Genomic DNA, 72089 nt, shown 5'->3' with positions numbered 1-72089 from the left:
TTAATCTTAGATATTTCATACTAAATTTACAAGTACTATTAGTAAATAGAATGAAAGAGAGAAATCAGTTTTCCAATCTCTCAAACTTAAAGTAGGATCAGGTCCCAGATGCCAGCCCAGTATGGTTCTCTTTACATAGCCACAATGTCAGAAAGAGGAAGACCAGGGACCCAGGAAAAGAAGGAAGATGAGAGCATGGTGATCTTCCCACACTGGTTTTTCAGATCTCATCTAAGTTCCTCCCCCAGACTGTAAATGTCACATTTCTGAGACTTGCAAGACTTTTGCTAGTCATAAATCTGTCTTGCTCTGCTGGCAGTCCAGATATGTGACTCCCCTCAACTCCCATGGTGAGTCCTTCTGGGATTGGACTGGGTTGGAGGTTCCCCAGAAATGTAATTCACACAATCTTCTCCACCTTCATTCAATAGCACCTGCCTAGGTAGGACAAATGGTAGAAGTGATCCAAGGATGAAGCAATATGTTGTTAGCTCCATGAGGACCAGGACCATGACATTTTTTAATCTTTTGATCCTACTCTCTTTCCTTAAGATATTGGACCATCTTTATCATAAATAATTCTTTTTATGCTACAAAAATAAGGTTCATATGAATTAAATCACTTACAGTATTGGAATGAATTTTTCTAACAGTAAGTCTAAAGTAACTTTAAATTTATTGATAACCCAGTTATAGATCATTAAAGTAAAAAAGCATTTTTGGATTTTTTCTCTGTAACTTAAAAGTAGAATATCATAGAAGACAACATAGTACTGCCCTCTTCTAAGAAACACCTTGATGCCTTTGACAGAGAAGGAAAATTGGGATAGTAGGTACTCTTAGACCATGAATCTAATTTGGAATGTCTGTTCTTTGGTTCTGAATTCTTCAGTAACTGGAATATCATCCCAGTCAACATTTCCTGCCTTTACATTAATAGTTTATTTATTTTCTAATTGCCTACCTACTAATAGTGAGTATGTGATAGTATCAAACTGTTCATGCTTTGTGACATGCAGGAGAAAACAATGACAAAAGCAAAAGAATAAAAAAATATTCTGCTTGGGTTTTATAATTATTTTTTTATGTACAATGAAACAAAAAGATGACAAATATTCTTCTGAAACAAAAATTACTCATGAATTTTAAATAGTGAAGAAAAAAGAAAGAATAACTAGAAAACATTCAGTATAATGACTCAAGATTTTTATTATGCATAAATGTTAGACAAAGTCCCCAGTGATTTCAAAATTATTGGATGCTCCACAATAGAAGTACATTTTTTCAGTGACAAAGAAATTGCTTTGAAAATGTTCTGCAGAAGCCTGCTTTATTTGCTTAAAAAGTACATATAAAATTTACATTAATTTCAAAAATTCCTCAATTCAAATTGTATAGTTTTCCTGTGAGTATGATGTTTTGAGGTCTTAGAAATGTCTAGATATAAATGTTAGCTATGAAGAAAGAAGATCAGTGAGTGAATAGTAAAAAGTAATTCACCAATTTGAGGTACAAAATACATAGAGAAGTTTTGTTGTAATTTCAACCCATAGCAATGAAATATTAGTTGGCTAACTGTAGATCATTCAGGCAAACAGAAATACCAAAAAATGGAGAGAAAATAAAGGAAAGAAAAATAAAGGGTAGTCAGTTCAGGTCATCCACTGACCTCTAAGAGGAGACATATTTTTAATAATCAGTCCTGGGCCTTGAGAGAAGAGAATTAGACAATTTTCTTTTGTTATTTGGATAACATGACAGAAGAATGAGAGAGGACAAATCAACGTACACTAAAATAGACACTGATTAAAAATGGAATTGCTCACATCAGATGAGAGAATATACAGGGCCTCTCTCACTTTGCCTCCACACTAGACAAATTTTTTAAAGTTTGATATTAAAGTTATCAGATCAAAAAATACCCTCCTATCTTTGGCATTTAAAATTCTCCTCTATATTGCTCCATTTTACCTTTGGTTAGGTTTATTGTATATTATTTCCCTTCACACAATCTTTGGCAGAGTCAACTGGCCCTCTATTTGCTCTTCACATGAAACATTCTATTTCTCATGTCTTTGCCTTTGCCCAGGCTGTGTCACCCATAACTAAAAAGAAGCTCTTTCTCAGCTGCACTTTTCCAAAGTTTTAGTATGCTTCAAAGCTCAGCACAAACACTACCTCCTACATAAGGCTTTAGCCGAATCCCTGAGCAGCTCATGGTTGCTCTCTAAAAGTCACTTTGTATTTTTTAAAATAAACATATATATGTACATGCTTTATCCCTTGATAAAATGTAAATTACTTGAAGGCAGGAACTCTTTTTTTCCTTTATGTCCTCAATACTCAGTATTTTGCTTAACATATATTGTTGCCTAGATCTTCAGTTTTATCTGACTTTATGTGACCCCCTAAGCAAAGTCCTTTGGGTTTTCATGGCATGAATACTGAAGTGGTTGCCCTTTCCTTATCCAGTGTGTCCCCATTTTACAGATAAGGAAATGAGGCAAATTGGAATTAAATGATTTACCTAGACAGATTCTTAATTATTAGACTTTGGACTTCAGAGACCTGAGTTAGAAAAATTTTTGTTTTGTTTTGTTTTTGATGCTTGGCTAATATGGCGTAAGAAGGAGAGAAGACAAATCAATGTACATTGAAATGCAGGATGATTAAAAATGGAATTACTCCTAGTAGAGGAGGAATGATACAGGGTCTCTCTCCCTTTGCCTCTCCATTAGATAAATAAAAAAGAGATTGATAATAGGGACAAAAATACCCTCCTCCTATCTTTGGCCTTTGGTCACAGGTCACATAGCTAGTAGCAAGAGGCCAGATTTAAATTCAGAGGAGAGAGAGAGAGAACATGAATCATGTAATCTTGGAAAGATACTTAAAATAAATAAATCTATTAAAATTTAGAAAAAAATCAAAAAGAAGTTTGGAGGGTGGGTAAAAGGATAAACCATAAGGATACTTGGCTGCAGAAGTAGAGCGAGAGGGACAATGTGGCAGCAGATACTAATGGGCAGCTTTAGCTACTTTGCTGGACTACTTTGGCCTGACCCTAAGAACCTATATTTAGTTGGGTAAACAAGAAGAACAAGCCCCTGAGTCCACAATATCATATTTCCATGGAGAATTTGAAATTATCCTATGTTATTATAGTCCTTATTCAGTAGTTGTTGGTTTGTTGTTGTTGTTTTTGTTGTTGTTGTGCTTAAAAGCACAGTGGATAAAGCATTGGACCAGGAGTCAGGAAGATCTGAATTCAAATCTAGCCTCAGACGCTTTCTAGTTGTGTAACTGTGGACAAGTCACTTAGCCCTGCTTGCCTCGGTTTCTCATCTTTAAAATGAGATGAAGAAGGAAACAGCAAACAACTTCACTATCTTTGCCAAGAAAATGTAAAATGAGGTCACAAAGAGTCAGATAGAACTGAAATGACTAAACAAAAATAGTAAATTTATAAGCAATCAATTTGCACATGTTTTTATCATGTGCTAGACACCACACTACCAGGAGAAAATATAAAGTCCAAAATAAAACAAATAAATACAATCTTAAAACTAAACAAAAAGTAATACCTGCCCTCAAAGAGATTAGTTTCAAGCAAGAGACCATATGTACGAATATAAATGCTTTCAAAATATATGTAAAATGAATGCAAGGTCATCTATGGAAAGAAGTCCAATTGGCTCTGAGGAAACCATGAAAGGCTTCATGTAGAAAGTACTTCAATTGAGCTTTCAAAGGAACTGGAGATTCTAAGAGGTAGAGGGGAGGGGAGGAAATTTCTGGGATAGGGGACCAACTGTAACAAGACACTGATATAGGAGATGGATTGAAGTTTGTGAGATACAGCATGAGGGTCAAATTGACTAGACCAAAAAGTGCATAAATGGGTGAAGAGATCAGGTTATGTATATAAAGTCCAGGGGAAAAAAATGAAGTTGGAGTGAAGTCCTGAAAGTTTTTTCAATCCTAAAACAGAGCCTCCATAACTTACTGATCAGGGGAATGAAATGGTCAGATCAGTGGTTTAAGAATATCACCTTGGTAACTGAGTACAGAAAAAGCAGTCCTTTATACACCCAGACATTGGGCTATGAAAATGTGGCTTTCTTGCCATTGTAATGGCCACAAAGACTAAGCTCTTTTGAAATGAAAACTGACTGACCAGTTAATTATAGCCCTCAACCATTTAGTCTGTCTTTATTTTCACTTCTTCCTGGTGGTTAAATCAGTGTCCCTGTTCAGAGCCTCTCCATGAGACTTCTCAGGATGGTAACTTCTTTGTAACCTCGGGGTACAACACTCTTTAGGATTATAAAATTAACTTTAGTTCTAGGCAGTTCCTAGTTGTCAGCCTGCAACAAATTTCATTTCATTTTGGAAGATGTATTCAGGATAAGGCACAAAGGGGTATGGAAGTCTGAGGAATTTTGACTTCTCTTATTCCCTTCAAATCCCTTGAGTCACCCCTTATATGAATGAATAGAGGAAGACAACAATCCAAAAGGTAAATGGAGTTACTGTTGGAGCTACTACCTCATGGTTTAAATCTGAGATTCTAAATTCCTGATACAATCACAACTAGGAACAAGCCATTAAGCCTTTTAGCTAAGGTCTACTGCTATTTAGGATGGGCCTTCCAAAAACAAGTACCGAGACCTAGTTAAACATCCTTATAATAAAATGGTCATATGAAATTATTACTAAATAGGAGACTGCACCAATATAACCAAGTTCACTAACTGGGTATTTCCACTTATCTGGTTATATCTTTTGGAATTTGCTAATGTTCTGTCCTTCAAGGAACACTTTCAACTATACTGAAAGACTTCTTCATCTCGTGGACAAAACACCTTTTATGATTGCCATTGATATGAAAGCCAACAAGATAATTTCTTCTTTTAGGTTGAATTAGGATGTCTCTGAATACATTTTCCATGCTGATTTGAGGATGGCATATTGAAGTGATTAATCAAGAACTCAGCACTAGTACAAAATTTATGAGTAGTCATAATGAGATACACAGGTGAAATGGCAGTGAGGAGAACACAGTTTTCCATAATAATCTTTCAGCTCCTTCCTATGTTGCTTTTCTTAGAGTTCTCCTTTGTTTTATATCTTTTCTATGCCATCTACTACCCCCAAACCCCTGATAAAACCAGGCAAATCCTTGCCTCTTACTAAATCACTTTCTTCCGTATTACCATTTCGTTAAGAATTCTTCATGAATATCATCTATTAATTATGGCTCTGTGGAAGCAATCCAAGAAATCTCTTCTTTGAGTACAAAGATTTCATTTTCTTAAATGTTTTTCAACATGGGCTATAATTGAGGACACAAACTTTTGCAATCAATGTCAAATAATAATTCTGAATCTGCCTCTTCATGTCATGCTTTCTTTGTGGCAGCACAGGGGAAATTAAGGAGCTGGTATCAGGACAGGATGTACTGGACACCAGGTTTTTGAATAGAATGATAATCTTCAAAGGGATAAAAATACAGCTGTGACTAATAAAACCCCTGACAGAAACAAGGCACCCTCTTTCTTCTTGACTTGTTATTAATTTCTAGCAAAATTTATACTCTCCTTATTAATAATGACATACTTTTATTTAATAATCAACATAAGAAAGTAGATAACAGACTATATAAGAACAGAATACTGTATCATTGGAGATAGGGAGTATAACTGAGGTTTCTTTAATATAAAATATCTCAAATGAGAACACTATTTGTACCAAAGGGATTCATATTTTTTCTTCTTCAAATTACAGTTTTCAAAATTTACTTAACACACTGGGAAAAAATTGATTTGTCAAAGGTAAAGCTTAATTCCAGTTCTTTCTGGCTCTAAGACCTGCTTTCTGTTATGCTGCACTATCTCTCACCAACAGAGAAACCAGATATATAAATTTATATAAATTTATATATATATATGTATATATATAAATAATATGTGTCTATATCTTCATATATCTTATAAACTTAGGATTCTGAGATGATATAAAGTTCATTCCCAGCTCAGTACTCAAAACCCATCTAGACTGATAGGCCCTAATAGAGCTCTTACTTTTCAAGTACCATGGGATACTCACATGCCTCAGTGATAGGCCTAAATTGGATTTTGGTCATTTATATATAATTTGTGTGCACACATATATGTATGTCTAAATACATGTATGTGGTAGTAGTCTCTCGGTAACCGAGGATGACGATTGTCTTTGTGCGTTTTCATCTATGGTTGGGATAGATGAGTGTGCACAAAGACACTTGTGCATGAAGGAGATTTAAGTGGAAGAGTCTTTGCACAGAGACAGTCCCACTCTCTCCGCGTTGGAAGCCTGGGCCCAATGTATATATCTACATGTATGTAGATATATAGATATACACATATGAATTAAACTGAAAGTCATATAAGTTTAATCACTTATTTTTCCATATGTTTGCTCAACCTCAGGGATAATGTATATGCATTTTGAGTAAATCACAAGGTGGAAATCTTGCTTACCTTTGCAGTGTCAAATGTTACCTCCTTAAAAAGGGTCTAAGGAAATACATCTAAATATGTAAATAGCTAAACCTGTGTACAGCAAACAACATTGTTCTCAAAGAGTGAAACATTCATTATTAAATGGCTCTAGAGGGTCCTTACTTTATATGATTATTATCATCTCAAAACATTCAAGGGTAAGAATTACAAAAAGGAGTCTGAACCAAGATAATTTTAAGCCTGCTTCTACTTCTAACATTCTAAGAGGCTTCAGTGTTAAGATTTCTTCATTATTTATTCTTTAGATTGAACTCATTTCCCATTAGCTATATATACTTCTTGAATTAAATCCTGCCATGATCATTCCTTTAGATTGAAATCTCATAAACCAGTAAAGTCATCATTCTGCAAGATTACATCAGCTTGGATACTAATCCCCTATTAACACCCTTAATGCTTTCTGTCACTCTGATTGGGGGCTGCAGAGTAGAGCAAAGACCTCATAAAACCTCAATTTGAATATGTCTCCACAAACCAGTCAACTCTTCATTTCCCAGTACCTAAACTCCTTGAACTGGTTTCCACCATGCCTCCTCCATGCAGAACACTTTCTCTCTCCACTCTTTTCAGCTTTTTCTTATGTTATTTTCCCCCACTGGGACGTAAAATCTTTGAGGTAAGAGATTGTCTTTCTTCTTCTTATTCCTCTTATTTGTAACCCCAGCACTTAGCACAGTGCCTGGCACAAAGTAATCATTTAAGAAATCTTTACTGACTGCCTGGAAACCCTCACTGGTTAACTAACTGTGCAGTTGTAACTATCCTTTCCTACCCCAACCAACTTCCTGAGACATTAACTCAAATTCTAGCTCCATTGCTAAATAATACAACTAGATTTTTATAAGCCAGTATTAATTAAACTACTAGAATTAAAATATGCCAAATTAGAAGTCATCTAGGCCTTTGCATACAATAAGCACTTGATATGTTTATTTTACTTGAACTTATATAATAGGCATCAAAGATACACTTTAGAAGTCACATGACAAAGTAAAATTTTAAATATGATTTTGTAGCACCCAGGAAGAATTAAAGGATTGTCATGGAGTAAAGACATAGGAGATGTCAGTTAGCAATCAGTTTGAGATGTTCCTGAATCACATAGGATCTATTGGCACCCTGTTCTTAAAAATATTGTTCTTTATTAGAAGATTCTTCTGAATCAATAGATATTCTAAATTTCAGTCATCTTTAATATTCTTTACATTTATATTTTAGATAAATTCTATTGAATTTCACAAATGAGTTTTAGAATTCTTCTATATTAAACATTGTGCTGGGAGCTCAGGATTCAAAGGCAAAAATAAAAATAGTCTCTGCCCTCAAGAAACCTATCCTCTCCTGGGTGATGACAATATATACACAAATATATAAATAAAATAATTTTTGAAGGAGATAGAGCAGCCAACATTTTGGGAAAATACTAAATGGTCCCATGTAGAAGGTGGCCCTTAGGTTTAACCTGGAGCTAGATATTTGAAGAATTGAATGTGGGGAAAGAGAAAATCCAGGGAATGCAGAGTAAAGCGAAGAGGATGCCTGGAAAAGATGCTGAGAAATAGAATTGACATAACTTGGGGAATTAATTGAATATTTGGAGGGAGAAGGTTGAAAAACAATTAAGGTTTGACAATGACTTTGAGAATGTACTCTTTGGTGAATGGAAAGATCTGGTATCCTTGACAGAAACTGGAACATTAAGAAGGATGTATTATCTAGTGGTTTTCCATGAAGAGATATCTATTAGATAATTGGTGTATGAGATTAGAACTCGGGAAAGAAATAGATATGTGCATTTGGGAATCTTCTATACAAAAGATATTTGAATCTATGAGGGCTAATGAGATCAGTGGAAAGTATAGAAAATGAAGAGGATTCAGGCCAGAGTCTTGGAGTATGCTCTCAATTGGCAACTGTGACATGAATGATTATCCATTAAGCAGAGAGAGACAGAGAGAGAGAGAGAGAGAGAGAGAGAGAAATGAATGAAGCCCAGAACTCCAACCTACTGTTTACTTCTAAACTTCTGTGTAGAAGCCTATCTCCAATAGCTATCATCTCATCTTAGTTATGGAGTTTGATTAGGTGTCTACTATAGCTTTCACATGGGTATACTTTTCCAAGCATGCATTTTTCTCTTACCTCTTTCCTAAGACAACATTGATTTAATAATTCACTGTATTTTTTAATTCTACCAAAGAGCCTTTGTGGTTCTGTATAACAATAATGACAGTTGTTTGGAAGTCCTGACCACACAAAGGATTCTTCTCAAGCTCATTTTTCATTACAAGGGCCCTCCCAAGCTTGTTGATCATTCATTGAGCCCAGCACAGGACCATAGAGCAGCAATAATAGTAGCAAGTAACCATGGAAACAGCACTTCTCATGTGTTAGCACAGAGTGGAAGAGGAGACATTACTGCACAATTTAATTTAAATTATTTTCTCTGGACTGTGTTTAGGATTCAAGTACTTTGCCTAGAAGAAAAGAGGGCATGTCACCAGTCAATATGCTTTCTGTCACACAATGGTACCCAGACATCTGGGAGGCCTGTGATGTTACACAACACAAAGGTTTTAAAGATTTTTTTTCTGGATAAGAAACTGGAGAGTTTGACCTGACAATAAATGCTATTTTGACTGAGGTAAGGGAACAATCTCTTCCTTTTGCTATTGAGCTAGAGAAAGTAATCCTAGACAAACTGTTACCATCCCAAGGTGAAGGGATTCTTGAGCCTTTGTTATTAGATAAAGCTTCTCTTACTTCTTTCCTTTTCCCTTCAGAAGAGAAACAAGTGATTAAACAAACCACAATAAGTGACTCTCAGCACTGAATTTAGAAAGACAAATTTTCTTTTACTGTTTGTGTCTACATTCGACCAAAACTGTTTCTTCAAAGAACTGACAAAGTACAAAGCTAAAAAGAAATGTAGTTTGGCCTGCAATGTGTTTTCTTAAAGTAGTTTTCTCAATCAAGCTATCAAAAGCAGTCTGTTTTCTCATTACTATGGAAGGGGTACAAAGGTGGAGCTAACTGGTCTTTTCTTTTATATCCACATATCGAAGTACACTAAGAAATACTTTATAATTGTAATCTGATATACAGACTTTAGGAATGTTCTGAGTTTTAGATATCAATCAGATGAAATCTAGTCCAATATCCTCATTTTACCAATGAGTAAACTGAGACCCTGAGACATTAAATGATTCACCCAGTATCATATAGGGCAACAGTTAAAGGATCTGAAAACAGATCAATATTCTTATCATTGTACCAGAGGCCTTTTTCAATGTGTCTCATATACATTTGATGCAACAAATGCAGAAGCACTATGATGGGCATTGAGTATACAAAGAAAATTTAAAAATCTTTACCTTCAAATAGCTTATATTTTACTGGAGGAAGCAAATTTTTCCTTGGAAAACCCTATCACCTGTGTTCAAGCTCAAGGTAGGACAAAACAATTCAAAAAGTGATGAATATGGGGGACAGCTAGGCAGCTCAGTGGATTGAGAGTCAGGCCTACAGATGGGAGGTGCTAGGTTCAATTTGGCCTCAGACACTTCATAGCTATGTGACCCTGGGCAAATCTTTTAACCCCCATTGCCCAGCCCTTACCACTCTTCTGCCTTGGAACCAACACACAGTATTATATGTACATATATATATATATGTGTGTGTGGGTGGGTGGGTGTACATATATATATATATGAGTCTAAGATAAAAGGTAAGTGTTTTTTTAAGTGATGAATATGGAATCAAAGTATTTGTTCCAGTTCCAGATACATACAGTAGGACTTTGTTTTATATGAACTCAACACATATAAATTCAGATATAAGTCACTAACAAAGAAAGAAATTAGAAGAGAAAAACACAAAATTTTAAAAAAATTAAGCTCTCAATTTGTATCATTTTCTTAAGTGGTGTAAGGTTCATTACAGTTATGCTTAAGCACACATATTCTTACTCCAAGAAGCATTAGCTCTTACATCAATCTTTGTCCAGATTTCTTGCTTGTAACAAGTTGTTGCCATGGTAGAGCAGTGCTTATCTTTGTTTCATTAATGCTATTTAGTTAATAATAATACCTCAAAGGACAATAATCACTATACCTGTAACTGATAAGCCTAGGAAAAATTATAAGGTGCTTAGGTTTGTTCATAAAAGAAATAATTATTCAATAATTTAGTTTATTATTATGATGATTTTCTACTTATGCAAGGGGTCTTGGAACATATTGGTCATGTAAAATGAGATCCTATTGTGTGTGTATTAATTCTTACTTGTTGACCTCATCAGTTTCCATGAGTATACTTATGATCTCCATGTAAAAACCTGTCATATATATATATATATATACACACACACACATATATATGTGTATGTGTATTATTATATGTGCATACAGGAAGCCTGAAGATATTACTATTGCTGTGGACATGAAGATAAGTAGTCCTCTGTCATAATCCCTTAATTCCCAGATCTTATGATGCTCTGTACTACTAAAAGGAAACTCCTCAGGGAGATCACTCCTTGCTTTGACTGAGACAAAAAAAAATCATTTATTCCTGTATATTCTTAAGTCTATTTTTTTCTATTACTTCCCCAGTTTGGGCTTACTGCTTTCTTTGATACAAAGTTTATAAAACACATTTATGATTATATGTATGTGTGTATGTGTTTGTGTGTAACTAGGGTTTGGTGAGAATAATCTAAGCTTTATAGTAAGCTAGGTAGTACAACCCCCTTAAGAGTGAACAGAGGAGAGTGCCTTTTATTCTAAACTTCACATACTTCGAGACTATAAATATTTCAGGAATTGTAGAGAGATATAATTCTAGCTTAAAAAACCTTGAAAACTGAAGAGTGAGAGAGAGATCACACAACTTTGATGGTCTTATAAGCTACATACCTCTCTCTTTGCTAAGATGATGGCAGTGCCAACATTGACCTCTTCCTACAGCCCATAAAGATGGAAATCACAACTTCTTTGGAGATTGGTGAGCCAAATCCACTCTCAGGTATCTATTCATTCTGTGTGCAAGCCAGCTATATTTATTCTAGGCAGAGGTGTTCATATACTTAAATTACATATATATAAAGCTCCATATGTACTTGTCATCTCCCCCAATAAAATGCAAAGTCTTTCAGGCAAGGACTTTTGTTTTTTATCCCTACTATCTTTTATATTACCTACAACTTAGTATTCAACAAATGATTGTTGTTTGACTAATTAATGGCCTTCTGATTTCTAAGGTCCCTTTCACTCTAAATCTATAATCCTATCTATAATAGATTTCAAAGGAATTTTGGAGGAATGAGTGTGCTAGAACATGATACTCTTGACTCTTCAAGGCTAACTGGTAAATTTTCAAAGTGAGCATTTTTACATTGGAAAGTTGCAAATGCTATGAATTAGCACTTGATTTTTTTTATTTTATTGATTGTATGGACTTTAGAAAATTATTAATATGTTAACAATTTAGGATTAACTTATAAGTATGTTATGAATTCAATTTTCCCCTACAACTGGTTATTAAACATTTACCTGAACGATACTATTTGAAAAACTATTTCACTCCTTTTTTTTTAAATGATTTGCTGACTTTACTAGAGATCATTGTCATGTGACTTACTTTAGTCCTTTCTCTCTTCCACACACCCCATACATACTACCTCCAAGTTCCTTTGATCTGTCTATGATACATCTCTGGATTTACATCTCTCTTACTGTTCTCTCTTTGAAAAGTATCAGTATCACTTACTGAGCCTCGTGCAGTTGCCATCTGCTTCTGAGACTCAAAACTTTCTCCAAACCCCTGTTTAAAAAGTATCCATTACTATATCCATCCCATTCCAATAATACATATTGGAAATGAAATCAATAGTTGCTACAGCAACATTGGAGCCCAAAGACAATGCTTTATAAGGAAAAATGGAAAGGCAATGACTATGAAGTCCTAGGATCCAATCCTGTTTATGAATGATTTTGAGTTATATGACCTTGGATAAGTCACCTCACCTAAATGGTCTCATTTTCCTTAAGTGTAAATTGATGAGATTAGACTTTATGATCTCTAACATCACATCTATGTAGATCTATAAACAAAAAATAATAGTAGGTTCTATAAAAGGTATGCCTTTACACACTAGAAATTTTTTATTGATTCCATTCTGCTGTACCCTCCACCTACTGCCTTCATGTCCTTTCTAAGCTGCATTCATATAAGTCCACTGTGCCTGAAGCACCCAGACTCTGCTAATTTTAGCACTATTCCTTGGAATATGACTCACAATAGACTCCTATAGAAGTCAGGCACATTCAAATGTACAAATCCCTGATAGGGCAAGGCTGAGTGTTATTGTGGGAGTTGGTGTTTAATGGAATATGCAGTCCATAAACAGACATATGTTATGCCACTGGATATTTTCCAAAAACTGATAGTTGCAGGGCATACTTCTAGAATTCTTAAAGCCAATCTAGAATCAAGCACTCAGAAAATAATTATTGAACATCTTGGCATCTAACTCTGTGCTACCTGCCATGGGAAATTCGATTTGATTCAAAAAGCATCTATTAAGGACCATCTACTCAACAAGAAAAGAGAATGTGGTGTTCTGAATAGAGAAACACCCTAAGAGTCAAGAGGACCTGGGTTCAAGTGAAGCCTCTAATATGTACAGTCTGGGAAAGCCATCTGATCTCTCAGTATTTCTGCACAACTTCCCAAGATTCAGCCTTTCAGAGTAAGTACAGTCATTAGTAGAGAGAATTTTCTCACCTACTCAGACTTGCTTATTCCTGTGAAATCACAGGTACAGACCAAAAAGCACCAGATACTGTGTTAATCATGGTAGATTTTGTTGTTTAGTCATTTCAGTCATAACTGTTTTTTTGTAATCCTATTTGGGTTTTTCTTGGCAAAGATACTACAGTCGTTTTCATTTCCTTCTCCCACTCATTCAAAGACCAAAAATAAAGCAGTTCCTGCTTTAAAGTAACTTAACTTCTTCTAGGAAACACAACACTGTCACAAATAAATGAGTCAGCACAGAGCAGATCTTGGATTTGAAGTCAGAAGATGCTAGTTTAAACCTCAATCTTGCCAGTTGCTGTGTGTCCTTGGGAAATTCAAATCAACAAACATTTAAGTGTCAATGATGTACCAGGCACTATGTACAAGTTGTTTAACCTCTCTGGACCACATATTCTTCATATAAAATGAAGGGATTGGACTAGATGTCTCTAAGGTCCCTCCTAGCTCTGAATTGTTTTTGGTGGCACTTAGTTTTGGCATTCTTGAAAAAATCCTGTTTCATTTTGTGTCGAACTATCCTCAAAACCCTTGACTTCTCCATATCAACAGCCACAATAATCAATAATATTTCTAGAAGTCATTGACTTTTGTCTTTAAGAGTTATAAATTTTCTGTTTCCTTGGATTATTAGACATTATTAAAAAGCACCAAATTAAAAACACAACAAAAGAGAGAAATAACATGTATGTGTATAATATGATATTCAACAATCCACTGATAAAAAACTAGAGCAGGAGAAAGCAAGTTAAACCAGTCCCATCGGACAATGGCTACATATTCTTAGTCATCCCAGTATCAGATAAAGTAGGGATGTATGGTCATTTTTACAAAATGAAACCATACTCAAATTATTGTTTTTCTCAGTTAATTTGCAACTAATTTTAGGCTTTAAAGAAAGGGGGGAAAGACATAAGAAGGAAGAGAAAGATAAAAAATTTTGAATAGTAATAAAACTCAGTGGTAAAAGTTTCATACATATCAATAAAAAGTTAATACAGATAAAGTCTGATTTGCAAACCAACAAATGGGAACAATAGGACTAGACCATATAATCCAGCTGACAACTGCTATGGTACAGTTCAAAAGAGACTTCTTTCAGGAAAGAAACAGACCACTGTGGAACAATTTCCTCAGGTATATCCTCTTTGTAGAGGTAAAGTCCCTGCTTTAAAGACTAGGAAGGATTAATTTTTTATTTGATTTTTCTGTTATTGTGCAATTAATATCTATCAAAATATAAACATTTACTTATACAAAGAATAATAAGAAGGCTTATATAAGAAAATATGAACTTCTGTTTAATTAAATAGAAAGTAGTGAAAAAGTATTTAGGTGTGGGAAATGCAGAGGTGGAAACTTGGCATATATACATATAATAATCAGAAAACCAGCCCAACTATAGCAGTATAGTAAGTGAAGGATGCTAGGAAAAAATGGGTCCATGACATCTACGAATGCTTTTATTACCTAGTATTCCTGTCCACCAAGACCCTTCTTTTGACAGCAAAACATGCAAACATATTCCTTGTTTTGCTATTCAAATTCTGAACCTGAGGTATCATCTTAAAGATAATGCAGTAAATAATATAGGAATGTATGGATTGAAAATTCAAAATATTTCTCTGTTCATGATTTAAAGTTAAAATGGCAAAAGGAATTTTATGGACAAAGAAGCAGATATAAAATAATTATTTTGTCACAGAGTGTTTTTTTTTTCAGAATGCCACCTAACAATTAAATACTTTTAATATGTAGTGCCAAGATTCATTTTCAAAAGCAACACAATACAAACTAGAATGTAAATACATTGGAAGAAGTATAATTATACACTGTATTTTTTCCTGAGGCTATTTTAGGGCTCTTAAATTAGATAAATAGTCACATGTCTATGTCACTTTTAGTCTCAAGCATCTTCTCCCCCACCCAACCACCCCCATCCCACTCCCTCTACCTATAATGCAGTGCTGGTAATTTAAAACTTCTTTGTTACTTCACAATACTTTGCAAGGAATCCAAGAAACCTAAATTAGGCTCCATTGTTTTTTTTTTCTGAAAATAATAGGGTAATTGTATACTTCCCAACTATCTTTAACATGCTTTTATTGCATTCACAATATTTTATCCATTTGTAGCTTTTGCATTAAGATAACATTTGAAGAAATACATTGTTTTTCCTTATTTTATTCAAGCTTTCAAATTATTTCTTGTATTTAGGGACCTTGCTAAAAATTTTAAAAAATTCTTCATTGAAAATTTAGTCCTATTCATTTTCTCCCTATCCCTACCATAGTAGGGATATATATATATATATATATATATATATATATATATATATATATATATATATATATATATATATATACCATACCATACTCTTCCAAAATAACATAGCTACCACTCTAACAATACAGCATACTATATGGTATCAAAGAACCCTAGCTTCCATTCTATCAAAACTTACTCTTTATTATGCATATTAGTTCCAACTGTCCAGAGTATGTTGGTTTCAAGGTAGCTGAAACTCAGAAGAGAGGAGGTACTCTTTAAAACTTGAGTAGGTCTTGAAAATATATTCTAAATTGATCAGATCCATCCTGATTGATTTCTTTCCTCCTGTGATAGCCGAAGACTACTCAGTAGACTATATTCTAAAGTAGAACCTTACTGTGATCAAGTTGGAGAATCAGCTGTGAGAACCATAAAAACCCTAAGGGTCATGTAGCTTCTGTCCTATGAAGAATATTGGATCTGAACTCAGTATCTAGCTCTGTTATGATTTATGTGAACTAAAACAAATAATTTCCCCTCTCTGGATCTAATTATTCTCATTTATGAAATGTATGTATAAGGCTAGAAGACCTCTAAAGTCCCTTCCAGCTTTAAAAATGTCAACTTCATTGACAGGTATAAGGATCTCCCAGGCCTAGTCCATCCCTAGTTGAGCATGAGTCTTCCTCATTCAAAAAGCATCATTAAGTATCAGTGTCTTAGGGAGTGCCATATTTTCATTCTTTCCCATCTCCATGGCTGACATGCTAGAATTTCTCTACTCAATAAACTCCAGTGGTTTCCTATTATCTCTGGAAACAAATTTCAAAATATTCTGTTGGTATTCATACCATTCATAACCTAGTCCCCTCCTACTTTTATAAGGATGATATTAGAAAATAAATATTGTTTTATTAGTATAGAGATAAGAAGAAGAGTGACTGGCTTGAGAAAAGAATTGGAGTTTGAAGCAGAGCTGAGAGAGCATGTTGATTTCAGATGTTGACAGTTATAACAGTTTTTCTATGTCAAGTACTCTCTCTGGCAGTTAGAAGTTGCTCTGTGGCAGCTGGCGGAGTCACACACTCTCTCTCAGGGCTGAAGGAGGTAACATCTCTGCCTCTCTCTCTGTCTGAGGGAAAGACCTGGAGGAGCTTAGTCTTTTCTTTTCCCAATTTGGGAAACTTGACTATCTATTGTGGTTTTTTAGATTAATTTAACCATGAGAAGACCAAAGAAAAACCTGATCTTTGGTTTGGACTCTGAGTCTGTTAAGAATGAGTCCTAACTTGATTCTTGTTGAGACTCATCCAGCTAACCTTTGCTATTTTATAATTTGAAGGTGAAGTTAAGAATTATAAGGGTAATAGTGGTAATTTTTATTTAGATAGTACAAATTTGGGTTAGTCAGGTCAGGAAGGATTAGTGTAGCCTGTGAATCACAGGAGAAGTAGTTCCTTGTGGAATCATGGAGTTTATTTGGGTGGATTTAGAATCCCTTAGAATCAGAAATCCTTATATATTTCAAAATATTTTATTTTTATAACTCACTACTTATTATTTTTACACTTTCCAGTCTTCTTGTACTTTACTTCCCAACACATACTCTTCTGTTAGTGACAATTGACTTTTTGGCTATTCCACAAACAAGCCACTTATTTCTAGGCATTTTCTGGCTGTTTCTCAAGCCTGGAGCACTCTCTCCTCCACTCTGACTACTCATCTCTCTAGTTTCCTTTAAACCCCAGTTAAAATCACACTTTCTAAAGGAAGTCTTTCCCAATCCTATTTTATTTCCATGCCTTCCTCCTTTTAATTATTTCCTACATATCCTTTATGTAGCTTGTTTTGTATACATCTGCTTGCATGTTGCCTCTCCCATTAGATTATAAACTCTTGGAGAGCAAGGAATGTCTTATGCCTCATTGTATCCCCAGCACTTAGCACAGTGTCTGAAATATAATAGGCACTTCCTACATGTTTATTTATTAATTTAACAACTACATGTCAGCTCTCTTTTATGTGCTCTTAAGAATATAAGCTCCTGGAAGACAAGGACTGTCTCTGCTTATATTTTTATTCTCAACCTGAAGAACAGTGGCTATTACAACTATCTCAAAAATGATTGTGGTATTGGGTTTTTAAGCTAAATTGGACTTCTGGCAGGCCATTTGTGCTTTCTTTGGTCATGGGGACATATTGGTCACGTGGTAAGCTGCTGGGAGATAGATAACCCTGCTTTCCACAGTCATATTATTCTTTCTTGGAGATATCTGTTGTCCTTCCTTGTTTCATTTCCACCTACTACTAACCTTTCTCAGGAAGGGATAAAAGGCATGGTCATTGGAGTTTAAGAGTCTTTTCTCTCTCAGTATTTGCACAGAATACTTCTGTCTACCTCAAGCTTCAGAAATTTTTTTCTATAATGACAGCTCACATTTCTGTAGTACTTTAAGGTTTGTAAATCATTTTACATCCATTATATCATTTGATCCTTTAACTAATGTGATGAGGTGAGTGTTCTTGTTATACTCATTTTATAGATGAGGAAACTGGGTCTGAGAGAAGTATAATGACATGCAGATATAGTCAGCTACTACTTATCAGATACAGGATGTAAACCTAAGTCTTACCAACTCCAAATTCAACATGTAAACCATCGTGCCTCTCAATAACTATCCTTTCCCAAGATATCCCTAAATCATTTCCCCTGTACATCAGCTACTTGCATTTGTAGTTTCTTTTTTCCTCTTTCATATGGGCAAAACCAAAAGAAAAATACATAGCAATATGATATCTCAGAGAACATTAAAGTTCTTATGACTTGTTCTCTCCAATAAGACCTATATATTCCACTCTATTCTTTTTATAAAATGTCAGAAGACTATTATTATGCTCTACCCCTTCTCAATGCTGCATATTTGATTTCTTTACTTGGTGGGGGCTACTTCCAGTATTTAATCTATTTAAGCAGTATTATAATAAACATATTAGTCCAAGGGTGGTTAATTAAATTCTGAGCCCCAATGTCACTTGTTCATCACAAGTAATAATCTAATAATCTGCACATATAGAAACTATTTGGCGATAAATATGGGATATAGTCCAGTTTCTTTGAAGAACAGAAAATGTAGAAGGAAAAAGAATGAGATCAGACTGCAATTGGTAGTGTCAGACTACAAAGTGGTGATATGACTAGAATCAGACTTAAGGAAGACTCATCGGCAAAAGTATGGAGTGGAGAGAGAGAGAGAGAGAGAGAGAGAGAGAGAGAGAGAGAGAGAGAGAGAGAGAGAGTTTAGATTCTAAAATGGAAGGTAAAGGTTAAAATAAATAAATAAAATAAGTATAGCACAATTAATCATGAGACCTGACTTCTCTTTTTATTTGCTCTTAGAACTGTTCTTGCATATATTAGATGGTCAAGATATGTTTGGTAAATAATTGTAATTTAAAATTTTTTGAATGGCTCATAAAATGCTTTTTAGTTCTTATATATATCTGGTACTATATGTTGGAAGATTTCATAGTGAAGTTGCTTTAGTAACATGAATAAGAATGACCAGTTAATAGTCTTTTCTGAAAAGTGAAAGATTGTTTTTTCTTCCTGAATATTTTTAACTTATGGACCTAATGAGGCTTATTTACCAACTAGGAATCACAATATTCCTTGTTCTCCACTGCTATTTTCAAACTTATATATATACATAATTTCTGAACAACATATAGAGGGTGCATGGGGTGCTCAGGGAGGGGTAGTATCTCTGATATGGAGGGCTTGTCGTGCCCTCCTAGGGCAGCTCTCCAGCCTCTGACCCCCACCTGACACCCAGCTCTCACTTGTGGCTCCCAGTAGCTACTAGCATGTGGCAGCAGCCACACCCCAGGCAACGGCTTCGACAGGCCGGCTAAACCTTGTGAGGGTAGTTATCGGGTTGTCGACCCCTGGTGAACCAGGGCTTTGCTCACCCAGCATGTGAAGAATGTTTTGGCGGAACAGGTGGAAGAAACCAATAAGAAGGTTCAACGGCTGAGATGGCAACGCAGCAAAGCACTGTGGAGTGCTGAGGGCGTGTTGGAGCACAAAAGACAACATGGCCATCCAATGCAGCTGAGGAAGTCTCCAGGTGTAATGACTTTTCGTGCCACTGGACCCAGGCTTCCAACGACGAGAGAGTAGGACTGTCTCTATGCATCGACCTTTCCACTTAAATCTCTTTCACACACAAGTATCTTTGTGCACACTCATCTATCCTAACCCCATCCACCCTCTTCAAGACCTGCAGCAATGGGGGAGTGACGATGCAACAGGTGGAGGTGACCACTGGCAGTTGTAGTCACGATCCTGCACTTAGGTGGCCCACAGACCAGTGGTCGCTCGGCCCTGTGGGCAGCAGGGACATTCAGCAGCATCCTGAGCGACTGAGCAGCCCTCTCTAGGACAGCACTGCTCACCCTAATCAAGGGAGGGGACTAGAAAAGGTGTCCCAAACATTGCCTGCCCTACAAACACCCGGTCAGCACACCGCAGCTGGCGGGTCATCCCCTTTAAGTGGTCGAAATCAAAGAAAAAATACTAAGAAACTCCTACTAGGAGCATGGAACATCAGGACATTACTTGATAGAGAGAATACCCCAAGACCTGAGAGAAGAACAGCTCTAATCAGTAAAGAACTGGCGCGATATAACATCGACATCGCAGCCCTAAGTGAAACACGCTTACCAGAAGAGGGATCACTCAGCGAACCCACCACTGGATACATCTTCTTCTGGAAAGACAGAGCCACAAATGAAGACAGAATCCACGGTGTTGGCCTGGCCATCAAGACCAGTTTGCTCAAACAGCTGCCAGACTTGCCTGTGGGCATCAGCAAGAGGCTCATGAAGATCTGTTTGCCTCTCAGCAAACACCAGTATGCCACAATCATCAGCGCATATGCCCCAACACTGACCAGCACAGAGGAGACCATCGAGCAGTTCTACTCTGACCTGAGTGCCGTCCTGCACTCAGTGCCCACAAATGGCAAGCTGATACTACTGGGAGACTTCAATGTCCGCATTGGCCAGGACCATGAAAGATGGAAAGGAGTGCTCAGCAAACACAGCGTGGGCAAAATGAACAACAATGGCCTACTGCTACTCAGCAAATGCTCAGAGTTCGAACTCACCATCACGAACACTGAGTTCAGAGTGGCGAACAAATATAAAACAACGCGGATGCACCCAAGATCAAAACAGTGGCATCTCATTGACTACATCATTGTATGCCGGCGAGACATCCAGGATGTAAAGATCACCAGAGCCATGAGAGGAGCTGAATGCTGGACAGACCACCAATTGGTTAGAGTGACTCTTCAAATGTACATTGAGCCTCACCATCCAAAACGCGCCCAGACAGTTCGCGCATTTTACAACGTGAGTCGTCTTAGAGATCCATCTTATTTGCAAACATTCCAGTCCTGCCTGGACAACAAGCTGTCTGCCAAGGGACCACTCACTGGAAGCTCAACCGAGAAATGGAACCAGTTCAGAGACACAGTGAAGGAAACATCAAAGGCAGTCCTAGGCCCAAAACAACGTAACCACTAGGACTGGTTCGACGAGAACAACACTGCTATTGAAGACCTATTGAGCAAGAAGAACAAAGCCTTTATGGAGGGGCAAAATAACCCAAACTCTGTTCCTAAAAAGGACAGATTCAAGTCTCTCCAAGCCACGGCGCAGCGTGAGATCAGGAAGATGCAAGACCAATGGTGGGGGAAAAAGACAGAAGAAATCCAGCGTTTTGCTGATATGAAAAACTACAAACAATTTTTCAGTGCCCTCAAGACTGTCTGTGGGCCATTAAAACCCACCACCACTCCCTTGCTGTCCTCTGACTGTGACACTCTCATAAAAAATAAAAAAGGCATTCTCAACCGACCCTCTTCAGTCGACCAAAGCGCCCTTGACCAGATCCACCAAAACCCCTCCATTGAACAACTTGACGTCCCTCCTTCAAAAGGGAAAGTCCAAAAAACCATTAAACAAATGAGTGTAGGCAAGGCACCTGGTAAAGACAGGATCCCAACCAAGGTATACAAGGCCTTAAATGGAAAGGCACTCCAGGCATTCCACATAGTGCTGACCAGCATATGGAAAGAGGAAGACATGCCCCCAGAACTCAGAGATGCCTCCATCATAGCCCTATACAAGAACAAAGGTTCACAAGCAGCCTGTGACAACTACAGAGGCATCTCACTACTCTCCACTGCTGGAAAGATCCTCGCCCATGTTATACTCCACAGACTCCTGTCATCTGTTTCAGAGCAGAACCTGCCTGAATCACAATGTGGCTTCCGACCAGATCGCAGCACCATCGACATGGTCTTCACAGTGAGGCAAATGCAGGAAAAATGCCTTGAGCAGAACCTGAGTCTCTACATTGTCTTCATAGATATGAAAAAGGCATTCGACACAGTGAACAGGGGCGCATTGTGGGTGATCCTCAGCAAGCTTGGTTGCCCAGCAAAATTCGTCAAACTGATCCAGCTCTTCCATGTCGACATGACAGGGGAAGTCCTATCTGGTGGAGAGACTTCCAATCGCTTCAACATCTCCAATGGCGTGAAACAAGACTGTGTCCTCGATCCAGTACTATTCAACCTATTTTTCACCCAAGTATTACGACATGCTGTGATGGATCTAGACCTGGGCGTCTACATCAAATACTGACTGGATGGCTTACTATTTGACCTTCGCCACCTGACTGCAAAAACAAAGACAACAGAGAGACTCATCCTGGAAGCTCTCTTCGCAAATGACTGTTCTCATGGCCCACCAAGAAAATCATCTCCAAACCATTGTGGACAGGTTCTTCACCGCAACAAAACTGTTTGGCCTGACTATCAGCCTCAGCAAAACAGAGGTGCTGTTCCAACCTGCACCAGGGAGGCCAACGAACCAGCTGTGCATTACAACTGACAGCATGCAGCTTTCTAACGTCAACACTTTCAAGTACCTGGGCAGCACCATTGCCAACGATGGGTCCCTAGACCATGAGATTAATGCCAGGATCCAAAAGGCCAGCCAGGCACTCGGACGGCTGAGCTGCAAAGTCCTCCAACACAGAGGTGTAAGCACTGCAACGAAGCTCAAAGTGTACAACGCAGTGGTCCTCAGCTCGCTCCTGTACGGTTGTGAGACATGGACACTGTACCGGAAGCACATGAAACAGCTGGAGCAATTCCACCAACGCTCCCTCTGGTCAATCATGAGGATTCGATGGCAGGACCGAATCACCAACCAGGAAGTCCTCGACAGAGCCAACTCCACCAGCATCGAAGTCCTGGTCCTCAAAACCCAGCTACGATGGTCTGGACACGTCATCCGCATGAACCCACAGCGAATACCAAGACAGGTATTCTATGGTGAACTGTCAGCTGGACTCAGGAAACAAGGCCGACCAAAGAAAAGATTCAAGGATCAGCTAAAGTCAAACTTGAAGTGGGCTGGCATTACACCAAAGCAACTAGAACTCGCTGCCTCTGTCAGAAGCAGCTGGCGAACCCACATTCACCATGCCGCCACCACCTTTGAAGATGAGCGACGTCGACGTCTTGCCGCTGCGTGTGAACGCCGACACCAGGCCACAACCGCACCTCCCGTAACAACTGGCGTCCCATGCCCCATGTGCCACAAACTGTGCACCTCAGCCTTTGGACTCCAAAGCCACATGAGGGTACACTGTAGATGATAATGCACAAAGACAATAGTCATTCTCGGTCACCGAGAGACTACCACTATCTACTATATGTACAGTTTGAAAATAGCAGTGGAGAACAAGGAATATTGTGACTCCTAGTTGGTGAGCCTGGTGACTCAGGATGATGGTACCTTCAACAGTAATTGGGATGTTACAAAGAGAGAAAAATGGTAGGAGGGAGAGTGAATAAGTTCAGTTTTGAATGTATTGAATTTAACATGTCAATAGGATATCCAATTAGAGATGTCTAATAGACATTTTGAGATATGAGACTGGGAGTCAAGTTGGATAGGGGTTGGATATTTGAATCTGAGAATCATCTGCATGAAAATGAAAATTGATTTCATGGGAACTGATGAAATTACCAAGTGAAATATTATGGAGTTTGAGTTAACAACTTACTACCTGAGGCCAAATCCAAACTAATACCTGTTTTTAATGTTTCGTTATGGTTTTGTACACAGTGGCATGAAGAATTTTGAGGTTTTTTCTACATTTTTAAATACTGTAAGACGAATTTAATTTGGTTCAAGGGTCATAGTTTGCTAACCTTTGGAATTACGAGAGAAGAGAAAAAAGGCTGAGGTAAAACTGACAGAAATCCAGTTAGAAAACTTAAGCTAGATGAAGAAATAGGAAAAAGGGTCCAACAGGTAGGAGAATCAGTAAAATCAAATAACATGATATATTTAAATTCTATGTAAATGTCAGATATTATTACTCACTATGGATCAGCCACTCCAGGGCACGTAGTGGAAGTGCTGCATAGATCTGAAGTAGAAACATTGGTAAGGGCAGGATTGAACAGTCTATCATTATTGTTGTTCACACATTATGTAATTACAGCATTTAAGTTGATTCTCTCTGTGATTCTTTTTTTGTAATGTATTGTTTATATTAATAATAATGGGTAGCATTTCCACAGTGTTTTGATGTTTGAAAAGCATTTTACATGTTATCTCATTTAGTATTCTCAAAAACTGTGTGAGGTAGTTTTATTATTATACACAATTTTTAAAATTTGAGGGGGCAACTGGGTAGCTCAGTAGATTGAGAGCCAGGCCTAGAGATGGGAGGTCCTAGGTTCAAATCTGGCCTCAGACACTTTCTAACTGGGTGACCTTGGGCAAGTCACTTAATCCCCATTGCCTACTCCTTACCACTCTTCTGCCTTGGAACCAATACACAGTATTGATTCTACAACAGAAGGTAAGGGTTTACATTTTAAAAAAATAAATTTGGAAAACTCTGTCTAGGAAAGGTTAAATGACTTTCCCATAGTTACCAAGTTAGTGTTTGAAGCAGGATTTGAAATTTGATGCTCCTAATACTAAGAATAGCACTCTATCCACTGTAATAACATGCTGCCTTAACACTGACCATTCACATTTCTATTGATCTTTGAACTACAACATGAATTAATTTGAGACTATAATATTTCATTACTCATAGTCATATAACACAAGGAAAAGAATATTGAGGTTTAAAAATTGGACTTTTCATAAGAAAATTGTGAAATTATGCAAAGAATTAAACATTTTCTTTTATTTTTTTAATCTTGGCAACATTTATTTTATTTAGACAAAAACTTTTCAATTTAATGTACTTAAAATTATCCATTTTGCACGTCACAATGTTCTCCATCTCTTGGTGACTCATAAATTCCTCTCCTATCCATAAATCTAATACATAATATGTTTCCAGTTCTCATTTGCTTATAGTATCTCCTTTTATGTCTAGATCATGTATTTATGTTGATCTTTTCTTAGTGAATAGTGTAAAATACCGGGTTTCTGCCAAACTAGCTTTCAATTGTTCCAGCAATTACCAAATACCTATTTCTTTCCCCAAAAATCTGGATCTATACTGTTGTCAAATACAAGGTTACTATAAATCTATTTCTGTTGTTTTGTTTTATATCTTTTCTTTTCCACTGATCAACCTTTCTATTTCTTAGCCAACACTAGATAGTTTTGATAATCAATGTCTTAAAATATAATTCATAATCTTGTACTTCTTGAACTTCCTTTTCATTTTTCATTGATTCTTTAGATGTTCCTGATCTGCTGTTATTAAAAATTAATTTCATTAATTTTTTCTAATTCAATAAAACAAAATTTTTGGTAATTTACTTGGCATGATATTGAATAAATAGATTAGTTTAGGTAGGATTGTAATTTTAATTATATTGGTCCTGTTCATTCACAGTAAATATTTCTATAATTATTTTGATGACTTTGTGTAGAAAGTGTTTCATAATTATGTTCATGTAATTCCTGGATTAGCAGGGATAATTCCATGTATTTTATTCTATGTATGGTTATTTTAAATGGAATATCTGTTTCTATCTATTCTTAAAGGATTTTGTTAGTAACATATAAAAATGCAAATGATTTATCTGGGTTTATTTTATGTCTTGCTACTTTGCTGAAATTATTAAAAACTAACTTTTTTAGTTAAATCTCTAGTATTTCTACATATACCACAATGTCATCTGCAGATAGAGATAGTTTTATTAACTCTGCTGATTTTTACTCCTTCAATTTATTTTTTTATATTAAAATTTCTAACACTATGTTAAATTATATTGGTGGTGATGGGCATCTTTTTTTTTCCACTCCTGACTTTATTGGGGAGGCTTCCAGCTTTTTCCCCATTACAAAGAATATTTTTTTAAACCTTTACCTTCCATCTTGGATTCAATACATTTTATTGTTTCCAAGGCAGAAGAGTGGTAAGGGCTAGGCAATGGGGGTCAAGTGACTTGCCCTAGGTCACACAGCTAGTCTGACTCCAAATTTGAACCCAGGACTTCCCATCTCTAGATCTGGCTCTCAATCCACTGAGCTACCCAGCTGTCCCCACAAATAATATTTGCTGATGGTTTTATGTAAATTCTTTGTGTCATCATAAGAAAAAAATCCATTAATATCTATTATTTCCAGGGATTTTTTTAACCCTTACTTTCCATCTTGGAATCAATACATTGGTTCCAAGGTAGAAGAGTGGTAAGGTCTAGGCAATGGGGCTTAAATGACTTACCCAGGGTCACACAAGGGGGAGTGTCTGAGGGCAGATTTGAAACCAGGACCTCCTGTATCTGGGTCTGGCTCTCAATACACTGAGCCACCCAGGTGCCCCTGCTTTCTAGGGTTTTTAAGAGGAATAAGTGTTATATTTTGTCAAATATTTTTCTGCATCTATTGATCCAATCATACGACTTTTAATACTTTCACTATTGATATCATCAATTATATTGGTAGTTTTCCTTATAGTAAAACATTTCTACATTCCCAGGATTAATACCTTTCCCCTTAATTTTTAGTACTTATTATATCAGTCTTTCCAAAAGTCCCTTCCTTATCCCCCTAACCATGCTTTTCTATTCTTGATATTAGTTCAATTCTAAAAATCCCTCTCTAATCTTGTTCTAAGTGTCCTTCCTTCATCCTCACAACTTAATCACCTATTTTTATATGTACTACCTTATGTATATCTATCCCTCCCTTTTTATCCCCTTTCCCTTCTTTTTTTAAGCTACCATTCCTTCTTTTAGTCCCTTAAGGGTATTCTTTGTCTCTCACTAATTCTATCCCCTTTACCTCCTCTTTCTCCGTATATTAAAAAGACTTTTATCACAATTGTATATATTATTCTCTCTTTAACACAGTTCTGATGTAAGTAGGGTTCTAGTCCTTCCAGCCCTCTACCTGTTCCTCTCCTTCTTCAGTTCTTCAACGCAATACATTTTTATATGTGAGAATTGTTCCATTTTACCTCTTCCTGATCTACTTTATATTATTTTGGCTCATTCTATTATATTCACCTTGACCTCAAGTGTTTTATGTATATACACCCTTTCAAAGTACCCAGGTAATGATGTCATTCTTAAAAGTTATAGATGACATTTTCCAATATAAAAATTAAGCAATTTTGCCTTTTTTGTCACTGATGACTGGACTTTCCTAATTACCTTGGTACGTTTCTTTTAGAGCAAATCTACTACTGAACTCTGGACTTTCCCTCAAGAATACTTGAAACTCCTTTAATTCATTAAATATCCAGTAATCCCACTCACAGATGTGAGCTCCTTCCTCACTTTTCCTCTTCTGTTTCTACAACCCTGAATAGAGCAGGTATCTAGTTTACATTCCCTGGGCCCCAAATGTCCCTCCCTGGTCAGTAGAGTTTTATTTCTTCTTTATCATCATCCAAATTATTTTCTGATATGATTGAATAGAACATATTTGTTTCTCTTCCTTTCCATAATCCCACCAACACTATTACCAGAATTTTAGAATTTTACAAAGGCAATATCACTTGCTGTCTTCTTCCCATTCAATTTTAAACCTAGATCTTTATCCATTTGTAGTATTTATGTTAGATATGTATTCTTAAGGTCAAGTCTTATGGGTCATTGATTGAACTACACATAATTGCAGACAATGGATATTCTTTATCCACTTAGTTTTCCTTTCATTTAAGATGCCATTCAATTATTTAGAACTTACTGAAATAAACACAAAGACACCCTGTAAAGGAAATGTTTTGTAAACTACATATAATCAACTGTTGCAAAGCTTATTATTCCAAAATGCTCAGAACTATAATATTCCATGGACTTAGAATTGTAAAAAAACATATTTTTATTTGTAATCCTATATATTTTATTTTGTGCATATAAAATCATTATTCTATGAAGAGTTTTATAGACTCAACCAAACTGGCAAAAGAATCCATGACATTCAAATAAAGTTAAGAACCACTGAATTAAGTATGAGTATTGTCTTTCAGTTGATCCTTTGCAGAAACCAACTGACCTTTGTGGCAATGATCAGCATCTTTGGAGTACCTGTTATGTCTTACTTGATCATAATTATTAGTGATGACTAAACAAAGTTATTTATTTTATTTTATCTTTAAAGAACATTTTATGATTTTGCCATATTCATGAGTAATACCATGTTGAAGGAGAGCTTTCAGTACAGCATCTTATTTTATCAAATAACCTATTCTTTAGTAGAGAACAAACAATAACCACAGAAGGGATCTTGTATCTCTTCTTTGTGTCAGTTGTAAAAGTGTGAATAATGGTATGGCTATGTAATCTTGTGAGCAAAAATCTTGCTACCTTCCAAAACTTTATTTTGTGATAACCTTAATTATTGTGTAGATTGTTTTCATTAAAATTGTATAGAAATTAGAAAGAAGACAAATTTGTAGGTAGCTATTATCAGTACTTCTCTTTTTGTTAATAAAAGTCCATTTTTTCAATATAATTTCTATCTTCTCTTCTTTCAGATGCCTTGACCAGTAGGACATGATCAAGTTTCCTAGAAAAAAGTTTTTTTTCTGTTTTGTCACCAATGGACAGCATAATTAAACCAATTTTTTCCAGGAATTATAGTTTTGATCTGACTAATTACAAGAGGAAGAAAAGAGGATTCAGTGGAGCAACATATCAGGAACATAGGAAGAAGGCCAGAGGTCTACCTACATAATGGCATACTATCATAAATCAGAAATTCAAGACCCAAGGGTGAAGCATATTGAATCTGAGGTATCTATGCAAGTACAATTTTAACTTGCAATAGATTAGAAAGATATACACATATATGAATAGTTTTATATAATCTGGTATACTATATTGTATATTATATAATGTAATGTTTACATTATATTATTCATACATTATAGTTATATATTGTGGTTTTTTTTAATACAGAAAGTAATAACTAACAAAGATGTAACTAGCATTGGTCAAATGAGATTTTGCCCCAGGATAACAACATTCAAGAGTGAAATACTTCTATTCCCAAGAAATATGCTCCCAAACTAGATGTATGGAAAAAGATTCTTTCTTGTAAGTATGGCAGGCTGACTCCCCTCAGTTACTAAACTGAGTCTGACTACCTTGCCTCATGTCCCTCTGCTATAGCCACTGCACATATAGTACCACTAGAATTCTATCACTATCCTCCAATCTTAGTGCCCATTTGCTTATCTCTATCCCCAGAAGAGATAAGAGCCCAGCTCTGCCCTGCCTGTGTACTTGGGGACGAATCATTCTTTGCACATTAAATATATTATATTATATATATATATATATATATATATTATATATAGTTCTTCATGGGTTAGGTTACACATTAGTGTTTGCAAAGCAGTGATTATGGTAGTAGTCATATGCCCATTTAATTCTAGTCACCTGGAAGAATTAGCGTACTTCCCAAATGAACAGTTAGTTAGGTGTCACTAAGACATGCAAAAGAAAATGACACCCCAAAGAGTTAATATTTAAATTGTATGAATTCCAATTACTAAGCACACATGAAAATTACCAGAACATAAAAAGCAAAAACCTGACACAATTGCTCAGTCCATTTTAATATTTGATGAAGAAATACTATGTATGGACTTATCTTGTCTCCAGGGACTTTGTGGATGATATTTTTTTAATCAAAAAGGCTCCTATAATCTCATATAATAAGATTTGGATAATACTTTAAGAGTCCATTAACTTATGCTCAACTAATCTTGAATTATAATAGAAATCCTTTGAAAGGACATTTGATAATCACTCAAATAATATATAAATTCGTTTCCAATGTGTTGTAAATGTTTTCCCTTGACACATTACAAGTTCTAATCCCTTTTGTATTCTAGCACAAACTTGGTATTTTAACTGCAGTGAAAAGAATGCTGATTACTACTCATTTGAAATGAAATCTAGTTTTCAGGGGAAAAAAAACTTAAAACATAAAGGGATAAGCACAATTGGAGTTATGATATTAGGGGTGGAGGGAAGAGCTTTATATATGAATGTGGACTACAATAGGCATGACACATGCCTCCTTTGAGTTCTATTTCCAACAAATAATGCTGCCTATCAGAAGAAAATTTGTAATCTTCCCTAGCAGAGAAAAATATGATGTTAACCCCCAAATGATATATAAACATATATATATATATAATATATATATGTATATATATTTAAGATATCCCTTGAGGTATTTGTGTGAGTTGTGCACATTTGTGTGAAAAATGAATCAGCAGTGGAAGTGCAGAATGTATTCACACTCAGGAGAAATTTGGAAAAACAAAATGGTTTTGGATTTGTACCATAAAGACTTCACTAAGAGTACTTGACTTGCTCAATTTGAAGAAAATCTGGAACTTTCATTAGAGATAATATTGGTACTGAAATTCTTCAACTCTTAGAATTCTAGATTATAATCTGGAAAAGATGTCATTGAGCATGGATTCTGAGTGGCATGCCTAGTTCACAGTGCCATCTAATGTTTGTGGCAATATCTGAACACAGATCTTACTGATCGTAGGTCCAGCTACTACACCATGTTGCTTCTCACCATAGCATCATTTTTTTCAATGTTAAGGCTTTATTTTCTGCAATGAAGAGTATACGGTCAATAGAGTTCTCTGGAAAACAGAATAATGCAAGGAAATGATGGAAAACCTTGCAGGCTTATTTTGTAACTAGTTTTGTCTTAGCTCCAAATTCACATGAGAGCTCAGGTTAACCTCCTTGTCCCTCAGTTTATTTTACTGTCTGTGACCTGTGTTTAGAGTTCACTCCCTCCTCATGTCTGTTCCCTGACTTCCATGGCTACTTTCAAGTTTCAGCTAAAGTCTTATCTTATACAAGAAGCCTCTCCAGTCACCCTAAGCTTAGTGCCTTACATCTAAGATTCCCTGAAATGTATCAGTTGCAATTTTTACATCCCCTATAAGTAGAATCAACACTGCAATGTCCAGATCCTAGGGCAGGAATTCTGCTGTCCTTGATTTACTGTTTGTCTGTCTCTCTCTGTCTCTCTCTCTGTCTCTCTTTCCCTCTCACACACACATACACACATGCACACATCCACACACACGGAGAGAGAGAGAGAGTGAGCGAGAGAGAGAGAGAGAGAGAGAGAGAGAGAGAGAGAGAGAGAGAGAGAGAGAGAGAGAAAGAGAGAGAGGGAGAAAGTAGAGATAATAAGAGACAAGACACTAGCTTGTATGAGTGTATGAGATAGGTAAAGATTTCTTGCAAAATGGAGATTATAGCTAAGACTAGTCAGAGAATTCAGAAAGTGGAAGTGAGGTGTGAGGGCCTTCTACGCATGGGGGAAAGTTAGCAAAAATTCAGAGTGAAGTGACTTGGAGATGAAGTGTCTTTGGAGAAAAAATAATGAAGGATGTCAGTATCACTGATCTGTAGAGCTAAGAAGAGTGGTAAGATATATGAAAACTGAAAAAGTAGGATGAAGCCATATTATAAGGGAGTTTAGAGGAAAAACAAAAGATTTTATGTTTGAACATGGAGATTATGAGTTTCAAAATGAAATTATTGAGTTGAGTGGGGTGAAATTGTCATATATACTCTTTAGGATCATTGATTTGATAGCTGACTTGAAGTTAAATTGGAGTGGAGAGGGACGTGTAAAGATACCAACTTGAATGCCACTGAACATCTTGGCAAGAGGAGATGAAGGTCTATATCAGGGTACTTGAAGGAATTACATAAAGAAGTAGGCACATATGAGAGACTTTTAAATTGTAGAAAATTCAGGACTAGGCAACATATTAGAACCAAAAATAACACCTAATTAGCAAGCCAAGGTTAACTCAAAAACAAATTAATGGATAAAATTTTCCTACTCCCCCATGTTTATTTTTTCAGCATTCCCTCTGTGAAAGAAGAGGATTCTCTAGCTACTTGACACTATAAAGGAAATGATCTTAATGATGTCCTTTTTTCCATGTAATTGATGGGTATTTTTTGTTCTCAACACTATGTCCATTTCATAATTGGATAAAATACTATAGATATGAGATACCATAAAGTTCAGCAATGTGTGACTTCATTTCCAACAAAAGTGAATAACATTAAAAAGTAAGACAAGAAAATTCAATTGGTAAATTCATAGCAGAGTAAAATAAGTACTTATAAATTTAATGTAAGAAAAGAATAATCTGACAATTTTCAGAACAGACAAATTTGCATTCATTTATGTTTCTGAATGAATGAAATTACTTATGAAATCTGAAGGGTGCTAAATATGTGTTTTAAAGGTTGAACATATTTCAAATTTATATTTCTAATTTTAGATTAGAGCAAAAAAATCTAAATTCATACAATTAAAACATTCCTGGAAGTGTTATCTATTTTTATTTCTTTTTAAATATTTTTCTCATTCTTCTTAAAGATCAATAAAAATACTCCTGAGAGATTCAGTTTAATTCACAAACATTTGTGAAGTACCTTGCAACATGCTTAAATACAGTTTAAATCTTGCCAAGTGGAAAAATATTTTAGCTAAAGGCAAAACTAATTTAAAATATAAACTTGCTTTTAAAATCTTGTGAAAAAGGATGATGAGCATTTAGGAAGAGAATTAATCTTACAAAGCAAGAGAAAGCAGTGAATGGAAAAAGAAGTTAACAACTTTACAAAAGCCAAATTTAACCAGTTCAATCTATTTCAGGATAAAATCACAAGCAAATTTAAATGGGCAATATCTGTCATGAATTTTATTCCAATTTTTCTCCATCTGTGACAGTTATAGACTTCCCTGTCCTATATGAGTACTAGTAAGAGCCTTCTAAATAAGGTTTGAGTATATATGTAGAGGAGATCCATGTTGGTGATGACATGATTTTGAAGATGGTAATGTGTTCCTCAGATGTTTAAAAGATGAGATGATGAAAATTATAAGAAAAATTGTGAACATAATTACAACTGAACAGAAGCAATTGATAAAAACAAGTTGCAGCTGGTATGCCTACATTCTCATATATATATATATATATATATATATATATATATATATATATATATATATATAAATATCTCCTCTTCATCATATTGTGCATCCTAACAAAGAAACCTAACACAACTTACAGACCAACTGAATATGATATTGTTGAAATTTTCTACTGTGGAAGGCCCTTCTCTACACATATTTAGAAAGGAGGACTCCAGGTTATGTATCCAAGGTTTGAACCTCTCCCTTCATTTACTCCAAAATGAACTCATTTGATTTAGCATCTTTTGTCAGTTTGCTAAGTATAAAGTAAAATATTAGAGTTTTAATTTGTATTTTAATAGCATTTAATTATTCAGAATAGTCTTGCATATTTTATCATAGTATGCAGTATTTTTAAACATTTTAGTTAAAGACTATCATTCATAAACTAATTACATGCTAATTGAGAAACAGAACAATAAAATATTTGATTTGGTAAAAACAAAATATCACCTTCAAATGTTTTTTTTTTTTCTTTTACAATGTGTCTCCCATGCATCTCTTAAAAATGTATAAGATTAACAAGCAAACCAACAAAAATCACATGATTATTTCAATAGATGCAGGAAAAGCCTTTGATAAAATACAACACTCGTTCCTATTAAAAACACTAGAAAGCATAGGAATAGAATGGTCGTTCCTAAAAATAATAAACAGTATATATCTAAAACCATCAGCTAATATCATCTGCAATGGGGATAAACTAGAGGCATTCCCAATAAGATCAGGAGTGAAACAAGAATGCCCATTATCACCTCTATTATTTGACATTGTACTAGAAACACTAGCAGTAGCAATTAGAGAAGATAAAGGAATTGAAGGCATCAAAATAGGGAAGGAGGAGACCAAGTTATCGCTCTTTGCGGATAACATGATGGTCTACTTAAGAATCCTACAGATTCAACCAAAAAGCTAATTGAAATAATCAACAACTTTAGCAAAGTTGCAGGATACAAAATAAACTCACATAAGTCATCGGCATTTCTATATAATTCCAACACAGCTCAGCAGCAAAAACTAGAAAGAGAAATCCCATTCAAAATCACCTTAGACAAAATAAAATACCTAGGAATCTATTTGCTGAGACAAACACAGGAACTATATGAAAACAACTACAAAACACTCGCCACACAACTAAAACTAGACCTGAACAAATGGAAAAACATTAACTGCTCATGGATAGGACGAGCCAATATAATAAAAATGACCATCCTACCCAAACTTATTTATCTATTTAGTGCCATACCCATTGAACTTCCAAAAACTTTCTTTACTGATTTAGAAAAAAAAACCATAACAAAGTTTATTTGGAAGAACAAAGGATCAAGGATATCCAGGGAAATAATTTAAAAAAATACAAAGGAAGGGGGCCTTGCAGTCCCAGATCTCAAACTATATTACAAAGCAGCAGTCATCAAAACAATTTGGTACTGGCTAAGAGACAGAAAGGAGGATCAGTGGAATAGGCTTGGGGTAAGTGACCTCAGCAAGACAGTATATGATAAACCCAAAGATCCCAGCTTTTGGGACAAAAATCCACTATTTCATAAAAATTGCTGGGAAAATTGGAGGTCAGTGTGGGAAAGATTAGGTTTAGATCAACACTTCACACCCTACACCAAGATAAATTCAAAATGGGTGAATGACCTGAACATAAAGAAGGAAACTATAAGAAAATTAGGTGAACACAGAATAGTATACATGTCAGACCTTTGGGAAGGGAGAGAGTTTAAAACCAAGCAAGACTTAGAAAGAGTCACAAAATGCAAAATAAATAATCTGGAATACATCAAATTAAAAAGTTTTTGTACAAACAAAAAGAATGTAACTAAAATCAGAAGGGAAGCAACAAATTGGGAAATAATCTTTATAAAAACCTCTGACAAAGGTTTAATTACTCAAATTTACAAAGAGCTAAATCAATTGTACAAAAAATCAAGCCATTCTCTAATTGATAAATGGGCAAGGGACATGAATAGGCGGTTTTCAGATAAAGAAAACAAAACTATTAATAAGCACATGAAAAAGTGTTCTACATCTCTTATAATCAGAGAGATGCAAATTAAAACAACTCTGAGGTATCACCTCACACCTAGCAGATTGGCTAACATGACAGCAGAGGAAAGTAGTGAATGCTGGAGGGGATGTGGCAAAGTAGGGACATTAATTCATTGTTGGTGGAGTTGTGAATTGATCCAACCATTCTGGAGGGCAATTTGGAACTATGCACAAAGGGTGATAAAAGACTGTGTACCCTTTGATCCAGCCATAGCCCTGCTGGGTTTGTACCCCAAAGAGATAATAAGGAAAAAGACTTGTACAAGAATATTCATAGCAGCACTCTTTGTGGTGGCCAAAAATTGGAAAATGAGGAGATGCCCTTCAATTGGAGAATGGCTGAACAAATTGTGGTATATATTGGTGGTGGAATACTATGGTGCTAAAAGGAATAATAAAGTGGAGGAATTCCATGGAGACTGGAACACCTCCAGGAAGTGATGCAGAGCGAGAGGAGCAGAACCAGGAAAACATTGTACACAGAGACTGATACACTCTGGTACAATCGAATGTAATAAACTTCTCCATTAGTGGCAATGCAATGTCCCTGAACAATCTGCAGGGATCTAGGAGAAAAACACTATCCACAAGCAGAGGACAAACTGTGGGAGTAAAAACAACTAGGAAAAGCAATTGCTTGACTACAGGGGTTGAGGGGACATGTCTGAGGAGAGACTCTAAATGAACACTCTAATGCAAATACCAATAACATGGAAATGGGTTCGAATCAAGAACACAAGTGAAACCCAGTGGAATCGCGCATCGGCTATGGGGGTGGAGGGGAAGGAGGAAAAGAAAATGACCTTTGTCTCCAATGAATAATATTTTGAAATGACCAAATAAAATATTGTTTAAAAAAATCAAATTCTCATTTTGATATCACATAAAACATAAAATAAGGATACATATTTTTAACAAAGTCATTTTCCATGTAGGATGACCAGGACAGGGGAAGAATGATCTCTCAAAGAGGGTGAGTCTTCATATGTTCCTATTTGTAGATGATGATTACATCAAAATTCAAACTATTTCAGGCCCATCTAAGTCAAATCTATTGCTATTCAAAAAAGTTGAGTCTAGCAATCCACAAAGGAAAAACTAAGTGGATGAATAATAGTTGATCGTTCAGACCGTGATATACAATTAGATGGACAATTTATGGAAGTGATATATCTGTAATATATATTGAAAAGACATTGCAGAAATTAATGAAAATTCCAAAAATTAATCAGAATAGAATGAGCCCAGATTGCATTTGTGTATTTTTATTAAATTGCATTTAGAAAAGTATACAATGCTTTTCATAAAACCAATGAACACAGTTCCATCTTTTTTCATCATTATTGTTCCAGTGATACCATATGACTGTTAATTATGGAAAATCAGTCTGTGGGTCAATCAAAGGGAGCAAAAGATTACATGATACTAGCAGTTAGAATATAGCAATTTACCAATGAAGAACTACCCACAATAGTAGCAAAATAATATAATCAAAGCAATATTTTAGTGATAGAGTAGGTGAACCTATCAAAGAGCAAGAGTCATAAAATTACTAGATGGCCAATAAGCATATATTAAGTTCTTATGATGTGATAGGAACAATGCTAACAATTTTAAAAGAAAATTCCCAAATGGATATATGCATTATTGAATATTTAGGAAAGGGGATGCATTAAAGTCATTTAGAATGAGAAAGTTTGAATAAGTAAGTATCTTCTTTTGAGGGATAACCCACATCCATGTAACTATGGCAGAAATCCATCTAAGTATATAAAGAGTATGGTACTAGCCTAGTATAGATCCCAAATTGAATTACAATATGATTATAGCCCTCCTGGATAATAAGGTGTTAAACCCAAAATATTTAACTATATAAAGAATTAGGATGAATAACTCATTAGGTTGTAAAGATTCCAAACTCAGTATACAGTGATTTATTTCAAGTAGCCTAAGAAAAATTCCTCTAGCTATCTTTAATATCCATAAAGGGAAAAAAGACATTTAAAACGTTGACATACTTTCCTCAATAATTTCTCAATTAGCATGTAATTAAATAATTTATGAATGATAGTCTTTAACTGAAATGTTTAAAAAATTTCACCTTTTAGGATGAGCAAGCTATTTTGCCTCTTTTCCCCTCTCATGTGAATCACCAAATGGATGAATTGTGCAGGATGCTGCTTTCCATTGATTAGAAGCTGACACTAATAGGAAGCACATGAGAATAATTGTAAAATTGTTATTAAAAATACAGATCAGGGGGCAGCTGGGTAGCTCAGTGGATTGAGAGCCAGGCCTAGAGACAGGAGGTCCTAGGTTCAAATCTGGCCTCAGACACTTCCCAGCTATGTGACCCTGGGCAAGTCACTTGACCCCCATTGCCTAGCCCTTACCACTCTTCTGCCTTGGAGCCAATACACATTATTGACTCCAAGACGGAAGGTAAGGGTTTAAAAAATAATACAGAGCAACAGAGCAACATTTTTGAGCAATGTGAAGCCACGTTGCTCAAAATATCTACTCTCAAGATTCCCAGAAGATCCTCTTAAATAAATGGATGCCATTCTGTTCTTCATGTGCTCAAAACACACAAACAAAAATCATGGAAATACATGGAAAAATGAAGTTGATGTCACTATACTCTTGTATATTACTATCATTGATATTATTATTTGATATAGTATTCATGTCGAATCTATTATGTGCCAGGAACCGCGCTAAGCACTTTACAAATTACATTTCATTTGATCCTCACAACAAACCAAGGATTTAAGGGTCTTTATTATTCCCTTTTTGAGGAAACTTAAATGATAAAATAATTTCCCTAAGCTCACACTTCTAGTTAAATGTCTGATACCAGATTTGAATTCAAGCCTTTCTGCCTTCAAAACCAGCAGTCTATTAATTGCTTTGATTAGGAATTCTATGTCTTTTTAATGAGCTTATAAAGTTCACAAACAAAGGATATTAAAGGCATCTGCATCAATTTTCCTCCCGAATTAAATGTGTTCTAAACAATAATTAAAAACATCCAAAATCAGTAATTTGATTTCCTATCCATCAAGACTATGTGTCAGTTAGTAAGGACACTGCCTATGGAATTTCTAAGGCAATCATGAAATCTTAAGTTGGGACTACCAATTATATAATAAGGAGGGAAACAAAGACCCTTTAAATGTTTCTAGATAACCCAACTTTGTTAATCATTTGGCTCACATTTAAATAGTATTTAAATATAGGATTGGATTATCTGATTCACTCACAAGGCATATGTCTACAATACCCTCCCATCTCAAATAATCTAACAAATTTAGCAGAAATGAAGTGTGACATCTGCCAACGCAAGCTCTTCAATTTGTTCAGCCACCAGAAAGTCTCAAATGGACAAATTTTTTTCCCAGTGGAGATTAAATTGACACTGATTGCTCCATGGCTTTCTCTTTCTGACCTACTTCCACAAGTTATACCCTACAATTGAGTATCAAATGCCATTAGTATTAATGATAATTCTCATGATATTTTTCTGGGGATGAAGGGTGGAATTCATCATTTCACTCAGATTTTATTTTACTCTCTTTTAAGATTGTTCTTTTCACTTCAATTGCTACTTCCTATAGTTTTATACAGTTTAAGATAAGTTTCATTTTTTGTTTTCTGTAACCACTTTTTCTCTTAAAATTTTGCATTCCCTTATAATATTCTAACATACAAATAATGCAACATAGCTCATTTATTTTAATTTTTATCTTTAAAGTGAAAGGCAGTATTGTATAAGAAACCCATATTTCAAAATCTGCCTCTGAAGGTCTCAGTTCTGTAGGAAACCATAAGAGTAAAAGTTATAGAAAATATGCCAAATCACATTGGTCAATGGAATTTCTTAATGAGGGTATTCTTTATTCCATGGAATTGCTAATCCCATTCCCTATAATAATCTAAAATTGTTACTACTTTTTAAAAATAAGGCATTAAATAGTAGAAAAAATATTTCCATTTTGAAGTATTATAAATGTTCATAAAATATTTTTCATTATGATGAAAATAATAATATCTAATATTTTATTATACTTTAAGGTTTTCAAAAATCTTTACAAGTAAAACATATTAAAAATAAGAATGAATGGCCACTAAAAATTGCTTACTAGATATTATGAAGTATAATCATCAGATATTGATTTATTAAATTACACAATTATTTATTAAGCATTATTATATGGTAATCATGGATACTGGGAGTAATAATACATAAATGAAAACAATAGCTCCCTTAAAGGAGCTTAGGTAGAGGAAGATCACTAGGCAGCACACAGACATGGTAGAAATATAAGTGGACTAGGAGACAAAAAAAAAAGAAAGTATAGTCACAGCTCTGCCATTTGCTACCTGCATGCCATTGGGAAGGTTATTTATCTTCTCCTAGACTCAAGTTTCTCATTTGTAATATGTGCATAGTACTACCTGCTAGTCCTTCCTCAGTGGGTTGCTATGAGGAGAAAATGAAATAATTTGTATTGAACCTTTTTGTTTTCACTAAATCTATACTAAATGCCCATTATATGTATTGGGCGCTGGAAACTATAGAAAGATGAAGAAGTGGTCCCTGCTCTTAAAGTACTTATAATCTAATCAAGTAGATAAAAACAAGTACATAATTAACTCTCTACATAAATCCACAAAATAGTGCAAAGTACTATTAGTATTTAAAGAAGATCACTACTAATTACTAAAATGGGTGGAGTTATATTGGAGAATTTTGAATTGAGTGTTAATCAGACAAGTGGAATTTGAAAACCATAAATCATCATAATAATATACACAAATATGTGTTATGTGATTTTGTGAGTATAAGGAACTGCTGCTATGAAAACTTTGCTCACCAAACATATATATATCATCACAACCTAACTATGAACCATTAGGTAAATTCTTGGGAGTTCCCTTAAGTACACAGAGGCTTCTCTTGTTTCCCAAGGTCACAGAGCTAGTGACTGTTAGGATATAAGATTCCAAATGGGTGTAACTCTAAGCCAGAACTCTAGGCACTATGGCACAAAGCTTCTATGGTATTATCATAATGAAATATTAACATTATTTAATATCAAAAACCAACCTTTGGGGAAGATATGAGCCTCAGTGGATATTATGTGGGCTGCCAGTGGGCAGAAAGGGGTAGTAATAGTAAGGAAACCATCATACTCTAAAATCTTGCATTTCTCACTAGTTACCACTAGTTAAACCTCAACTGAAGCACCTGTGGTTTCAGCATTAATCAAACATGAATTGTATATTGTTTAGTTATCCACTCTGTGTATTTGATGAGTAATGTTCTAATCTAGGCATCAGCTTTGTACCCATTCTGTTTTATTAATTGCTTATGTAATTCTTAGAAATGATCAATTATCTATAAGTAGTCCTCCAATGTACCATATCCCCTCCCCATATTCCCACTCTGGAAGAGCATCAAGACTTCTTCTTGACAAATAATGGCAAGGTGGATAATGGAGAAAATGGAACCTGCACACTGAGGCCTCCAATCTTGTGCATGCTCCTTATTCCCTATGACATACCTCCATCTGAGTTTGGAAAGGAAGACGCTAAGCTTCCAGACCACAATAAATATACTACCCTGATCCATAGGATGTGGAAGCTGCCACTCCATGGTAGTAGCTTCATTCCTTGGAGGAAGCTGCTACCCTATAGAGGAGCTGCTACTCAATTCTATCAGCTCCAAAAATGCTAACCTAACAGTTCCTGGGCTTATCCATGGACCCTAAGGCTACCAGATTAGGCCCCAGACTATTCCACTAGCTATTATACCACCATAAACCACCTCTTCTTCAAATAAAATTCTTTTCTTACTTCTGGATTGAACAGAGTTTAAGTCTCCCATCGTTGGGGTAAGACCAGGCTATAGACTTCGGTGCATTTTTCCCACATCAGATAGCGATCTAGGAATAGAGATGGAAGGTCCTGGGCTCAATTTTGGCTTCATATACTTCTTAGCTGTGCAACCCTGGGTGTCATTAAACCCCAATTGCCTAAGCCTTAATATTCTTCTGCCTTGGAGTTCATACTTCATGTCAATTCAAACATAAAAGGTAAAGGTTTCTGTGTGTGTGTGTGTGTTTGTGTGTGTGTTTTTAAAGAAAACCTTTAGTTCATCAGCATAACTTGCTTGGTAAGAAGAGAGGGGTCTTGACATAATGGAAAAAGAAATAAATTGGAATTATGGTGATCTGATCTTGAGTCTGGATCCCTCCATTTCCCATGTGATTTTAAGCAAAACTGTGTGACCGTGAAAATATGGGTTCAAAACTGTGAATTGCCAAAACTGTAAAGATAATTTTAGTGTCTTGAATTAAATCAAAAATAAGTGGTCACCATGGGAAAAATTCCCAAATATGAAATACCCAAGTCAGCTGGGTTTTATGGAGATTTTTAATTAATACAAATTAAGGAATTAAGGGAAGGGAAAGAGACAGAGTAAGAGGAAATAGTAGGAAAAGGCTAGGGCCTAGGCCAAGTGGCCTAGGCCTTTCTCTTTAAGAGAGAAACTAAGTCAGTCTTTAATCACTCACCACAAAGTGGTTCCAAGCAAAACTCTAGTGTTCAGAGACCCAGCTACTCCAACTAGTCTGAGCTCCAATTCCTTCAGAGAGCCTCCTCTGACTCCTAATCTCCAATTCAGCTTCCAAAGCTGAACTAACTACAGAGGCCTCAAGCTCCTTCCTTTTAAAGAGAAATTTCTCTTGTGTCACCTCCCCTAAATTTTCACATCTACCAATCACAGTAGACGCTTTTCCTAGGACTGCCCATTCTTAGTTTTCACCACTCTTTAGTTCTCACCTTCTCTGGGTAGATTATATCTTCTGAGTACTTCACACCTCTTTGCTAAGCTTGCGCTTTGTAAGTTGCTTGACCTTTTAGTGATTAATTTGATCTTCATAGGTACTTGCCACCCTTTTGTATTAGATCTAAAAATAGACCTAGCTTAAAAGGCTTTTGCCTCACTATAAGTATGGGTTAGGGATTTTTTCTCATTGTTCCATCAGGAGTTTACAACTTTATCTTCCCCTAAAGTATGCCTAAGTATGGGTAGAGTAATGTTAGAGTTCCCAATACATTCCTGACCAAGTACCTTCATTGTTTAAAATGGGGAATAGCCTTAACCAAATGTTCCAAGGTAGAGTCTGAGAAATTTTAAGATTCACAGCTGTAACCTTTTGGAGCTTCAGTTGCTAACTAAATAAATGAGATAACAATTATATAATCTCTGATTTATAACTGAGAAAAAATACATGCTGTGATTGTAATTCTTTTAAGTTGCTAACTCTTATACTACCAAAAAAAATACCATTTCTTCTGACTTCTTATTCAACTACAAGCACCAAGGAAGAAAATAATTGTCTGAATATTCCTCATATACATAATGATCTTATTTAACCCCTCAATGCATCAGGCAAGACTCTAAAATTATAGAATGCATTCTTGATGGGTGAAGGAAGTTTCCCCTCTAGGAAGTACTTATCCTGGTGAAATTGTGTGCATGCACACACACACACACACACACACACACACACACACACACACACATACAAATACATATATGTCTACCCATTTTATCAATGTATATTTTCAGTTCCTGTTGTGTGCCCCCATATAATATTAGGACCAGTGAGGACTTGAGGGCCAAGCCATAAAAAAAAATGGAAAATGAGACAAAGTTACATAATCCATGCAAATTTGTTTTTTATTAAAATATGACTCATTAAAATATCAGAATGCATTAGATATGAAATGAAATAGCAAAAAGAATAAAGCACAAAGGAATACCTGGGAAAATATTTGTTTTAATATATGATTTAAAAACACAAATTTAAAAGGAGAAATATACGGGCATTGCTGTCTCAAAATAAACTTTATCAAAATCATTTCTCATTCAAAATTTTTGATGCACTATGTACTATTTGTCATTCACTGTACTTTGACACTAGGGACATAATGACAAAAAATAGTCCTAGTCCTAAAAGAACTCTAGTCATTTTATTAAGGAGAAGAATAAATATATGTAAATGCATATTAATGTGAGGAATGATGACTAGACTGATAGATGACTAGAATGATAGCAGTCCTGGCAATAAAGTTAGAGAAATTGTACTAGTGTTTAGGATAAATGATTTCCCTTTTGGAAATCATCAAAATGTGGATGAGGATTGAAAACATAGACACAGGTGAAATTACCAGAATGGAGAATATTAAGGGAAAACAGAGGAGAGGAGAGAAGATAGGAAAGAAGAGGAGAGAAAAGGAGGCAGAGAAGGAAGGGCAAAGTAGAGGAGAAGGTAAGGGACAGAAGATGGGAGGAATAAATGAACACCCTAATGCAAATACCAACAACATGGAAATGGGTTTGATTCAAGAACACATGTGATACCCAGTGGAATTGTGCGTGGGCTATGGGAGAGGTGGTGGGAGGGATGGGGGAGGGAAGAAAAGAAAATTATCTTTGTTTCCAATGAATTATGTTTGGAAGTGACCAAATAAAAATTAAAAAAAGAAGATGGGAGGAAACAGGAGGAAAAAAAGACCAGAGGAGACAAGAGTTTGAAAAGGAACCTTCATATATCCAAATGTGGAAGCAGCATCATGGATGATGATCAAAGAAATGAGCATAAGAGTTTTCAGTCATATAAAAAGAGAAACCAGTGAAAACATGGTCACAAAAACCAGAGGGAAGAAAGTATACAGAAGGTCTTGGTCCACAACATCAAATACTACATTGATGTCAAAAAAGGATGAGACATGCTTTTGGATATGGCTTCTGAGATATCTTGTGGAGAGCAATTTCTATCCACAAATATGTTGGAAGATAGATTGCAAATGTTGTAGAAATGAGTTGCAGGTGAGAAAGTATAAAAGAATGTTGTGTGTAACCAAATAAAATGGCACACACTTGATAAATCATGAAAGATGACCATAGTAGAAGCCAATAGTCATACAAGGTGATATAGGAGAAAGAATATTGGTTTCAGAATTAGAAAACTTGTGATAAAATCCTGACTTTTTCATTTATTTGCAATGTGATATTGGGGCAAGTGATTTCATCTCTCCAGTTCTTAATTTCTTCATCTGTAGAATTAGGAGATTGGACTAGATGAAATCTCTAAGATATCTTCCCATTTTATAGTTCTATTGTTTATAAAAAGTTTCATAAATAGAAGATCTAGCACTTTACTAGAAACAAGAGAAGAACATTACTAGAAAGAAAAAACAAATTCTAACAGGGAAGATGGCTACATGGAGCTGTTTATTGGGTTTAATTGAACTAAATTGAAATATATGCAATTTTGCCTAGCTACAGTGGTGCTAATGCAGAAGCAAAGGAAAAGTTGGCATGTGGCGAATGCCATAGGAGAAAATGATTGAAAGTGAGGGCAACAGATATTTGAAAGAGATCATCATTTGGCCTTCTGTAGAAACTTTTCAAAGGATCTATTTTTAAAAATGTAATATTTCTAAAGAGGTTATATAAATATAAAATGCTATGGTGACATGAATAAAAGCAAGTTAAGTAAAAGATAATGATCCATATTATTACATACAGCTGTGCAGGAAGAGGAAAAAGTCTTACAAAAAAAGAGAGAAAATAAAAATGAAGACTATTGCTATTGTCCTTTCTTTATGAAGAAATACATTATTCATATTTCCAGCCTGGAGCATTCTTTGTGCACATAAAGCAAAGGAAACAAAATGGAAACAGTATTATGTCTTAAGTTGTATCCTTAGTAAAATCTCAACATATGACTACATATTCAGTCTTCTAAGAAATATGGCAGCCTTCTAACTATTACAACAAATGCTGTAAGAGTGCAATTAGATAAAAAATTATAAATCATAATAAGTCTATTTCTTAATTGCCTCCCAGATCATTAGATGTACTTAGTAGGATATGGGGAGAGCTTTGTTAGATATAGGGAGTCCACAGTACAAAGCAGCACTCTCTCTTTCACTGGATTGGATCTGATCCCTTAGGAAAAGTTTTAAGAAAATAGATTGAAAGTCTCAGTGAAGAGAAGACAGTGTCAAATTATCAATAGGTTCATAACAGAAACCTTTCATCTCATTTTCCAAAGTTAGCAAAAGGGTCAGTTCCGAAGGGTAAATGGTCTATGTGATTAGAAATATGACTTACGGTTCAGGCTGACCTCTTTTCTAGTCCTATAATTTTCAGGGGGAAAAAGCCCTTTCCTTTCATTTCATCTCCTAGGATTGTCTTCCTAATCCTAATATTCTCCAGGAGCCCCACAGAGCAGTTCAAAAATCCAGAGCTGTCATCACTTTTTCAGGAGTTTCATGCTCAGATCGAGGAACAGAAATCCAACATTAATGACAAATGGGTTTTATTAAAATTCAGATTTGACTAGTGGGATTTTAGAATTATAGAGATAAAAGAGAGCTTGAGGGAATTCCTACAGAAATATCCCCACCATGTATATCTATTAAATTTTAAAGACTCACTGGAATGCATGTCAGAACATCTACCAATGTTTTCTTTAAATGTTTAACAATTCTCCATAACAGAATTCTAATTATATTATTAAAATCACAGAAAATCGAAAAACATTACTCCATCAAAACTCATTATTTTGAAGTTTTGTTTGCAGTCAGTAACATATGAAAAACCCTTCTGCTATTACTTTCACTTATAACATACTGAACTTGCTTTAGGCTTATTTTTCTCTGTTATTGTGAGAACATCCTGGCTGTTGCTATATTTTAAAAGCCTTTTCAAAAAACCTAATATTATTTTATTTAATATAAATGTTCAATAGCTTGCCAAATTTTCTCACTTTTCTCCTCATGTAGCTGTTTAATCCCTCTTGCAATATATTTCTTCATCTATTTTCTTTGCCTTTTTAAAAAGAGATGCTGATGTCTTTCTGGTCTATTAAATTATCATTATCAACAATGTTTTTTGCCATTGGGTTATTTTTGCAGTTTTTAATAAAAAAAAAAACTAGTTGTGACCTAATACATATGTTACTGAAATACTGTTGTTTTTCTATCTTTTCATTGCAGAGTTCTCTCTCCCTGGTGGAAGTATAATGGCATTGTCAAATAAAAACGTTTAGAGAAACAATAGAATTTGTTTTCTACTCTAGGTTTATACATCAAAGAATAATGACTATTAATTTTAATTTTTTTTATTTAATTAGCTTTTAGTTCACATTAATGGGTTGTATCTTCCCAAACATTAAGGTGTGAGTTATCTTTAAAAGCTAGGAAAGAATGTCTCCATTTGTTTCTTCAACATATTTTTCTATTATGGGTTTGAGAATCTACAGCAATAAAGAATATAAAATTTCTGGGACAGAAAATATAGTGGAGAGAGGATAACAAAGAACTAGACAATTGCCTTCTAGACAGCAACATTCCAACCTTCTAATTAAAGAGAAAAGGTACATATGGAAGAAACAATTAACAATAACAATTAAAGGCACATATCAATAAGTGTAAATCAATACATGGAAAGAATCTTATTTTTTAAATATTATAATGTCAGGTTCTAGGTAATCAAAGGTACTATTATGCCCTACAAAATGGCACATTAACAACAGCCCTTTGCTTTTAAATGGAGATTCAGTATAATAGAAGCCATCACCAATTCCTTTGCATGGAAAAGTTAAACTCTCAAAGCCAAAATGTTGTTTCAATATCAATCATTGATGATTTATCTGTGTAAGCTTTTGATAAAGTAGATACTGGGGGTTTTCCCCTTTGCCCCTGCCTGAACCATTTGAGTGACTGAAGAAAATGAATTATGTTTGCCTAAAAGCATGTTTGGCAGGATCTGGGTGATTTGTTTGGGGAGACAGGAAGGGGAAAGAAAAATGTTTGGGAAAGAGAAAGCAGAATCTTACAAGAAGACTTCCTGACTCAAGAGGTTTTAGCATTCACCTTATATAGGGAGAGATGTCATTATTAGAACTATAGAAACTCATCTTTGCCTTGCATGATTGTAGAGCTAAAGAAAATCATTAGGAACTAATGAAATAAGATAAATAAAGCACTTTGCAAACATTAAAGCACTATGCAAATGCTGTCTATTATTACCATCATAGGAAGTTAAAGATAAAAGTTAATACAACTCATCCTTCAAAAATCAGTGATAGAAATAGAATATGGAGCATGGAATCAGTATAGTTTCTGCCAAAAAATTTGTATTTGGGACTGTAAAATGACTCTGTAAGTCACATACAATTCAGAAAGAGATGGGTTCTTATATCTCAGTCAATGAAGTGCTGGCGCTAAAATCAAATCCAGTCTCTCCTACATTTATTAGCGGTTGATCCCAAGCAAGTGACTTAACCTCTTTTAGCCTTAATTTCTTCAACTCTAAAATGAGAATTATAATAGCATCTACCTTACAAAGTGCCTGGCACATATTAGGTGCTAGATACATGCTTATCCTTTCCTCCTCCTAACTAGAGTTGCCATTTAGTTTAGTTTCTTTCTTTGGCTTAATGAAATTTTCATCCAAAATATTGTAAACTACATGATTGCAAATTAGGAGTTGATTTCATTACACTGGGCAGAATCAAGGGTGGGATGGATAGACCAAGGAGCAGCACATAGACAGTTTTCCAGGTTTCTTGGATGGAGGCTGTGTGCCAAGAAAATGATAAAAAGTTTTAAAAGTCTAATTGAATCTCTGATGAAAATTTTTCATGTATCCCCTGTGCCAAAGCCTATTAGTATGAGATTCTTTCCTCAATGGTGGAGATGAGTATTCTGCCCTACGAAGAGAACAGAGCAGCAGAGTTAGCAAGAGCAGCAGTACTCTGGTCTTCTTTGGTGTCCTTAGGGACTCTTCAAGCTTCAAATCATTTTGGGCACTTCTAGCTTCCAACATCAAGAAGGAAGATAGACTAGGTCAATGCTACTTCAAGTTGCTGAAGGAAAAGATCCTGGGAAGGCATGAAAGAAATTGGCAATCTTTATCATACCTCTATCCCCACATTGCTCCTCCAAAGACTGAGTAGTTTCTCCTTGAATGATATGAATTCTCTCTTGATTAGAACTGGGGAGAATCAAACCTTAGATATATAATTTGGAATCCTCCTTCCCCTATATGTATGTGTGTATATATTTTTTATTTTCCTAACCTAGTACCCACCTCCTTTTCTAATTAGAAAAGTGTCTTCTGGCTCCACTCTCCTACTTCTCCTTCAAGCAAAAATTAAAATCTCTTCTGGAGCAGAGTTGAATGGAGAAGAGAAAGACTAGAGTGGTCTATTCTGCCTCTGGTAAGCCACACCAAGACAGCCCCATGCTCCATATTGAGGTACAGATTTCAGCTCATGTGGGGTCTCTCTACATATAAGGTTAACATTTTATGAGAAAAGTTATGTTAGTGTTTGTAGTAGTTAAAAAGCAAAGTGATAATAAAGAGTACTTCATGGACCACCCTGAGTCAGAATTTAGAAGAAATATGTACATTGGAATTTTTCTGAGTAAATTTCTCTGAATAGATAAAATGAGAGGTAATTCATAGAGCCAGCAGGAAATGTGAAACTTAAATAGATTCTAAATTTATATGTATATATATATATATATATATATATACACACACACACACACACACACACACACACACATATATATATATATATATATATATATATACACCATTATCATTGTTCAGCCATTGTTTAGAAGAGATCCAATGTCATTATGGGGTGATACTTTGACTTGAGGAAGAATTGTATATAAGTGAGGCAGAATTGCAGAAAGCCATCAGCCTCACTCTCACTCATCAAAGTACAATGTCAAGGCAAGTCCAGATGATTTCCAATGTCACAGGATTCAGTGAATGATCTTGGCATATTCAATGTCTAACCAAATCCATAGGCCCATTTTCATGGCCATTGGAACATCCACCCATGGTTCTGAGAGAAGTGTTAACATGCTTGGAATAGACACCTCCCTATATCACTGATGGTTTTGAGGTCTGTCATTTACACTCATTATGCTTTTAGCCCATCTGTTGAGATGATTTCTCCAGGACATAGCCACTGAATATGCTATAGCTTCTTGGAGTCACAGGGAAGAGTTAGATGAAAGGTGGACACTAAAGGTGGATGAGCAGCCCTAATAGATTCCATATGGGGACTAGAACCTCTGGAGTGAGGACTTGCTGAGCCCTTATTTTTTTCATAAATACATATAAGAAGTAGAAACAGCAAGCAAAAATGACCTATAAACATTAGATCTCTATTCGTTGCCTCCATATTCCACAAAATCATGAATTGAGAGCTTGAAGAAAATTCAAGTCTTCTGTCTGATTCTCTCATTTGACAATTAAAAAATCAGACTCAGAGAGATCATATGCCCAAACTCACAAAGATAGTGACAAAGTATGACTTTCAATCCCAAGGTTCTCTGACTCTATGGAGCTCACCTGAGAGACTAAGTTAATTGACATCTTTGAAGAAAGGCTAGAGAAACATTTTGAAATTTTAGTTTAACTCATTCTGTGGAGATATACTAAAAAGAAGAAATGCTAAAGAACCTTCTTCAGAGATTGAATTTTCTTCCTGAGAGAACTATTTTTTTCTAGAGTTGGGGAGGAGTCAATGACAATAATATATTCCACATCTCTTTCACCTGCTCATGAAGACTTTTCATATGCCATAATTTGTTCAGCTTTCCACAATCAGTAGACACCCAGATACTTTTTCTTTTTTTTAGTAACAGACGGACATTTCTGTAGGTCTTTGATGTCCTTGGTTTAAATACCCAGTTGTAGGATCAGCATTTGAAAAGTTATGAAAAATGCAGTGGTTTTTCCTCACATAAATCCAAGCTGCTACAAGTTTAAGTAAGGTTTAAAAGAAGTGGAGTTTTCTTTCTGTGAAGACAAAGGGAGGAGTGGTTACAAGCCACTACATTCCAAATAATAAATAACCATTACTTTGCCTTTGGAGACAATGTTAGACAGAAGTGGAAATTATGAAAAATATTACCCAAAAATCAAGGAATAATTTAGTAGCCATTGGGGATTGCTCAATAAAGGGCAAGAACACATAAACTGTTCCAAATAAAGGGTGATAGCTTGATTTTCACTAAATTCAATATGAGGTAGTACTGGAAGATCTAATTCAAGTTGTATTATACAAAAAAAATTGCATAAAGACTGTGAACTTGGGGAGTGATTTGTAAGTTCTCCAGAAAATTTGGTCCATAAAGATGAATGGAATTACTTGGAGCTCTTAACAAAACAAACAACCACCAAAAATGGAGAGGTGGTGAGAGAGAACTAAGAACTTATTAGACAGGCTGGTGATTTTTTTTTTCACACCTTAAAATGTTTCGCTATGATGTAGATAATTGTACCATAGAGAAATTCTAAAAATGATTACATTGATGTTATACTTTTATTTCAGGCCAACTCAGTGCATCTCCATATTTTATATATTACATGCTCCTGGATCACAAAATTTAGTACTAGAGGTATCTTTAATATTGAATCCTGTGTTTTAAGAAACTGAGGATAAGTGATTAGCCAAACTCATGCATTTCAAAAGTAGGAAAGCTGGGATTTGATCCTATATTCCCTCATTCTAGATTCAGCATTCTTTCCACTAAATAATGGTAGGTAGAATAATAAAATACTTGGTAAATAAACTATATGAAAATTCTTGCTTTTATTGGTGTAACAACAGAACTAGGATGCAAATTCATTCTCTGTAAGCTGAATAAAATCAGCTCCAGTAGTCCTCAGGAAAATATTTTGTTCTCAGATGATTATTTGTTCTAAGATGGATTGTTATATTTCAGAAAATTTTTGTTTCATATAGTTTTAAGACTTAAAATATTTGTGCATTGTTGGTTTTTTTTTAATTAAGCAATGTTATGTTTTAGGGATTATGAGTAATACCAGTCAGTAATAGTAGCCTGATATCTGTACCATTGTTTCCAGGTACTCTAAGAATATTTGAGATCCGTATTTTTAATATGGTGATATACTATTATCTGTCACTCTATGAAAGCTAACAAATTTCTGATGTGTAATTCTAGTCACCACATCATTTATTGCTGGGCATTCAATAGGTATTAAAATTTTGTGCTCCACAGTGATATGTTGAATAGATTCTCCTGTTTTCTTTTATGGTATACACTGATCACTAATTCTTGTTTCTTTCAGAATGTTTCTCTTAGGGGGCAGCTGAGTGGCTCATTAGATTGAGAGCCAGGCCTGGAGATGGGAGGTCTTAAGTTCAAATCTGGCCTCAGACACTTCCTAGATGTGTGACCCTGGGCAAGTCACTTGGCCTTCATTGCCTAGCCCTTAACACTTTTCTGTCTTAGAAGCAACATTAGTTCTAAAATGGGCTTTTATTTTTTTAATATTTCTCTTATAATATCTAGTAGAAATGGCCTGGTTCTAAATTACTGTCATAAATAACCATCTTTCTCATTTCCACATATAAAACTACTTGACTCAACTACTTGTTCGACATTTCTTTTTCAAATAATTGCTGGTTATAGTCATGTGGATATCATCAATAGAAAGCTTTCTTAGGTCCTATTTCATACACACTATCTGAAGCTGTATTATTTTCAGTTACCATTGAAAAATTTAATGGCCTGTATCAGTTATAAGCCTTTTCTATTGTTTGCTAAAAATGGTTTGTGCTTGTTCCAAATGTATTTATATAGGATTTTGACCTATTTATCTGTTTCAAAAATATTTATTACTTTTTTACATCTTTTTTGGCAAGTGTTTTAATATTTCTATAACTGCCTTAGACCTATTCATTGTTTATATCATGCAGGTTTTTGTTAGGATTTCAAACCTGTCACGATCAATTAATTATACCATTTTGAAAGTTAAGATTGGTATTGTATAAACATAAATTGCTTTAAATATTTTTCTACTCAGCTTTGATTTGAGAATTATTGCAAGTCTATTAACATATTAAATAACATTTGATATCTGTATGTTTGATTGGAGACATCAGCCAAAGTATTTGCACGTATCACCTATTATTTGTTGGAGACCAATCCAAGTATTTATATTCATCACCTTCATTCATTGGTTCAATGTAACCTCTGGATTCAAGCTTAAAGACTTTAGTTTCTATCTGTCTTTGGTGTACATTAACTTTTTTATACCCTTTGATCAATGACATTTTGACATCACTAGAGAATTATCCCAGGAGATGAATGACTAATTTAATTTGTTTCCAGTGGAACCCTAAAGTATGATGCCAGTTATACACATCAAGTGGTTCATTAGATGTTTTAGATCAATTTCTTCTTTAATTTTGAAGCCATACTTAGTTCTATTTAGGGAACATGTTAATAGGTTTCAGGCAAAATGGACCAAGAATGGGCTTAAGTTGTCTTTCTGAAAATGTTACTTTCTATGTGTATTATTTCTTGATATTTGTGATAATGGCATATTTATTGTAAAGAACATTTTTCCACATGGACATCAAACAATCTAGTGTTCATATTATTGAGTTTATTTCATATATTTACTCTACATGAGTTGTCATGAGTATGAGAGAAAAGTTTTGTAATAATCAACAAAGGCAGCATATATGTATATATGCATATATTATGAAAGTTTGGGACAGCTTATTAAATAATTCTAATTCAACAATTCTAAGCTCTTAGAAAATGTCAACTTATTTAGTAATTTAAAAATTGATAGTTCATTTATCTTTATATACCCAATGCTTTTTGCATATTTTTTTTGCTTCTCATCCAAAATATCATTTTCATGTAGGAGGCTAAATATATTTTCCCCTATAACTAGTCAATATTTTGAATAGTCACTGGCATTATCCTCCATTAACAATAGGTTCATGATGTTTTCTGTTAAGAACACTTACATACATCATAGGTGAAGCTGATAAAGTGCTTTACTCATCAGTTATGTTTCTATTGTGAAGTATTTGAGCCAATGATTATTGATTTTTTCAGCCTCTCCATTGTCCATGTTTACAGAGAAATTATAGTTTCAGTAACTTCTTTAGATAGAACAGTTATAGAATTAATAATATTAATGGCACACTTTCTGTTTCTCATTTGATCCAACTTAGTTTTACATTATGTTGGACTTCTTGTGATTATACAAACAAGAAGAAATTCTGCAAATCGTCATTCAGAGGTTCTGTCTCACATATAAATCCTTTCTTCTCAACCCTTTTAAATAAAGATTTTACTGATGCTGATATATTTATTTTATTCTTGATGCTGTATTGATAATTAATTTCTCCTTCTCCTTTTGACTTTTGCTTCCAATTGTTGATAAAGGGTGGAAAGCATCATCAAAAACAACAATAGGAATAACCTTATTTATAGGACATGATTTAGAAATATTTTACATATACATAATTTATGATATGCTTTTGATTTCCAGATTCCTATCTGCAAGGGGTTTTTTTTTCTTTAATTGAGTGGTATGATGTTCAAGTTATCTACAATATGTGCCAGCTAGAAACTGATGTTCAATAGATTATTATTAGATTGCTGAAAAGCCTCCACTCCTGTCAGTATCATTTAAATATTCTTAGTACTGCAAGGAAAGCAAAAAGGCTCTTCCATTCCACTGAAAATCATTTATCTCCACCCTCTCTTCCATTCTGGTGCTGGAAATTATCATGGTTAATAATGAAGAATATAAACTGATGAGCACACATCCAGCCATGAAAATTATTCCCTATTACCAGGTAGTCATTTAGAGTCAGAATTAAATGTCCTTTTGTAGACATCAGGGAACCTTAGTCCTTGCTGTGTCCACGTAGCAAAAGGTCATCATGACATCTCTTGGTAATTTTTAAATAAATAGCTGGCTGAAATGATAAAGGCTTACTGTAGCAATTGGATTCATGAAGATAAAAGCTCATATAGATAAAGGCACATTAATTAGGCTCATAAAGTGTTATTAATCAGGCTTATAATGTGAGCAATTTGAAAGCATGAAAGAAATGTGAGAAATGTTTCTTCCTCTCTCCTATCCCCAATTATTGCCTTAAAATAGAAATAAGAAGAAACACAAGAATGCTTCCTTCACCTTCTCCCCTCAGCCCTCCACCACACAGCAGAAACTCTAGTGGCTTTGTCAGAAAGTCTGAGAAAAAGCTAGTTATTGGCAGGCAAAGGAGATAGAATGAGAATCATCTTCTCCAGTATGGTACATTGGGGATTTAATAAATTTACCACAAGCCTGGCAAAATAGACTTCTAAAGATTTGACTTTTTCTGCTGCTCCAGAAATGCCTTGTCATAAAATGGTCTGGAGAAATTGAGCAATTTTGCTGTAGAAATTTGAAAAGCACAGGATTCAGCTTTCTAGTCCCACCTGAATACATGTCATCTGCCCAAATCTATTGAATATGAGGGAAAGTAGGAACCCCTATTTCTTACTTTTTCTACAAAAATGATATGCAGTTAAATATATATATATATACATATATATATATACACATATATATAACTACATTCAAGTATATATGTAGGTATAAATAGATAGATCATTATTCTATTTAACAGAATCACTCAAAGATCAGCTGGTTCAATCCAAACCTGATTAAGAATTTTCCCTTACAAAACCTCTGATATTTCATCACCTAGCATCTACTTAAAGGTTTCCAGGGAATTTAGGACTCATTTCCTCCTAAGGAAGTCCACTTCATTTTGGAACAGCTCAAATTATTTCAAATCTGCTTCTGAACTCATTTCTGCCTTCTGGATTCAAGCAAAAAAAAAATCTGTTTCTATTATAGTTTTGGGCTATCCTCTTATTTCCCCCACTCTCAAATCTTCTCTAGGCTAAAAATCCTCATGTACTTGAAAGGGTCATCAATGATACACAGGTATTTTATTTAGTCCTTTCCCTGCCTTACTCACTCTATTTGATTTTCTCAAGGGTCACTGAACTGAACCCAATATATCAGGTGTGATCAACAGAGTATGGTGAAACCATTACATTTCACATTCAGAACATAACTACTCTCAATGTTGCCTCAGATATTAATTGCTTTGGTTGCTGTGTTCCATTTTTCATTTGTACTGGTTTTCCAGTCCCTTAAAAGTCCTAGGTCCTTTTTATGTTAACTGTTAACTGGTTCAGCCTCTCTCGTCCAGTATTTGTGGAGTTTATTTAACTTATTCTTAAGATTTTATCTCTGGATGAACATTTTGCCATTATCCCTAACCCCCCCCCACCATGTCTAGAATTATTCTCATAATCATTTCATTTTCCTTTATTTCCTTCAGGCTCTTAGTAAAATATGACCTTCTACAAAAAGTTGTTCCCAGTTTCCTTAATGCTAATGCCTTCCTTCTAAAAGTACCTCTAATTTGTTATATAAATATATACATTCATGATATATATGCATATATCTATACATATGTATTTTGTATATATATATTTGTGTGTGTGTGTGTGTTTGCATGCTCTCTATCTCAAGCATTTTGCTGCCACACAGTAGCCACTTAATCAATACTTGTTGACTAGAATTTATATTTATCCATGACAGGTTTTATCCTATTTTATTCCAAAAACTTTCGAAACTATCGGGATGTTTTTATTTTAAAACATTTTTTAATATTTCAGGTCTCTCCCAGCTTCATTTAATATGCAAATGTGTTAAGCATCAGTTATGAGACTCCATCTAACTCAGTGATGAAAATGTTGTGCCACAAGGAACCATGGGTAGGTCCCTGGGGCACTAAAATAATTACTTTATTCCAATTTGGCATAAATTCATTAAGGACTACTTTTATGGTTTAGTCATTCAACCAGTATAAAAATCTACCTAAATGTACAATTATGGGGAACCTATAATATCATATATACATACAAAAATATATAGAAATACATATATATGGATGATACGAGAACATTTTTTCAAAGTATATATCTATAGCATTCTCCTCATATGTCTTCATTGTCCCTTCTTTCTATCAGGAAAAACAACTTTAAAAATTTTGTCATTAACTGTGTGTTTTAAATTTCATGTTTAATTTAAATGAGTTTTTATTAATTCCTTTATTTTTAATCACCAAGATTTCACCAAGGATCTCTCATGTACTCTTGCCAGAAAGACATCCTATGTAATGATTAATATTTTTAAATACTAGAATGAAGAAAGATAAGGGGGAAAACAATACAAGTGATCAATTATCACAAATGACTGAAAATATATGCAACACATGTGCTCCTCACACCCAAAGAAGTAGGGTGAGAATATCTTCTTATAGTTCTTCTCTCAGGCCATGATTCTTTATACTTACTTTTAATTTTTTTCCCTTGTAGTTGCTCTTTCCATTTATAGTGCTGTAGTCATTCCTGTAAAATATTTTCTTAGCTCTATTTATTCGCTTAACTCTGTGGCAGTTCACATAGAATTTGTGTTGCTCTGTGTTCATCTCATTTTTTTTCCTTTCATCACATTACTAGACAATAGTTGAGTATTCCATGACATATTTGTTTAGGCATTTTTAAACTGATGGACATTTACTGGTTCCCAGGATTTTGCAATTATAAAAAATGCTATCATAAATATCTTGGCATATATGAGAACTTATCAATGGCTTCATTTGTTTTTAAACCTACTAATGCAACCTCTGGGTCAAAGGGAAATCTATTTTCATGATTCAAAAATGTTTTCCAAAAGAAATCCTTTCCCATTTTTTAATCTTTGTTATATAGACCTAGTAATGATTTTGAAGGTTGAAAGTGTTTGTACAGTTTTAGGGTCCTTTGAGCATAGTTCCAAATTGCTCTTCAGAATGGTTGGATCAGATTGTATCTCCACCAATGGTGAATTGGTGTCCCAATTTTCCTTCATCTGATGGAGGCATCACTCATCATTTTTCTTTCTGTGAAATAGCCAATCTAATAGTTGTCAAGTGATACCTCAGAATTGTTTTAATTTCCATTTCTCTAATAAAGTGATTTAGAACATTGTTTCAGATTACTATAGATGACTTTGATTCCTTCATCTGAAAACTGCCCATTTGTATTATTTAATGATTTTATTAATTGGAGAATAACTTTTTTCATAAAATTGAAAAGTTCTATATATATTTGAGAAAGTAGTTCTTTGTTAGAGATATACTTGCTGCAAAAAAAATTCTCAGTTTTCTGCTTTCTTTCTAATTTTGGCTGAATTTGTTTTGTTTGTATAAAAACATTTTAATTTAATATAATCAAAATTATCTGTTTTATATTTTATGTTTTCTATCTCATTTTTGTTCCTACATTCTTCCTTATCCATAGATCTGATAAGTAGGATAATCTATGCTTCTCTAATTTGTTTATAGTGTAACTCTTTATATTTAGATCATGTACCCATGTTGATCTTGTCTTAGTATATGCTGTGAGATGTGGATCTATTCCCAGTCTCAAAGCAGATGACTTAAACTTATAGTCCAGCCTGCCTGAGACATACTGTGTGAATCAAATATTTAGGGGACATTAATACCAAGGAGACTTACCACATTAAGTAGGATGCCATAGAGTCAGGTATTTTAATTTGCCAATGTGGCAGGAGATATTCCTAGCTGGCAGAAGTCAAGGAATGTGATGTGTGCGGACTATAGTGAAAGACTGACCAATTAGAAAATCTCAGGGGAAGGGTTCAGACTATGCTTTAAAAAGCCAGTGGATAAAGCAGAGGTTTCTGTCATTTATTTTTCTTACAGAAGAAGTTTTCTCTCTCTGTTGAGTAGACCTGCTGTTATCTAATCTTAAATCTCTGAGAAACCAGGGTGGGGAGCAATTTGACTATTGTGAGGAAACTCAGAGAATAAAGACACAGCTATGACTAGAAACCTAATAAGTAAACTACCCATTCTTTATTTCATTCTCTTTACAAATAATTTATTATAAGTTTAGTATAAAGTCTCCAAGATAATTTTTCATTATCACAATACAAACATATGAGTACAGCACTAAAGATTAAAATATGATTTGCAAAGGTTTAACAAAATTAAAACATATTGCAACATAGTTAATATGAATTTGTGATTTTCTAAATTAAAACTTTTATTTTTTTTAGATTGATACTACTGGTTTGAGGTATTGGGCTAAGCTCCAATTATGCCCAACTACTTTCCAGTTTTCCAGAAATTTTTAGCAGAGAAGGAGTTTTTTTGCTAAATATTTTATGTTTATTGGTAATTAAATAGTAGGGTATTGAGTTTCTGATTATCTGTTATGTCAATATGTCTAATCCTTAGATCTACTCTATTTGTTGACCAATAATAGATGGATTTAATGACTGCTGCTTTATGATAGTTTGAGTTCTGGAAGTGCTATTTCCCTTACACTTCTCCTTTTTTTTCAACATTTCACTCAATATTATCTGGCTTAACCCACCTGCTAAAATGGTATACCATTCTACTGAGTGGTAGAAGCAAATGCTGTGAAGTGCTTAGGACTTAAAGATGGAAGAAGCCAAAGCCATCTCCTGCATCCTGAGCCATTACCAGGCATCTTGACTTTTATCTTGCTATTGAACTTATAAGACTCTAGAAGAGAGAATGGGGCCAACAATTTTGTGCAACTCTATCTCATTTAAATCTAATTCACATGCAAGTTAAGATATCACTCAGAGATATCTCTGGACCTTCTTTGAAAATGAAGAATAAAAAATAACTTGATATTTCAGATCTTTTGTTTTCCAATGATTTTTTTTATTTTTAATATTCATAAAGTTTCTCAGATAATGTAATTGTATAGCATTATAACTAAATAAACTTTGAAAAAATGTTATATTGATGTATCTAGTCATTAATGCTAATTACTATAGTTATTTAAGTTTTTCTTTATTTTTAAGTATGCTTTTAACTAAATATATACATCATTTGTGTTGATTGGCAAACTGATTACAAGATATTTTATGCATTTTTAAATTATTTGATATCATATTTAACTTTCTACTATTGATTCTTAATTTTGTTATTGTTATTACTACTTTTGGATTTATTACATAAATATCCTATTTTAAAGTTAACTAGTTTAGTCAACAAATTTATAAACTATTAAATATCTCTATTGATATATTTTACTAATTCTCTAGAATTTCCCAAGTAAATCATTACATTAACAGCAAATGAAGAACATTTTAGTTTTATCTTGTTTTTATATTTTCTATGGTTTTAATTTCTTTCTCTTTTCTTAGTGATATTATTAGCAATTCCAGAACTATGTCAAATAATAGTGAGGAGAATGGGCATCCTTGCTCTCTGCTTTGTCTATTACCAGGATTGAAACTCCTATCTTTTTACAGATTTACCTGATTTAATTTTTCTAACCCTTCATTTTCATCTTCATCATATCTTTGTTTTACAAATGTGTTTCTTGTAAGCAACATCTTGTAGGGCTTTGTATTCTTATCCAATCAGACACTTTTTTTTGTTCTCTGGGATTATTCAATCCATTCTTTTTTAAAAGTAATGATGGTTTACACTGGTGTGTTGAAGCTAATAACAGCTCTCTATAGATATTTAGTTTTTAATCTGTACATAAAGTACTCAATAAAGGCTACAAATTAGGGCTTTGTTGTTTTATTCATTGTCTAGATTTAGAGTGATGAAAAAGCTATTAATAAAGCTGACTAAAAAGTATCATTAATTTCATTTTATGTTAAGCTGGTTGTTACAAATACTTACTAGTGTAACCCTTTAAATAGTTTTATATTTACCTCCATTTGGCTATAGTATTATAGGGATTTCTGAAGTTGAAACAAATTCTCTTTCTATGTTAAGATTTTTCAGTTATTTTAGCTTAATTTACTTTAATGCTTCCATATTATCACCAGTTCTCTTCTTATTATCCTTAAGGTTGATGACTCCATTTTTGATGCCTTTCCTGAGTTTGAGTATTTGGTTCATTATTTTCTTTTCTTCCTTTATTCTAATCTGGTATATAATACTTTCCCCTACTTTTTTTCTTTCAAATAAGTAGTCTAATAAAATAATTCATTATATCCTCCCTTTTGAGCTGTTTTTTTTTGCTAATATTTTAATTTTTTTCATTTTCTGCCTGTTTCTATTTTTAAAAAAGATTTCTTTCTTGCATTCTCTTCATCATTTGTCTTCTTTTTACTAGGCCATGTCAGAATAATTTTTTATTCAGGCCTTTATGTTTATTTTGTCCTTCTTTAATCTTTTCCCCTATAAAATTAAAGCATCAGAAGTTTTTATTTTTCATTCCCTCCCTCTGAATTTTATGTTATTTTTATGTTTTAGATTACATTTAGATTAGTACTTTGTAGGTCTTGCCCTTGCTCCTTTTCCTGTTGCGGCTTACTCTTAGAAAGAGCACTTTCAGCAGGTGATAGAGAGGATAGAAATATTGCCTCTATGTTATGAATTGTTCAATGTCCAATTCATTCATTGCTAGCCTTTGCCCTATTCATGATCATTATTTTCCATTTACCATGAAATCTTCTATCTAGGTCAATATTCTCCTAGTCTTTGTGATGTCCCCTTCTCCTGAATCAAGATTAATGGTCACTAAGCAACTAATCACTACAGATTATACATATTGTAAGGTTTCCAACTCCATTTATAATAGGATTTCTCTTTCTCTATGTGTACATTTATCATTTGTATACCTTTCCATTACTATAATAAAGTTTCATCTCTTCTTTTCTCCTTTTTCATTCCCCCCCTCCCTTGCCTCCTTGAGTTCATCCTGAAAGATTATAAGATTGCTTTTTGTTGGGATGGAGTCAAGATGGTGGCATAAAGGCAGTGAAAGTTCAGACTTCTGAAAACCCTTCCTTACCAGTTACAAACTAAATGCTCCCAGGGGACTGAAAATCAATCCTAACAATACAGAGCCAAGGAAACCTCCTGATGGACTCAATTTAAAAGGTACACCTCCCCCCCCCCAAAAAAAAGCCAGAATTCGAGAACACTCTGGTGTAAGGAGAAGGGAAAAGAAAGGCCCCAGGACCACCATACCCCCCCACCTAGAGGGCTAAACCTCCAGCAGCAGCTGGAACGTCTGGGCAGGCAAAGGCTCTGGTCTGGAGGGAGTACATTGTGGTCTGAGCCAGGCACAGAGCATCAAACACAGGTGGTGGGGAAAGAGCTGAAGAGAGAGCTCATAGTGGGCAGCCTGGTTGCAGCAGCAGAGACACTCCATATTGCTCCCCTCTTCCAGGAGGTTTTGACCTGAGGGCAAATCCAGCACAACCCAGCAGGACTTAATCCCATCAACAGTCTTCAGAGGTCATGGAATTTCAAGCTCCCACACCCCTCCCTCAGGTATTAAAGGTATTAAAATAGGCAATGAGAAGACCAAGCTATCACTCTTTGCAGACGATATGATGGTCTACTTAATGAATCCTAGAAAATCAACCAAAAAACTAGTGGAAATAATCAATAACTTTAGCAAAGTTGAAGGATTAAAAAGTTGAAGTTTAATCTTTAGCAAAGTTGAAGGATGCAACATAAATCCACATAAGTCATCAGCATTCCTATATATCTCCAATCCATCTCAGCAACAAGAATTAGAAAGAGCAATATTTAGGAATCTATCTGCCGAGACAAACACAGGAACTATATGAAAACAACTACAAAACACTCTCCACACAATTAAAACTAGATCTAAACAATTGGAAAAACATTCTCATGGGTAGGATGAGCTAACATAATAAAAATGACTGTCCTACCCAAATTAATTTGCCTATTTAGTGCCATATCCATTGAACTACCAAAAAACTTTTTTACTGAATTCAAAAAAAAAAAAACATAGCAAAGTTCATTTGGAGGAACAAAATATCAAGGATGTCCAGGGAAGTCATGAAAAAAAAATGCAAAGGAAGGAGGCCTTGAATTCCCAGATCTCAAACTATACTATAAAGCAGTGGTCATCAAAAACAATTTGGTACTGGCTAAGAGACAGAAAGGAGGATCAGTGGAATAGACGTCTGGTACATAACCTCAGCAAGACAGTCTATGATAAGCCCAAAAATCCCAGCTTTGGGGCCCCAATACCACTATTTGATTAAAAAAAAACTACTGGGAAAATTGGAAGACAGTATGGGAGAGAATAGGTTTGGATCAACATCTCACACCCTACACCATGATAAACTCAGAATGGGTGAATGACCTGAATATACAGAAGGAAACTATAAGCAAATTAGGTGAACACAGAATAGTATACATGTCAGATCTTTGGGAAAGAAAAGATTTTAAAACCAAGCAAGAGCTAGAAAAAAAAATCACAAATAGTAAAATCAATAATTTTGATTACATCAAATTAAAAAGATTTTGTACAAACAAAACTAATGCATCTGAAATTAGAAGGGAAGCAACAAATTAGGAAACAATCTTCATTATAAAAACATCAGTCAAAGGTCTAATTACTCAAATTTATAAAGAGCTAAATCAATTGTACAAAAAATCAAACCATTCTCCAATTGAAAAATTGGCAAGGGACATTAATAGGCAATTTTCAGTTAAAAAAATCAAAACTATTAATAAGCACATGAAAAAATGTTCTAAATCTCTTATAATCAGAGAAATGCAAATCAAAACAACTCTGAGGTATCACCTCACACCTAGCAGATTGTCTAACATGACAGCAAGGGAAATTAATGAATGCTGGAGTGGATGTGGCAAAGTTTGGATTTTAATGCTTTGCTGGTGGAGTTGTGAATTAATCCAACCATTCTGGAAGGCAATTTGGAACTATGCCCTAAGGGAGCTAAAAGACTGCCTGCCCTTTGATCCAGCCATAGCACTGCTGGGTTTGTACCCCAAAGAGATAATAAGGAAAAAGACATATACAAAAATATTCATACCTTTGCTCTTTGTGGTGGCAAAAAAATGGAAAGTAAGGGGATGCCCTTCTATTGAAGAATGGCTGAACAAATTGTGATATATGTTGGTGATGGAATACTATTGTGCTCAAAAGAATAATAAAGTAGAGGAATTCCATTGGAACTAGAATGACCTCCAGGAATTGATGCAGAGTGAAAGGAGCAGAATCAGGAAAACATTGTACACAGAGACTGATACACTATGGTACAACGGAATGTAATGGACTTCTCTATTAGTGGCAATGAAATGATCCTGAACACCCTGGAGAAATCTATAAGAAAAACCAGTGTTCACATTCAGAAGAAAAACTGTGGGAGTAGAAACACAGGAAGAAAAACAACTGCTTGAATACATGGGTCGAGGGGATATGATTGGAAATATAGACTCTAAATGAATATCCTCATGCCAACACCAACAACATGGAAATAGGTTCTGATCAAGGACACAAGTAATACCCAATGAAATTGCTTGTGGGCTGTAGGAAGGGTGGGTGGAGGGGAGGGAGGGAAATAATGTGATTATTGTAACCAAGGAATAATGTTCTAAATTGACTAAGTAAATTAATTTAAATCTAAAAAAAAGCCAAAAACAAACAAAAAAATTTTGCTTTTCCCTTCATTGTTGATTTTTAACTTTAATGTACATCACATTTTACTCCATATTTTCTTTCTCCTTCCTCTCTTATATGCCTCCTATTTCTGCAATGTACACACACATACACACACACACACACACATACACACACATACACACACCAATTAACGTATAGGCAGAATATTGTGGGATTAATTTTATTTTCACCCTTAACTCCTTGTATACATTTAGAAAGCCATCTCTTAAAAATCTCTATTGTATATCATACTTAATTGCTGTATTTCTTGTATTTCTATTTTCTTGAGTGTTTAAAAGATAAATATTTCATTCAAAATAATTATGTTATAAATAAGTTTTAAATGCCTCATTTTATTGAATGATCATTTTTCCCTTAATGATTAGTCTCATATTTGAAGGTTGAATCATATTGAGGTGCATCTTGATTTCTTTTGCTTCTCAGAATACCTTATTCCACTACCTTCAATAGTTCCCATTGGATACAGAACAGTCTTGTGTATTCAAATTACTTTTATTTATATTTTAATGTTTTTCTCATGATAACTTTCAGAATTTGTTTTGTCTTTAGAATTGTTACATTTTGCCACTCCATGTTTTAGAATTTGAAGTATTCGTTTTTGTTTTCTTTTGTTTTGTTTTTTCCTTGAAGTATTTTCTAAATTATTTTGATTGCTACTTTGTTTTCTGTGTTCAGAAGTCCTGATTAATTTTCATATTTTATTCTTGCTTTATAGTGTTTAGAATTTTTGTGATATTCTCCTGATAGCTTGTAATTTTTAAGTTGTCTACAGGAATCCTGTCTTTGAGAGATACCTGTCATTTTTAATATGGAGATTGTTTTCTTTTATCATTAAGGTGTTTCTATTTTTCCAGATTGTCCTTCACTCTCTTTACCAAGTGAATTCTTGGGGATATAGATATAGTTGGTACAAAACTGGCCTCAGCTACATACTGATCCTTTGCTTCAGGCAGGAATAGTGGATACAAATATATGCTGAAAACTTATTCCAATTGTTTTTGTTCTTCAGTTATTTTCTAGTTGAAAATTTTTGCTTCATAGAGTCCTAACATGCTCCTGTCCCAACCAAATTTAAATTCTTTTTAAATTTTCTACTGCACAAGGAAGATGGAAGGGGCAGAATGAGTTCTATTATAAACTTATGGCTTGAAGTATATAACCCTGAAAGAGCATCAAGATTTTTGGGAAGTGAATACTGAACCAATGCTTTTGAGAGAGTTATTAGCATTCTCTGCTATTAGTCCAACAGAATTTTACTTTATTAGACTTCTTGGTATCTTAGAAAATGGAGAAAGTGGAAAATGCTTTATCTCTTGCACACAATTTCTATTTTAAGCAGTCATGATAATTAGAGAAAGCATTTAGTCCTCCAACCTATTGGTCACATTACCTAGAAGCCATTAATTAACATATTACATGCCAACACATATATTAAAATGCCCCTTGTTAATGTAGCCATTATGACCACTTGGGATCGGTTTCCCATATCACATTCTCATTGACAAGTCAGATCAGGTCCCAAATTAACATTGAAATTCTCATTAGCAAGTTAGGTCCCCAGATGCACAACTGTTTATAGACTCTTGTTGCCAAGCAGAGTTCCTAAAGCAAGGCTAACTCTCCCTCCCGGATTACTAGAAGTATCCCCTAAAAGTCTGAAGTTATTCTTTCTAATGGTATCAACTTAAGTCCTCTTTCTGCTTTGTTTTCCTCCTTATCAATTCCAATGACTAGCTCTAATGTTATTTAACCAGTTAACATCAAATAGCTGTTTACAAATAGATATTTTCTGATAAAATATAGCGAGAATCATAAAACAAAAATATTATCCCCACACCATGGGAACATTTCTTCTGTCACTGAAGTCTCTGGTTGGCTCAGAAAAAGGCTCAAACTTGAGCAATTAGGGTAAAAGCATTTATCAAACTGTTTCACTCCCAGATTAGGTATAGGTGATAGAGATATTCTCTTGTTTATAGAATCTTGCATCTTGGCTTCAGGTTTAAACAACTAATTCAATTGTTCCCTCCTTCTACCTTCTCTCCCTCCTTCCTCTTCTTCTTCCTCTTTTTTTCCCTTCTTTCCTGCTGGCCAAAATTCAAAGCCTACCTCTTTCAATTACAACTTGGGTATCTAATTAATTAGGTGGTTAAAATTAATTAACCAGCCTCCAAGGCTCCTTCCACCTCTAACTCTATGCACCTATTATTCTTGCATTGAAAATAAGAGAAAGAGAGAGACAGAGATAGAGAGAGACAGAGACAGAAAGAGATACATAAACAGAGAGAAATAAGAAAGAGACAAAAATAGGAGGGAAAAGGAATCCAATTCCAGGATTCTGATACTCAGTTCAGCTCCAAGTCAGAATTGATCCAGAATAGCAAACAAGTATAGAGGAGGTAAGGGCCTGATCTAAGGGGATAGGGAGTACTGTCTTGGCAGCCAACAAGCAAAGAGCTAGAATCAAGTAGCAAATGAAAAACTGATAAACACATTAAATAAAATGTCATATCTTCTTAGTTACCAATATCACATGTATCTCAGCTTCACCTCTAAGAAACCTCTCCAAGGAAGTAGTCAATAATCAGTCTTACTTGAATGTACTGATAAATATATAACAAACAGCTTCCCTTCTCCTCAAGAAAAAATTGCCCATGTCATTGTTTAGTTTAACATGTATTATTAACATTTCCTTAGGTACAGATAATAAGAAATGATTTTATTTATTAATTTATTGTGTATAAGTACTCAAATTTAACAATCAGCTCTCATGATTGGATTTGAGGTAGTTTTGGAAAATTCCTGGTATTATAATAAGCATTATCAGACAGATCTCTAGTTCAGTTTCCATGACTCCTAAAAGATCTCTCAAATGAGAGATTAGCACTACATTTGACAAGTGTGATATTGTAGAACATTGTAAGGACCTTTGACAACTATATAACTACAGCAACTATGACTGCTTGTGTAAAATAATCAGAAGGTCACTACTTATATGCAGAGAATACTGGAACCTATTTTACATTAGCTATTCTAGATTAACAAATTATTAGCATTGATCCAATATTATATATACCTTATTTATTTGGAAAATTGACAAAAGTCTTTCTTTATAATCATCACTTTTAAATTATAATGTGCATGATATCAATCAAGGTTTTTTTTTTTAAAGAATTGAGACTAATCAAAATCTACCTAAATTTATCCATTTAGTTGATATGAAGAATATAAAAGAAGACATTAGACAGATCAAAGAAGTATTTACAATATTTTGGGCTTGTTCTGATAATGTTTCAACTATAGATTTGATTCCAACTCAGATAACAAAACAAAATTGACCTTTACCAGAGATTGTAAAACCATGAAATTTTAAGGGTAATTAGGAGCTTTAGATATTCAGGGAATAGAAAAATCCCTCCCCCTCCACTGAGTTACACCAAAGGTAGTAGATTTAAAAGTTGGGATTGGCATATCCTCTTTAAAGAACTGATAAAATAATACATGAAACTCTTAAATCAATGAAGTATTTTCATGTGTCTAAATAATAAAACTATTTGTGGCTTTCTGTTCAAGGTATCTTTTGGGACATTATAGAATCCAAGAATGGCTCATTTTTTTGGTATGTAGGAGGATTTTCCAGTATATCTTCTCTATAACTTACTTCCAATACTTTGTAGCTATTGTCCTTCTGAATTACCATAGTTTCCTCCATCAGCATAAATATTCCTTTCAAAGAATTATTTTCTAGGCAAAAATGAAAGATTGCCAGAATCTGAGAATAGTAACTGCTTCTTTTGCTTTTGCTTCCATTTCCAAAATGGCAGCCTACTTATTTTTTTTAGTTATCTAAGATTATGTAAGTGAACAATCATAAATTTCAAAGTATTTTAATAAGATGGACTTTTATTTGTCACACTTTTCATTAGTTTCACAAATGTCCCTTCACTAATTTTTTAAAAAAATCATTCTTCTGTGTATGAAACAAGAATTCAAGATCCCTAATGGAATTTCAACAAAACATATGGGCATGTGAAAAAAAGAATTCAGTGGACATGTATAATTTCTTGCTTACTAAATATTTATTTATGTACCTTACTCTAAGCACAAGATTTTAATATGCTATTATGTCAGTCTGGTCTACACCTGTGTCACAAGGACACCAACAGCACTTCTAAAGTGTAACAGTGACCTCAAGAGGCAAGATAGATTCTCCAAAGATAGGTACAAATTTTTTTAAAATAAATTGAGCCTTAATCTCTCTGACTTTGTGTTACTTCTCCCCAAGTTTAGTCTAGCTGATCTCAGCTTAATATTAAATTTACTCTTTTGTATAGCTACTGGAATTCTGTAGTCTTTAGAGGCAAGGATTTATTCATTCAATTTGCAAATGTGTTAAATGTATATGACCTCAGTATAAAATTAATTAGCCAGAGTTCATTCTTGAACCTACCAAATTATCTTTTCTAGTTTCAATATAACCATTGACAACTTTTAATTTGTTTCCATGAAGCAGTTTCATATAATTATTTATTCTTTTCAATAACTCTACTAAAGTCAAATTTGCTTAGAAAGGATCAAAATTATCCTATACATCTGAGGATATAAAATCTATACATGCCTAAATTAACCAGTTAGGTGGCTAGAGAGAAACCTAGGTTACTCTAAATTGAGTAGATATTAGTATATTTCCTCACTTGACCTTGGTGTCATATAACTGCTTTTTAGTTTTTATAATATTCTTTTTACATCACTAAATATATATTTTGTTACAAAAAATAATTACAATTTAACAATAGTTCATATTTATATAATCTTTATATTTTACAGACTCTTTCATACTCATCAACATATGTGTTGGGAAGGACAGCTTTTATGAATATCATCTTATTGATGAAGAATATGTGACAAAAAAATTTAACCAAGAGGACAGATCTATAAAGTGCCACATCCAGAAAGAATAAAGAAATAAAAATATGATACTGATCACACTATTCATTTGATGATGTCTCTGCTCTTAACATTATTTTCTCTCCATATTCTTTCATTTCAGTCATTGAGGTATTTCTTATGCTTACATTTCTTCTCAATCATACTCATTCATCCATTTGTTTTTGTATCCTTTTTATTATAAATTTTACAAAACCAAATGAAACAAGAATTTCTATATACAAAAAGAAGATTGTTTACAAATGAAATCATGGATCTTTTATATGTTTAATTTAGTTTTCTTCATATATACAGGATAAATATCATCCATAAGAGCCAGATCCTTCTTCCAGACTCCCTCTTCACAGAAGGTATTGTCTGGGAAACCAAGTTGTACATATAAACTCAGTCTTTGATATTTCACCTATCTCTTCACTTTCTGGAAGTAACATACACAATTTATTCTTCCAGCAGTAATTCTATAATGTTATGTAATGTTCTTCTTTTTCTACTCAGTTCACTGTTCATTATCTTTTGTAGTTCTTGCAAAGTTGTTTTTTAAAGTTGTTTTTTTTAATCAACCAGCTCATCACTTCTTCTGGCATAATAGTATTCCATCACAATCATATACCACAATTTCTTTAGCCATTCCCTAAATAATGGGCATTCCTTCAGTTTCCAATTCTTTCCCACCACAAAGAGAGGTGACAATTTTTAGCACATATAGATTCTTTTCCCTTTTTCCTGATATCACTGGGAAATAAACTCAATAATATTGTTGGGTCTATGGGTATACACAATTCTCCAAAATAGTTGGAGAAGTTCACAGCTCCACCAATAGTGTATTACCATCTCTTTTTTTCCCACATTGCCTCCAACATTTATTATTTTGCCCTTTCATCATTTTAGTCAATCTAATAGGTGTGAGGTGATATCTCAGAGTTGTTTTGGTTTGCATTTCTCTAATAAGTAATGATTTAGAGCTGTTTTTCTTTACCTATATGTCTGTTATTTCTTAACCTAAAAATTATCTGTTCATATCTTTTACCCATTTAATAAGTGAGGGATGGCTCATATTCTTATGAATTTGAAAAAAATTTATTTATTTTACATATGAGACCTCTATATGGGAGGCTACCTATCATATTTTCCCCAATTTCTGCTTTTCTTCTAATCTTGAAAGCTTTTGTTTTATATGCATAAAACCTTTTTAATTTATTGTGCTCAAAATTATCCATTTTACATTTCTAAATACTCTCCATTTCTTTTTGATTCATATATTCCTCTCCTATCCATAAATGTGATTGATACTATGTTCCCTGTTCTAATTTACATATGTTATCTTCTTTTATGTCTAGATCATGTATCCATTTTCATCTTATTTTAGTGAATTGTATATAATATTGGGATACACTTAGTTTATGATAAGATAGCTTCCAGTTGTCCCAACAATTTTTACCAAAGAGTAATTCCTTATCCCAATATCTGAGATCTATGCTTTTGTCAAACACAAAATCTTTTACTGCAGTTTAATTATGTTTGTCTGCTCCACTGAGCTACCTTTCTATTTCTTCCCCAATACCAGATAGTTTTGATAATTGTTGCTTTAAAATAGAATTTAAAACCTATTACTACTGAACATCCTTCATTTACATTTATCACTATTTTAAAATATGCTTGATGTTTTGCTCTTCCAAGAGAATTTTGTTACTATTTTTAGCTAAATGATATTTTTGGTAATTTAATTGGGATGGAATTGAATAAGTACATTAGTTTAGGTAGGATTGTGATTTTAATCATATCGACTCTGCCAGACCATGAACAATTACTATTTTGTAAATCATTTAGATCTGACTTTATGTAAAAAGTGTTTTATAATTATGTTCATGTAGTTTCTGCATTTGTTTTGGCAGGTATTGCTTCTAGGTATTTCATTATATCTGGGGTTATTTAAGAGAATCTCTTTCTATTTCTTCTTGCAGGACCTTGTTTGTAATATATAAAAATATAGATATCTATATGATTTTTATATCTTCTTATATTGCCAAAATTATTGATAGTTTCAACTAACTTTTTAGTTGGATTTCTAGCACTTTCCACATATACCATCATGTCATTAGTAAACAGAGACAATTTTATTATCCCTTTACCCATTCTGATTCCTTCAGTTTCTTTTTCTTCCCTTATTGCCATATTACTAGCATTTCCAATACTATGTTAAATATTTTTTATATGGGGCATTTTTGTTTCCCTGATCTTATTGGGAAGGCTTCCAGCTTCTCCCTATTACAGGTAATACTTGCTGTTTGTTTCAGTAGGTGCTTCATATTATTTTAAGAAAAAATCCATTTATACCAATGCTTTCCAGTGTTTTAAAGAGGAATGAGTGTTGTGTTTTGTTAAAGACTTTTTTCTATATTTATTGATATAATATGTGGTTTTTATTACTTTTGTTCTTGGTATTATCATTTATATTTATATTATCACTTTATATTAGATTCATGTTAATTAATATAAATTAAAACATCCATGCATTCCTGGTATAAATCCTATTTATAGCATATTTGTTTCATAAAAGGAGTTAGGTAGAATTCCTTTCTTGTTATTTCAAATAATTTACTTAATATTAGAATTAGCTGATCTTAAAATGTTCGGTAAGAATTCACTTATAACCTCATCTAATCCTGATTCTTTTTTCTTTGGAAGCACATTCATGGCCTACTCAATTTATTTTTCTAAAATAAGTTTACTTGGGCATTTTATTTCTTGCTCTGATAAGCTATATAGTTTATTTTTGTAAGTATTCTCTTTTGTTTTTAAATTTGTTCTCATATAAATAAGCAAAAAAATATTTTAATAATTGCTTTAATTTCATCTTTATTGGTGGTATATTTACCCTTTTCACCTTTAAAACACTGGCAATGAATTTTGGTTTTCTTCCCACTTTTTTATCAGATTAACCAATGACATAAACTTTATTGATTTTTTCATAAAATCAACTCCTGTATTTATTTATTAATTCAGTATTTTATTTACAGTCAAATTTGTTGACCATATTTTTAACTATTAGTTTTCCTAATTTGGTGTTTGGTTGGTGATTTTTTTATTTGTTCTTGTTCTGTTTTTTTTTTACTTGAAAGCCTAAATTCATTAATCTTTTCTTTCTCCATTTTATTAATATAAGCATTTAGAGATACACATTTTCCTCTCCTTCTTTTCCTTTTATTGTATCCCATAGGTTTGATTATGTTTTCTCATTCTTATCATTTTCTTTTATGAAATTATTTATTATTTCAAATGATTATTCTTTAATCCACTTATTCTTTTTAAAATTACCTTCTCTATTGGTTCCAAGGCAGAAGAGCGGTAAGGGCTAGGCAATGGGGATTAAGTGAATTGCCCAGG

The sequence above is a fragment of the Monodelphis domestica genome, chromosome 3, assembly GCF_027887165.1.
Source record: "Monodelphis domestica isolate mMonDom1 chromosome 3, mMonDom1.pri, whole genome shotgun sequence".
Lineage (NCBI taxonomy): Eukaryota > Metazoa > Chordata > Mammalia > Didelphimorphia > Didelphidae > Monodelphis > Monodelphis domestica.
Note: the sequence above shows the minus strand (reverse complement) of the source record.